The sequence below is a fragment of the Zophobas morio genome, unplaced genomic scaffold (genome assembly GCF_036711695.1).
Source record: "Zophobas morio isolate AGI-343-1 ecotype UQ-CSIRO unplaced genomic scaffold, CSIRO_AGI_Zmor_V1 ptg000006l, whole genome shotgun sequence".
Classification (NCBI taxonomy): domain Eukaryota; kingdom Metazoa; phylum Arthropoda; class Insecta; order Coleoptera; family Tenebrionidae; genus Zophobas; species Zophobas morio.
The window spans coordinates 5,328,118-5,399,109 of NW_026972111.1; the positions used below are offsets into that span (position 1 = coordinate 5,328,118).

General features: G+C 31.8%; 5 protein-coding genes across 27 annotated transcripts; all 5 read right to left on the reverse strand.

The window, feature by feature from the left end:
- Window positions 1–7,900: 7,900 nt before the first annotated feature.
- On the reverse strand, window positions 7,901–15,820 carry LOC135123408 (BTB/POZ domain-containing protein 9-like). 2 transcript variants are annotated; one of them, XM_064048019.1, is made up of 11 exons: window positions 15,397–15,820; window positions 15,280–15,339; window positions 15,166–15,232; window positions 14,851–15,104; window positions 14,540–14,801; window positions 14,288–14,480; window positions 14,079–14,226; window positions 13,317–13,438; window positions 8,350–8,390; window positions 8,104–8,297; window positions 7,901–8,054 (listed from the first exon to the last, which is right to left on the reverse strand). In XM_064048019.1, the coding sequence occupies exons 1-11, from the start codon at window positions 15,538–15,540 to the stop codon at window positions 8,007–8,009; spliced, it is 1,533 nt and encodes a 510-aa protein (XP_063904089.1). In that variant the 5' UTR covers window positions 15,541–15,820; the 3' UTR covers window positions 7,901–8,006. The 2 variants fall into 2 exon arrangements, with proteins under 2 accessions (XP_063904089.1, XP_063904090.1); XM_064048020.1 differs by lacking the exons at window positions 13,317–13,438; window positions 14,079–14,226 and having other exon boundaries at window positions 15,397–15,809.
- Window positions 15,821–17,115: 1,295 nt separating this feature from the next.
- Window positions 17,116–27,553, reverse strand: LOC135123411 (BTB/POZ domain-containing protein 9-like). 9 transcript variants are annotated; one of them, XM_064048032.1, is made up of 12 exons: window positions 27,298–27,553; window positions 27,181–27,240; window positions 27,067–27,133; window positions 26,916–27,005; window positions 26,749–26,852; window positions 26,438–26,699; window positions 26,189–26,378; window positions 25,983–26,130; window positions 25,222–25,343; window positions 17,877–17,923; window positions 17,631–17,824; window positions 17,506–17,579 (listed from the first exon to the last, which is right to left on the reverse strand). In XM_064048032.1, the coding sequence occupies exons 1-12, from the start codon at window positions 27,439–27,441 to the stop codon at window positions 17,532–17,534; spliced, it is 1,476 nt and encodes a 491-aa protein (XP_063904102.1). In that variant the 5' UTR covers window positions 27,442–27,553; the 3' UTR covers window positions 17,506–17,531. The 9 variants fall into 9 exon arrangements, with proteins under 9 accessions (XP_063904101.1, XP_063904107.1, XP_063904102.1 ...); XM_064048031.1 differs by lacking the exon at window positions 17,506–17,579 and adding an exon at window positions 17,116–17,383 and having other exon boundaries at window positions 26,749–27,005; window positions 27,298–27,552; XM_064048029.1 differs by having other exon boundaries at window positions 17,508–17,579; window positions 26,749–27,005.
- Window positions 27,554–31,251: 3,698 nt separating this feature from the next.
- LOC135123410 (BTB/POZ domain-containing protein 9-like) lies at window positions 31,252–35,365 on the reverse strand. 9 transcript variants are annotated; one of them, XR_010279603.1, is made up of 10 exons: window positions 35,119–35,365; window positions 35,002–35,061; window positions 34,888–34,954; window positions 34,570–34,826; window positions 34,259–34,520; window positions 34,007–34,199; window positions 33,797–33,943; window positions 33,047–33,168; window positions 31,698–31,738; window positions 31,597–31,645 (listed from the first exon to the last, which is right to left on the reverse strand). XR_010279603.1 is itself a non-coding variant. In XM_064048024.1 (9 exons), the coding sequence occupies exons 1-9, from the start codon at window positions 35,260–35,262 to the stop codon at window positions 31,358–31,360; spliced, it is 1,263 nt and encodes a 420-aa protein (XP_063904094.1). In that variant the 5' UTR covers window positions 35,263–35,365; the 3' UTR covers window positions 31,252–31,357. The 9 variants fall into 9 exon arrangements, 4 of the variants coding, with proteins under 4 accessions (XP_063904094.1, XP_063904097.1, XP_063904096.1 ...); XM_064048024.1 differs by lacking the exons at window positions 33,047–33,168; window positions 33,797–33,943 and adding an exon at window positions 31,252–31,405 and having other exon boundaries at window positions 31,455–31,645; XR_010279605.1 differs by lacking the exons at window positions 31,597–31,645; window positions 31,698–31,738 and adding an exon at window positions 31,507–31,596.
- A 1,895-nt stretch (window positions 35,366–37,260) lies between these two features.
- LOC135123412 (BTB/POZ domain-containing protein 9-like) lies at window positions 37,261–45,032 on the reverse strand. 6 transcript variants are annotated; one of them, XM_064048040.1, is made up of 11 exons: window positions 44,786–45,032; window positions 44,669–44,728; window positions 44,555–44,621; window positions 44,237–44,493; window positions 43,926–44,187; window positions 43,674–43,866; window positions 43,465–43,612; window positions 42,706–42,827; window positions 41,341–41,381; window positions 41,096–41,289; window positions 37,261–37,320 (listed from the first exon to the last, which is right to left on the reverse strand). In XM_064048040.1, exons 1-11 carry the CDS (start codon window positions 44,927–44,929, stop codon window positions 37,273–37,275), a joined length of 1,536 nt encoding a protein of 511 aa, XP_063904110.1. In that variant the 5' UTR covers window positions 44,930–45,032; the 3' UTR covers window positions 37,261–37,272. The 6 variants fall into 6 exon arrangements, with proteins under 6 accessions (XP_063904110.1, XP_063904108.1, XP_063904111.1 ...); XM_064048038.1 differs by lacking the exon at window positions 37,261–37,320 and adding an exon at window positions 40,894–41,046; XM_064048041.1 differs by lacking the exons at window positions 37,261–37,320; window positions 41,341–41,381 and adding an exon at window positions 40,894–41,046 and having other exon boundaries at window positions 41,096–41,240.
- Window positions 45,033–62,812: 17,780 nt separating this feature from the next.
- LOC135123008 (deoxycytidylate deaminase-like) lies at window positions 62,813–64,020 on the reverse strand. The gene is made up of 4 exons (XM_064047504.1): window positions 63,921–64,020; window positions 63,637–63,869; window positions 63,370–63,580; window positions 62,813–62,987 (listed from the first exon to the last, which is right to left on the reverse strand). The coding sequence occupies exons 1-4, from the start codon at window positions 63,947–63,949 to the stop codon at window positions 62,912–62,914; spliced, it is 549 nt and encodes a 182-aa protein (XP_063903574.1). The 5' UTR covers window positions 63,950–64,020; the 3' UTR covers window positions 62,813–62,911.
- Between the last annotated feature and the right edge of the window lie 6,972 nt (window positions 64,021–70,992).

A 70,992-nucleotide genomic window follows, 5' to 3' on the forward strand; every position in this document is an offset into this window, starting at 1 on the left:
TGTAGGAACAATAAGAGTAGTTGAAGACGAATTACCATTTCTGTGGCATATTAAAATGCGTTCAAAATTTTTACCAAATATTTTAATTGAAATGTCACCACCACTCTTATTATATTCAAAAATAATTTCAAAATCGGTTTCAAACCATCCCATTTCCTTCATTTGATATACCAAATTTTAGGCACAAACACATGTTTTTAAGAGACCTCAAAAACACTCCTTCGTCACTAGTTGCGGCTTACTAGAACTATTAACATCTGCTGAATTTTTTTTTTATTTAGAAGGCAAACGTAAGTAGATGTAAAAGTTAAAAATATGCCACTATTAAAGCATACATATATTCAGTTTTAACTTGGATAATATTTGATACCATTTATTTAACAATTTTTTTTATTGAGACGAAATTTTGTTACAATATGTGTAAAAGTAGTACTTCGATTATTCAATTTTTGTTTCGAAAGGATTGCAAAAATGGACTCCTACATTCCCTTAGTATTTTATACCCTAATAAGGATGAATAGTTTATAAAAAAATATATTAGTATAGTAATAACATGTACTAGAACGGTTTACAAATTTAAGTGGTGTTGCAATGAAAATAAGTATGTACTTAACTCACAATTTTAGACTTCAAAAAAGTTTCTTGCTTAAGATATTCTAGCTCTTCCAAAAACTGTCTGAGATGGTTCAAGGTCTGTTGAGTAGACTGCAATAAGAACTGTTAGCAAAACTAACTTAACTGTTGTTTCGTTAAAACTGAGAAGTTTATCTTCGTTAATTGAATGTGCAAATGTTTCCCACTGCGAATCATTTCAATCATTGATATGTAAATGTTAAATCGTAGCTAAACTTTTACTTGTGAAATTTGTGACCTAACATGAAAGTGCTTTTATTTTTTCTTTTACGAATAATAACAGACTTACTTAAATGGATTTTCAGAATGAAGGACCTAGGTGATTCGTTCCTAAAGGTGTTAGTGAATAAAAAACAGTGCGTTTTAATTGTTTTAAAACGTTTCTTTTTGTTTTAATTATTTATTATTTAAATTAACTTTTTCAGATTTTTTTGTGACTGGTGTTAGTTTTTGTTAAAAGAACAGAAATTTTTGCAATTTTTGAATAGTATAAAAATTAATCACATAAATTAATTTTTCATAAATTTCTTTAATAAATAGTGTCACTATTAATGGCGCCACCACAAATTTTAAAATTTGTGAGATTTTTAAGGAAACTTTGACTCTATTAAATAACAAAATATATGCTTATTTCATTAAAACTGTTAAATGTTTATAACAAAAAAGAACGGTTTTTTAGCATTTCTACTCTTTCCTATGTTGATAAATAAAAACAATTTCAAAACCGTTTTTGTCTGCAATAATGAGATAAGTTTAACTTATCTTATTCAAATGGATGAGATAAATTTGACTATTGTACTAATTTTTAAAAACAAGTAAAACTATTTTCCAATTGTTTAAATTAATTCTAAATAAATAAAGTTGTAAATCAAATTCTGTATGTTTACGTGGACAAATGTATTATTATCGTAATCACAGAACTCGACTCATAAACGTTTTTTATTTGCTCTTATATGTTTATAAGTATTTTGTATCTTAAAATTGTGTTATATTTATCAAACTGATAAAAGGATTGTGTAACTTAATTCGTTAGTCCACATAGGTTTACCAAAAATTAATTGAAGTGAAAACGAAAATAATGAATGAAAATTTGCGAATACACAACGAAAATCTAGAAAGAATAAATATGAAAATAAATTTAAAAAAATACGAAGACGAAATTTTGTTAGAAGGAATATTACGTCCATTATTCCATTTTAGCTTCGAAAAGATGGCTAAAAATTTATGATTTCAAAAATTAAATCGGTATGGGTAAAAATCAACAATTTATTTTTCGGTAATACGCAACTACACAACTAAACTGAGTTTTTGACGGTGGTCCCTATTTAACAACCACGCGTTCCTTCTGGATAGTTCGTGATCCCTGCTTCGATGTTGTTCTAGAGCACCGAGAGTTCCGGATAACTACTTCAAGGGTTTTCTTGATGAGTCACCGGTCATCGCGGTATCGTACCTACTGCAAATCCCATGAGCGCCTTATCGGGGGCGATAATGGGTTACTTTGTAACATTATTCTATGATAAGGATGTAAAGTTTATAAAAAAGATGTTAGGATGGTAACAACATTTACTAAAATGGTTTACAAATGTGAATGGTCTTACAATAAAAATCAGTGAATATTTAATTCTCAACTTTGGAGTTGAAATTTTATTAGTTATAAACATTCGATATCTTCAAAAAATTGTTGGTAATGGTCCTTTGTCTGTTGAGTAGACAGTAATAAGAACTGTTAGCAAAATGATGTAGTTTACCTTATTAGGAGAAAGTTAACCAGTAATTTTAATCCAATTGACTGTTCTTTCGTTAAAAGTGAGGAGTTTGTCTTCGTTAATTGAACGTGCAACTATTTCCGAATTCGAAGCAAGTGTTTCTAAAGTTTCTATCACACATATGTAACTGTAAAATCGTAGCTTAACCTTTATTTGTGAAATCATGTATGGCTGATCTAAAACGAAAGTCTTTTCATTTTTTTCTTTTACGAATTATAACGGACTTACTTAAATAGATTATCAAAACGAAGGAACTAGGTGAACTGTTCCTATGTTGACGAATAAAAAAAGAATTGAAAACTGTTTTTGTCTATAATATTGGGATAAATTTGACTTATCCCATTCAAATGAGTGAAATTTTGTTAAGATTAATTTCTCTTCACGTACAATATAAAATATGATGAGAGTTGAGATTATCTTTTGAAATTTTTATTTTTATTGACTAGCTACATTTGTTTCGGCAGTTTAATTACTTAGTACCATCATCAGACCTGCAAGAAAATATTTTTGTTGGTACAGTAGTTTCGTTATTATGATTTAGGTCTCAGCAAGTTGTGTGCTGCATGGGTGTAGGTTTGTTTAAGACGTTGAGTTTTTAGGTTACATAGTTTGTGTAGTTGTGTGGGTGACAGTTGTGGGTGCCAGAGTAGGAAATCAAAATCATTCTACCTTCTTAAGTTATTTAATAATTAATTAAAGTGTCGAAACAAATGTAGCCAGTTATCAAAAATAAAAAGGTCAAAAGACACTCTCACTATCATCTGTCATCATATTTCAAATACTCACAAGTAAAAATATTATTCGTTTATTTAAATCAATTTAAAAAAACTTGAAGGTGTAGATCAAATTCTAGATGTTTTATGTGGGCTAATGCATTGCTATCGCACTCGTGTGACCATGGAATTCGGCTCATACACATTTTATATCATTGTGAACAAACTTGACATTTGTGGATAGTAATGCTCTAATTCCACTTAATGTACACAATAATGGCGTAGATTTAACATGTAACTGTTTTTATTTGCTCTAACTGTATGTTCATATACCGAGATATTTTTTAACTTAGAACATATGTATGAAAGTGAGTACAAGCTTAATTTTTGTGTTCGGTTTTAAAAAATACACGTGAATGCATTATACGAAATTCCAAAGTTGTTATAATGACATTAATGTAGACATTGGAGTTTCTTATGTACAGCATAAGATATTTAACTTATTTTCTTCATTTAAAACATCATTTGTTCAATTTTTTAGTGGTATTTATATTGGATGCATCGAGTATTGATTACATTTTTGTAAAATATTTTACGCCAATAATTCATACAAGTTGACATTTAATTTTTTTTCACGAAGGAGGTTGAATGTAATGAATATAGGGGTTAATATTTGATACCATTTATTTTACAATTTTTTGTGTTGTCATCAGTTTTTTGTAAGTAATCGTATAAGTATTGTTACCTACTTTTCTGTAATCACACAATGTTGGTAGTGTGTTAGCAATAATTTTTAACAGATTCTGTTTATTTGTTAAATTGTAACATATATTTTTTTTTGTAATAATCTCTGTGTTTTAGAATAAAAATAACAGCACTATGGGTAGCATCTTTTCCCAAAACTGAAATCAAATTATTAAGGCAAATCCAGTTTCTTAGGCACTAATTATAAATTTTAAGATGACCCGCGAATGTCAGAAGAAAACCAGGGCTACAGTTATTAAGATAGAACCTTGTCTGCCGTGTATCATTGCCTTTGTGAGAGCAACAGGGGCGGCTGGTCAGGGGCGGCAGGGTCGGCCACGCCGTACCAGTCATTTTAAAATACTTAGTAAGCGTTGAAAGTAGAAAATAAAAAAAGAAATAAAGTTTGAATGTACGTTAGGATAGATCATAAATATTAAAAATATATTTTATTATATTGTAGGTAGAAAATAAAGCATTTGTTGCTAATTTTAAATGCTGATAAACACGCTTTGCCGGCGAGATTTCGGCACGCCGTATCCAGGAATGCATTATGCTCGATGTTTCGACTTCGTAGCAGCTTACGGTTTCATCGTTCTCTTTGTCTAGCACACTGTAGTAGACAAAGACCTGGCGGAACGTATGTTGTGCCAGGTCCGGCGAAATCCTCCTTCGCCGTACCCAGCAACGCGAATTTAGTTTTTAAAACGTTTGATATTTAAGATAGCTAACCAAATTACAAAACAATAACGGCTTCGATGTTCTTCAGTGCATACTATTTTTTTTTAATAATAATTGTCGATTTAATACATTTTCCTGTGTATGAATAATAAACGAAAAAAATTACATTAAATTATCTAAAATTTTATTTTTCGTACATAACTTAGCTACAACATAAATGCGCTTTTTCTGTATTTTTAGCATCTAAGCGTTTTCAGATATTTCAGAAACGAATTTAAAGTTTTAAATCATTTTAATTTTTCAATTATTCAATTAATTTATTTGATAATTTGTCATATACATTAAAAAAAAAAATAAATGTAAATGAAGATAGTTAACAGTTGGTACTTTTATTATTACTTTTTTTTATATTTTTTAACTGCATGTCATTATTTAATTATTATTATTTAATTGTGGATGTCCGGGGTCGGCAAGCCGTATAGCCGCTGGTCGACGGGGAACTCAGTAAAAATAATGTTTTCGGTGGTTCTCAATTAATGATAAAGCAGAACAAGTAGAATTAAGGATTAATAGTATTTAAAATCAAACTGACATTGTCAATTTCCTATAAAAAATTATTTTAACAGGTCGAAACATTTGAGATGTTTTGTACATCCTGGCACGTAAAATGTCAGTGGTTAATGAGTAGCAGCCATACATTACGAAAATATATAACACCAAGGTGTAGACTCAAAATATTTGGCCGACCCGAAATTTTGACCCACCAGCCGCCACTGGAGAGCAACATTGTAATTTCAAAATTTTGGTGAAGTTTTTTGATCAGTTATTTTTAGAAACCATTATCTCGATTAGTTATGAAAATTTCAGAACACGGTTATCTCCAGTCTCTTCGGCTAATAAAAGTTTTTACCTAATAAGTGGAAACATCGTAGTTTTTTGTCGGAAACGAGATACAGTAAAAGAAGCAAAATTGAACACGTTAAGCTTAAAATTATCTAATAATAATAGGTCTATCAATAATTGAGGTATTACATTCTGTGAATGTATTGAAACCACCATAAGAGCCAAATGGTGTATTTGGCCAACCAAGCTCAGGTTTAAAAAATTGACTTTCAAATGTAATACAGTGTAGTTCTAACAACTGAATAATTGAGTGTTTAGTCTACGATCCTCTTGAAATTTTAATAATGTGTCTAGAATGGTAAGAAGCATTGTCCAGTATTATTAATGACAATTCTTCAAGTCTTGCAAAGATACATGTCTTGATCCATTCTTCGAAGTCCTTCGCATTCATGCTATAATGATAATTTGATGATTGGATTAAGATTAAAATATTTGTCCAGCGTCTTTTACATATCCCATTTCGTCCACCTGTATTTAGGTACCAAAACGAATCTTTGCCAATAGGTACCAGTTTGTCGTGGTTGTTGAAAACAGTTCGTAATATCATTTTGTCGGATTGTATTTCATAACCTTTGCTAAAAATTCACGTTTCGTCTAAGAAAATCGTCATTCGTCAATAGTTGTTTCGTAAATTCATTTTCTAATGGAAATGTCTATGACAACATTAAAATCTAGAGAGAATAAATATGAACATAACCTAAGAAAAAACGGAGCCGAAATTTTGTTACAATATAGAAGTACTACTTCGATTATTCAATTTTTGCTTCGAAAGGACAGCAAAAGTTGACTCCTTTATTCGATGTGACAGTCGCTTAATGATTGTTTTATTCCATAATAACCATGTATATTTTTTAACAAAAAAAATCTGTTAGGATAATAACAACTTGGACTAGAAAGCTTTACAAATTTGAGTGGTGTTGCAATGAAAATAAGTAAGTACTTCACGCACAATTTTTGAGTTCAAAAAAATTCCATACTCAAGATATTCTAGATCTTCCAAAAACTGTCTGACGTGGTTCTTGGTCTGTTGAGTAGAATGTAATAAGAACTGTTAGCAAAACTAACTGTTGTTTGTCTTCGTTAATTGAATGTGCAAATGTTTCCCACTGCGAATCATTTCTATCATTGATACGTAAACGTTAAATCGTAGCTAAACCTTTACTTGTGAAATTTGTGACCTAACATGAAAATGGTTTGATTCTTTTTTTCGAATAACAACAAACTTATTTAAATGGACTTTCAGAATGAAGGACCTAGGAGATTCGTTCCTAAAGATGTTAGTGAATAAAAGACAGTGTGTTTTAATTGTATTAAAACGTTTCTTTTTGTTTTAAAACAGGAGACGTATTTTTTTTGTTTTAATTATTATTATTTAAATTACCTGTTTCAGATTTTTTGTGACTGGTGTTAGTTTTTGTTAGAAAGAACAGAAATTTTTGCAATTTTAGAATCGTATACAAATTCTTCTTGAATAAATAGTATAGCTATTAATGGCGCCACCGCAAATTTTGAAATTTGTGAGATTTTTAAGGAAACTTTGACTGTATTAAATAACAAAATATATGCTTATTTCATTAAAACTGTTAAATGTTTATAACAAAAAAGAACGGTTTTTTAACATCTCTACTTTTTCCTGTGTTGATAAAAAAAATATGTTAAAACCGTTCTTGTCTAAAATAATATGATAAATTTAACTTATCCCATTCAATTGAATGAGATAAATTAGACTATTATAATAATTTTTAAACACAAGTAAAACTATTTTTCATTTCTATAAATTAATTTTAAATAAATAAAGTTGTAGATCAAATTCTGTATGTTTACGTGGACAAACGTATTATTATCGCAATCACAGAAATCGACTCATAGACGTGTCGGATTATATCAAACTTATAAAAAAATTGGTGAAACTTAATTCGTTAGTCCACATAGGTTTACCAAAAATTAATTGAAGTGAAAAAGAAAATAATGAATGAAAATTTGCGAAAATAGAATGAAAATCTCGAAAGAATTAATATGAAAATAAATTAAAAAAAAGACGAGGACGAAATTTTGTTAGAAAGGAATATTAAGCCCATTTTAGCTTTGAAAAGACGGCTAAAAATTTATGATTTTAGAAATTAAATCGGTGTTTGTAAAAATCAACAATTTATTTTTCGGTAAAACGCAAACTCACAACTAAACTGGACTGAACTGGATTTGACAAGATTGTTCGCTCTTGACGGTGTGCCTCTTTAAACAACCACCCGTTCCTTCTGGATGGTTCGTCATCTCTGCTTCGATGTTGTTGTGAAGCATCGAAACTTGCGGAGAACGGCTTCTAGGCTTTTCTTGATGAGTCACCGGTCATTGCGGCAACGTACCCACTAGAAATCCCATAGGCGTCTTATCGGGGAAATAGTGGGTTACTTTATAACATTGTTCTATGATAAGGATGTAAAGTTTATAAAAAAGATGTTAAGATGGTAACAACATTTACTAAAATGGTTTACAAATGTGAGTGGTCTTACAATAAAAATCAGTGAATATTTAATTCACAATTTTTGACTTGAAATTTTCTTAGTTAGGAACATTCGATGTCTTCCAAAAATTGTCGGTGGTGGTCCTTTGTCTGTTGAGTAGGCAGTAATAAGAACTGTTAGCAAAATGATGTAGTTTACCTTATTAGGAGAAAGTCGACCAGTAATTTGAATAAAATTGACTGTTCTTTCGTTAAAAGTGAGAAGTTCGTCTTCGTTAATTGAACGTGCAACTATTTCCCACTTCGAATCAATTGTTTCGGAGGTTTTTATCACAGATATGTAACTGTAAAATCGTAGCTTAACCTTTATTTGTGAAATCATGTATGGCTGATCTGAAACGAAAGTCTTTTCTTTTTGTTCTTTTACGAATAATAACGGACTCACTTAAACAGATATCCAAAATGAAGGAACTAGGTGAACTGTCCCTATGTTGATAAACAAAAAAAGAATTGAAAACTGTTTTTGTCTTTAATATTGGGATAAATTTGACTTATCCCATTCAAATGAGTGAAATTTTGTTAAGATTCATTTCTCTTCACGTATAATATAAAATATGATGAGAGTCGAGATTATCTTCTAAACTTTTTATTTTTACTTCCCTGGCGTAAGCAAAGGAAGTATTGTAATCGAGTCCGTCGGCCGACTCTCTACTTTTACGTTTTCTCGATTTTTCATGACCCCTAGAAGACGAAGAAATAGGTCTCCCATTTCCGTCTGTCTGTCCGTCTGTCCGTCTGTCCGTCTGTCCGTCCGTCTGTCCGTCCGTCCGTTCGTCTGCCGTCCCGGATTTTTATTAGACAGATAATCTCCGAAAGTACTCGACCGATTGTTGTGAAATTTTGTACTTATATTAAGAATGTCATGTAGATGGTAAAACGCTAACCAAAATTTGTCTAATCATCCCCACCACTAATGCGATGACGTCACTTCAAAATTGTACATAGTAAATGGGTTTTCAATTGTATAAAATAACATAGTCCTACACATGTAGTTTACAACTCTGAATCGACTTTTCACCCGAAACGTCCAGATTTTTGGAAAAAAAATCAAAATTATAAAACAACATTTTGAAATTTAATTTTTAATCTGCTAACCAGAATGCTTTGAAATGTTGCAGATGTTTTAAGGCTATAAAGAGCATCATAAATCTTTAGTCAAAAAATATTTGCTTATCCCCTCCAAAAACTTGATGACGTCAGCTCAAAAGTTTGTGGAATAAATCATCTCTAAAATGTACAAAATATGATGAGTCTGTACTTGTGATCTATCACTCCATTCATATTTTTTGGATTTGCATATACAGGGTGACTCAAAAAAATTAATGAATGCGTAAATATATTTTATTGATTTAATCAGGAACTACAAAACCGAATGCTCTGAAATCTTGCAGATGTTTTAAGGTCATAAAGAGTATAATAAATGTTTAGTCAAAATATATTTGCTTATCCCCTCCAAAAACTTGATGACGTCAGCTCGAAAGTTTGCCGAATAAATCATATCTAAAATGTACAAAATATGATGAGCCTGTACTTGTCATTTATCACTCCATTCATGTTTTTTGGATTTGCATATACAGAGTGACTCAAAAAAATTAATGAATGCGTAAATATATTTTATTGATTTAATCAGGAACTACAAAACGGAATGCTCTGATATCTTGCACATGTTTTAAGGTTATAAAGAGCATAATAAATGTTTAGTCAAAATATATTTGCTTATCCCCTCCAAAAACTTGATGACGTCAGCTCGAAAATTTGCCGAATAAATCATATCTAAAATGTACAAAATATGATCAGTCTATACTTGTGATCTATCACTCCATTCATATTTTTTGGATTTGCATATACAGGGTGACTCAAAAAAATTAATGAATGCGTAAATTTATTTTAGTGATTTACTCAGAAACTACAAAACCGAATGCTTTGAAATCTTGCAGATGTTTTAAGGTGATAAAGAGCATAATAAATGTTTAGTCAAAATATATTTGCTTATCCCCTCCAAAAAATTGATGACGTCAGCTCGAAAGTTTGCCGAATAAATCCTATCTAAACTGTAAAAATATGATGAGTCTGTACTTGTAATTTATCACTCCATTCATATTTTTTGGATTTGCATATACAGGGTGACTCAAAAAAATTAATGAATGCGTAAATTTATTTTATTGATTTAATCAGGAACTACAAAACCGAATGCTCTGAAATCTTGCAGATGTTTTAAGGTCATAAAGAGCATAATAAATGTTTAGTCAAAATATATTTGCTTATCCCCTCCAAAAACTTGATGACGTCAGCTCGAAAGTTTGCCGAATAAATCATATCTAAAATGTACAAAATATGATGAGTCTGTACTTGTCATTTATTATTCCATTCATATTTTTTGGATTTGCATATACAGAGTGACTCAAAAAAATTAATGAATGCGTAAATATATTTTATTGATTTAATCAGGAACTACAAAACGGAATGCTCTGACATCTTGCAGATGTTTTAAGGTTATAAAGAGCATAATAAATGTTTAGTCAAAATATATTTGCTTATCCCCTCCAAAAACTTGATGACGTCAGCTCGAAAATTTGCCGAATAAATCATATCTAAAATGTACAAAATATGATCAGTCTGTACTTGTGATCTATCACTCCATTCATATTTTTTGGATTTGCATATACAGGGTGATTCAAGAAAATAAATGAAAGCGTAAATTTATTTTACTGATTTACTCAGGAACTACAAAACCGAATGCTTCGAAATCTTGAAGATATTTTAAAATTATCATAAGCATGGTAAATTTTTGATCAAAACGTATTTGGTCGTCCCCCCTAAAAAATTTATGACGTCACCACAAAATTTTGCTGAATAAATCCTATCTAAAATGTACAAAATATGGTGAGTCTCTTCTTGTGATTTATCATTCCATTCAAATTTTTTCGATTTGCATATACAGGGTGACTCAAAAAAATTAATGAATGCGTAAATTTATTTTATTGATTTAATCAGGAACTACAAAACCGAATGCTTTGAAATCTTGCAGATGTTTTAAGGTTATAAAGAGCATAATAAATTTTTAGTCAAAATATATTTGGTTATCTTCTACAAAAAACTGATGGCATCAACTCAAAAGTTTACCGAATAAATCGTATCTAAAATGTACAAAATATGATGAGTCTGTACTTGTGATTTATCATTCCATTCATATTTTTGGATTTGCATATGCAGGGTGACTCAAAAAAATTAATGAAGGCGTGAATTTATTTTATCGATTTAATCAGGAATTACAAAACCGAATGCTTTGAAATCTTGGGAATATTTTAAAGTTATTATAAGCATGGTAAACTTTTGTTCAAAATGTATTTGTTCATCCCTCCTAAAAAAATTGATGACGTCACCCTTAAATTTTGCTGAATAAATCCTATCTAAAATGCAAAAAATATGATGAGTTTGTACTTGTGATTTATCATTCCATTCATATTTTTTAGATTTTCTTAAGAGGTGGTTCAAAAAAATTAATGAAGTCAATTTATTTTATTGATTAAATTAAAGGCAACACTTATTATTAGTATTACACCCCAACCAACCCAATTTGGTAGACACAAAATTTGTTAAAGGAAAAACTCGGTTGAAACATAAGGGTAGCACGCTTATTTACATCGACTTTAACATTACAGACCTGCATTTGTTTTATGCGTTCACTTGATTCCGCGAATGTGAAATAGACATGTTTATAATCAACCAATTGTGAATTTCACCGTCAAGAATTAAAATAAAACCCAATGTTTTATATAATAAGCGGAAGTCGAAGCAATAAAACCGATGGTCGTTTTGTTTACAGTTTCTCTGTTTGACTCTCACGTATGCTGTTACGCTTGTCATCTTAAATTAAGAATGTTTATACATAAACGATTTTCAGTTGCCGTATACGTGAGTAAATTGTTTCGTTATTTTATTGATTATTACAAATCAATATTCAAAACGACCCAATTCATTTTCCCGAAAATTTGAGAATATAATAATTTTATTCTTAGTATTACACTACATCTATCCCAACTGATATACGTGTCCTTGCAAAAATGTTGATGACGTCATGGCAATTTTTTTTTAAATTCCCACTACAAAAATGTAATGAGAAAAAAAACACAATAGGCATGCAGTCGTCAAGTTTCCGACAGCGAGGGAAGTACTGTCTAAACTCTTTAGACCAATTTTTATTGACTGGCTACATATGTCTCGGCACTTTAATTAATTAGTACCATCATCAGACCTACAAGAAAATAGTTTTGTTGGTACAATAGTTTCGTTATTATGATTTAGGTCTCAGCAAGTTGTGTGCTGCATGGGTGTAGGTGTGTTTAAGACGTTGAGTTTTTAGGTTACATAGTTTGTGTAGTTGTGTGGGTGACAGTTGTGGGTGCCAAAGTACGAAATCAAAATCATTCTACCTTCTTAAGTTATTTAATAATTAATTAAAGTGTCGAAACAAATGTAGCCAGTTATCAAAAATAAAAAGTTCAAAACACACTCTCACTATCATCTGTCATCATATTTCAAATACTCACAAGTAAACATATTTTTCGTTTATTTAAATGAATTTAAAAAAAACTTGAAGGTCTAGATGAAATTCTAGATATTTTATGTGGGCTAAGGCATTGCTATCGCACCCGTGCGACCATGGAATTCGGCTCATACATATTTTATATCATTGTGAACAAACTTGACATTTGTGGATAGTAATACTCTAATTTCACTTAATGTACACAATAATAGCGTAGCTTTGACATGTAACTGTTTTTATTTGCTCTAAGTGTATATTCATATATCGAGATATTTGTTTTAACTTTGAACATATAAAAGTAAGTACAGGCTTAACTTCTATGTTCGGTTTTAAAAAACACACATGAATGGATTGTAAGGACGAAATTCCAAAGTAGCCATAATGACAATAATGTAAACATTGGAATTTCTTATGTATAGCATAAAATATTTAACTTCTTTTCTTCATTTAAAACATCATTTGTTCAATTTTTTAGTGGTGTTTATATTCGACGCATCGAGTATTGTTGACATTTTTGTAAACTAGTTTACGCTAATAATTCAAACAAGTTGACATTTAATTTTTTTTTCACGAAGGAGGTTTAATGTAATGAATATAGAGGTTAAGCCCATACTTACTTTCATATGTTCAGAGTTAAAAAAATGTTTTGCTATATTTTGCTTCTTAAAATTGCGTCATGTACCTATGCACGTCAAACTGACAAAAGGAGTGGTCAAATTAAATTCATTAGCCCACATGGTTTTACCAAAAATTGATTGAAGTGAAAAGGGGAAAATGTAAATATACTATTTGATAAAATATCTTACTCCAAAAATATGATGTTTTCGGAAGTTATAACATTGGAAGAAGGATAAACAATTTGGTTACACATTTTAGGAACTGTACTGCTCATGAAAACTTGAAACTTACAAATTCTGGTTAAATCACCCTACAAAGAAACATAACACTTTTAATGTGGTGAACTGATTCTAGGATATCATTTAATTAAAATTTGTAGCTTGACAAGGTGTACTAGTTAATTTTTCTAACATGTCTATCTCTAGTAGGTATTTTACTACTATTGTCTCAAAATATGAATTTTCGAGTAACACAAAATTCATGCCATTTTGACGCATTAAAATATAAATTTATTAATATAACGAAAAAGTCGAATATAGCCCCATAACACAAATCAAAGCTTCATTTTTTGAAAACTTATTAATGATCTTTTGAACCAATGATTACATTTGAACGAAAGTTTGGACTAGATTTAGGCGCTTTCGCATTTTAGAGCGATGTCAACGTATATTCGTTACCAAAAAAATGGATTGTGAACACAACAAACGCGTTTTATTTAAATTAACTGTTCGACGTGAATGCCACTTGCTTCCCGTATAATACGTTATGAATTTGGAGATCCTTAAAATTTTTTCAGTTTTTTGCTTTTTTTTATTTTTATTTACTCAAGCAAAAGCTTCCTCTTACTATCTAAGAGCATCGACGCATCTCTCTAATTCAAGTAAAAATGTTTGCATTTACAAGTAACTGTATTTCACCGTACTTAGTCTAGTAAAGTTGTTAATATTTACCCAGTTCATTACTAGTCGAATGTATCTAGCCTTTTGTTGTTCAAAATACAAGTTTTGCGTAGAACGACAAAATTTGTCCTTGTAATCTATAACTTTTTGCCAATTTTCTAAATCTATTGACACCTGAATATAATAACCGGAACCCTGTCTGCAGATATTGACAAATCATCTCAAAAATCATTGACAAACTTAGAGAAAACGGTTCTTACTCCTTTAATATACACATTGTAATGTGATTGAAGCATTTTACTCGACCAAGATCCACAGTGATACCGTTTTGATCATTCATATTGTGATAAGCACAATCATTCCAATTTCTAGATTCTTCAAACAACATTGTAGCATTTAATCCAGAAATTACTTTAACATTATATTCTGCTGTAGCAAGATTCTTATCTTTTACTGAAAAATTATACAAGTCTACTTTTCTAACTTGACAGTTAATCAGTCTTCGTACTTACACTGTCCACCAAAGCGTAGTGTTTCCTGTGTACCGTCATTTTCAATCGTTGTAAGAATATTCAGCAGTTTTGTGTCATCTACAATTTTGGATGGCCGAACAACATTTAAGATTTCGTTTCGCGTTAAGCAAGGAAATCGAACGCATCCGATAACCAAGTTGCCTACGTCTTTGTTAATTTTGCACCAGTTGGCCGCGATATTAAAAACCTCGATATCGTCAAACAGAAATGCATCTCTTTTCAACAGGTTAACCATAGATTTCTGAAACATGGTATTATATGTTTGTGTGTAGTTAGCGTAGAAATGTTACTTGTGTGAGAACATTTAAACCATATTCAAACATTTGCGAAACATGTTCATCGATAAAATTATGACAGGTTTCTCTTAACTCGTCCATGTCATGTGCGTTAGCTATATTTAGAAGGAAACAAACGTTCGTTAAATCTACAATCGAAACCATTTTTTTGTTTATAATTTGTACCAGTGTTTTTAACGAATATTCGTGTGCTAGCTTCAATATATCGGACACATAATTCTCATCTAGTGACGCCATGACAACGGTTCCTGCCACAAATTCAACACGATAATATATTCAAAATATTTAGTCAAAAGTTTGGCTAACTACCTGTATAAATGTAATACAGTATTGTTTCAAAAGCATTTGAAGGCGCGTTTATTACTTCAATCTGGGCCTGAAAACAGTTTATGGATGTTAATTTTTCCATAAACGTTGTCTTACTTGTTTCGGATCTTGCATTAAAAGGGACTCAAAATATTTGCATCTAGCAGCGAGAACAATCTGAAAATTATAACTTTGTTCAAAGTTGATCTTTTTGGAAACGGATGAAAAACCTACTTTGTGCGCATGAATGGTCTTATCGGATAGGATTATCTGAATGTCGGAAAACGTTTCCTTCAAGTAATAAGGTGCCATATCTTCGGAAATTTTCGAAGAATCCGTAATGATTAGTTTTTGTTGCGGTTCTTCTTCGTTTGCCATTTTGGTCGGTGGAAATCTAAAAATGTTAGCTAAAAATGTTTTAGTAATGCACGAACAAAGTTTCTGTCACAGTTGAAACTTGATTACTGATTAGATTTAGACGTTGTTGTTACTCCCTTGAAATACCCACGCTTATCTATCTTACTGATAAAGAAATGGTGTTTTTATCGCCTAGAACAAGTGAAGTTTATTTGTCGACAATTTTAAAATGAGACTTATTAGTTCGCTACACCTGTGAACCTTAATCCATATTCACTGTTTTGTTTATTATTTGTTAAAATTTTTAATTTATTGTAGCAACAATAAGAGTACTTAGTTGAAGTCGAATTACCATTTATGTGTCATATTTAAATGCGTTCACAATTTTTACTAAATTTTGTAATTGAAATATCACCACCATAATTTCGATATTCAAAAATAATTTCAAAATCGGTTCAAACCATCCCGTTGCCTTTATTTCATATACCAGATTTTAGACACAAACACATCTTTTTAAGATTCCTCAAAAACACTCTTACAAGTTTTAACTTGAACAATATTTGATGCTATTTATTTTACAATTTTTTGTATTGTCATCAGTTTTTTGTAAGTAATGGTAAAAGTATTGTTACCTCCTTTTCTGTAATCACACAATGTTAGTAGTGTTTTAGCAATAATTTTTAATAGATTTTGTTTGTTTGTTAAATTGTCACATTTATTTTTTTTGTAATAATCTCTGTGTTTTAGAATAAAAATAACAGTGGATTATTAAACTATGAGTAGCATCTTTTCCCAAAACTGAAATCAAATTATTAAGGCCAACCCAGTTTCTTAGGTAATAATTATAAATTTTAAGATGACCCGCGAATGTCAAAAGAAAACCAGAGCTAAAGTTATTTAGACAGAACCTTGTTTGCCGTGAATCATTGCCTTTGTGAGGGAATGGTAAACTACATTGTAAATTTAAAATTTTGGCGAAGTTTTTGATCAGGTATTTTTAGAAACCATTATCTCGATTATTTATGAAAATTTCGGAACACGGTTATCTTGAGTGTTTTCAGTTTGAAAACCGTTTTTGTCTACCATATTAGGATAAAGCTAATTTATTCTATTCAAATGGATGAGAAAAATTAGTCTATTATAATAATTTTTAAATACAAGTAAAATTATTTTTCAGTTATTCAAATTGATTTAAAATACATCAAGTTGAAGATTAAATTTTGTATGTTTACATGGACAAACACATTATTATGGTATTCGTGTGATTACAGTATGTTTATATGAAATTTGTATCTTAAAATTGTGTCGTATATGTCAAACTGATGAAATGATCGTTTAAATTCAATTTGTTAGTCTATATGGGTTTACAAAATATTAAGTGGCATGAAGAAGAAAATAATGAATGAAAATTTAGATAGAATAAATATGAACATAAACCAAGAAAAAATAAAGACGAAATTTTGTTAAAAAGAAATATTACTACTATTGTTCCATTTTTGCTTTGAATAGACGGCAAAAGTGAACACTTACATTCGATATGACAGTCGTTTAGTGATTATTTTATTGTTACGATTACGGAAATTAAATCGGCGTAGGTAAAATTCAAGAATTTAATTTTCGATAATACGCAACTACACAATTAACTACAGGTTAATTGACAAGGAGTAATTCCCACTCAACGTGACTTGTACTCATCTTGACTGGACCTGATTTGCCTAGACTACAGCTACGTGATCCTTCTGGAGAGTTCGTGATCGCTGCTTCGATGTTGTTCTGGAGCACCGAGAAGTCGCGCCAATGTAGCGACTAGAAAACCCAGAGGCGTCTTATCGGGCCGGACAATGGATTACTTTATAACACTGTTCTATAATAAGGATGTATACTTGTATGGTTTATAAAAAAGATAATAAGATGGTAACAAGATTTACGAAAACGGTTTACAAATCGGAGTGCTATTACAGTACAAATCCGTGAATATTTAACGCACAATTTTGGACTTGAAATTTTCTTAATTAGAAACATTCAATATCTTCCAAAAATTGTTGGATGTCGTCCTTTGTCTGTTGCGTAGACAGTAATAAGAACTGTTAGCAAAATGATTAGTAGTTTACCTTATTAGGAGAAAGTTGACCAGTAATTTGAATAAAATTGATTGTTCTTTTTTTAAAAGTGAGAAGTTTGTCTTCGTTAATTGAATGTGCAACTATTTCCATGTTCGAAAACTGTCCTTCGAAGGCTTCAATTACAGATATGTAACTGTAAAATCGTAGTTTAACTTTTATTTGTGAAATGATGTACGGCTGATCTAAAACGTAAGCCTTTTCATTTTTTTCTTTCAAGAATGATATCGGACTTACTTAAACAGAGGTGCAAAATGCAGGATGTAGGTGAACTGTCCCTACGTCTATAAATAAAGAAAGAGTTGAAGACTGTTTTTGTCTACAATATTGGGATAAATTTGATTATTCCATTCAAATGAGTCAAATTGTGTTAAGATTCATTTTTCTTCACGTATGATATAAAATGTGATGAGAGTGGAGACTGTTTTCTAAAATTTTATTTTTAGTAACGGGTTACAAATGTCTCGGCCCAGAAGAACATATTTTTCTTGGTACAATAGTTTTGTTACTATGATTTAGGTTTCAGCATTTTGTGTGCTGTATGAGTGTAGGTATGTTTAAGGTGACAAGTTTTTAGGCTGTATAGTATATGCAACTGTGTGACAATTGTGGGTGCCAGAGAAAGAAATCAAAATCATTCTACCTTCCACTTTCATCAGTCATCATATTTCAAATGAGTGAAATAAGTTAGATAGTCGTAATGATTTTCCAACACAAGTAAAAATATTTTTCGTTTATTTAAATTAATTTAAAAGATGTAGATCAAATTGTAGAAGTTTCACGTGGGTTAACGCATTATTATCGCACTCGTGTGATCACAGAATATATACCTATCATTGTGAACAAACTTCACACTTGTAGATAGTAAAGCTCCAATTCCATTTATAATGTAAACAATAATGACGTACTTGTAACATGTAACTGTTTTCATTTGTATGTTTATATACCGGGACATTTTTTTAACTTTGAACATATGAAAATAAGTTTAATTTTAAAAAACACATATGAATGCATCGTAAGTAAGAAATCCCAAAGCAGTTATAATGAAGTTAATGTATAGCATAAGATATTTAACTTCATTTGCTCATTTAAAACATCCTTTGCTCGTTTTTTTAGTAGTTTACATTTGACGCATCGTGTATCATTTACATTTTTGTAAAATATTTTACGACAATAATGCAAACAAGTTGACAATTGATTTTTTTTTATGAAGGTTGGATGTAATGAATATATGATTTTTCCAGAATCGTCTTTTGAAATATACAAAAATTTGCAATTAGCACCAATTTTCGATCAATTTTCAACAAAATTTTCGAAATTTCACTAAATACATTTTCTTGTAGATTTCGGGCCCCAGAAGTGATATCCGCTTGCATTTCTTCGATAACTCAAATGGTTCTTCCAGAATCGTCCTTTGAAATATACAAAAATATGCAAAATACGACCAATTTTCAAAGAAATTTTCGAAATTTCACTGAATACATTTTCTTGTAGATTTCAGGCCTCAGAAGTCATATCCGTTTTCATTTCTTCGATAACTCCAATTGTGTTTCCAGAATCGTCCTTTGAAATATATAAAAATATGCAAAATACCACCAATTTTCAACAAAATTTTCGAACTTTCACTAAATACATTTTCTTGTAGATTTCGAGCTGCTTTCATTTTTTCGATAACTCCAAAGGTTTTTGCAGAATCGTCCTTTGAAATATACAAAAATATGCAAAATATAACCAATTTTCAACAAAATTTTCGAAATTTCACTAAATACATTTTCTTGTAGATTTCGGGCCCCAGAAGTCATATCCGCTTTCATTTCTTCGATAACTACAATGGTTTTTCCAGAATCGTCCTTTGAAATATATAAAAATATTCAAAATACCACCAATATGCGATCAATTTTCAACGCAATTTTCGAAATTTCACTAACTACATTTTCTTGTAGATTTCGGCCGCAGAAGACATATCCCGTTTCATTTCTTCGATAACTCTAATGGTTCTGCCAGAATCCTACTTTGAAATATGTGAAAATATGCAAAATACGACCAATTTTCAACCAATTTTCAACGAAATTTTCGAAATTCCACTAAGTATATTTACTTGTAGATTTCGAGCCTCAGAAGTCATATCCGCTTGCACTTCTTCTATAACTCCAATGGTTCTTCCAGAATCGCCCTTTGAATTATACAAAAATATGCAAAATACGACCAATTTGGAAACTATTGTTTTAATAGCGAGATTTAACATACAAAATGAGCATTTTATTAGTAGAAATTGGAAAAAATATCTTACTTGATCCATATGAAGTTTTCGGAAGTTATAAAGTTGGAAGAAGGATAAACAATTTGGTTACGCATTTTAGGAACTGTACTACTCATGAAAACTTGAAAGTTACAAATTCTGGTTAAATCACCCTACAAAGAAACATAGCACTTTTAATGTGGTGAGCTGATTCTAGGACAGCATCTAATTAAAATTTATAGCTTGACAAAATGTAGTAGTAACATTTCTATCTACGGTACTAGGTATTTTAGTACTATTGTCTCAAAATATGAATTTTCGAGTATCACATAAAAGTCATGCCATTTTAATGGATTTAGATATATATGTAGAAATATAACGAAAAAGACGAGTACAGCCCTATAACACAAATCTAAGCTTACTTTTATCCGTAAGTACACTTTTTGAAAATTTATTTTTGATCTTTTGAACAAATGAATACATTTGAACGAAATTTTAGATAAAATTTAGGCCTTTTCATATTTTAGAACAATTACCTGCCAAAAAAAAATCGCTTGTAAACAAAGTAAACGCGTTTTCTTTAAATTAAGTGTTCGACGTAAGTACCACTTGCTTCCTGTATAATGCGTTACCAATTTCGATATCCCTAAATTTTTTTCAATTTTTTTATTTTTTTTTTTATTTTTATTTACTCAAGGAAAAGTTTTCTCTTACCATCTAATAGCATCCACCTATCTTTCTAATTCAAGTAGAAATGTTTGCCTTTAAAATTAAACTGTATTTCACCGGACCTGTTAATATTTACCATTTGCATTGCTTCTCTAATATATAATAAAATAACAATGGTATTCGCTGTAATCTATAACTTTTTTCCACTTTTGTATATCTATGAACACCTCATTGTCAAGACCGGTAGCGCATCTGCAAATATTAACAAATCATTGGCAAACTTAGAGAAAACTGTCCTTACACATTTACTATACACATTGTTATATAATTGACGCATTTTACTCGACCAAGATCCACAGTGATACCGTTTTCATCATTCTTATTGTGATAAGCGCCGTCATTCCAGTCTGTAGATTCTTCAAACAACATTGTAGCACTTAACCGAGAAACTACTTTAACATTATATTCTGCTGTGGCGAGATTTTTATCTTTTACTGAAAATTTATAAAAGCTATTTTTCTGACTAGTACCTTAGTTGCACGAACAAAGTTTCTATTACAGTTGAAACTTGATTACTGATTAGATTTAGACCTTGTTGTTTGTTGTTTCTCTCTTGAAATAACGTACGCTTATCTATTTATAGATTTGTATCTTACTGCTAAAGGAATGGTGTTTTGATCGCCCAGAACAAGTGCGGTTTATTCTTTTCTTTACCTGTTTTAAAATGAGACTTATTAGTTCGCTACACTTTCGAAACTTAATTCATATTCACTGTTTTATTTATTGTTTGTTAAAATTTGTAATTTGTTGTAGGAACAATAAGAGTAGTTGAAGACCAATTACCATTTCTGTGGCATATTAAAATGCGTTCAAAATTTTTACCAAATATTTTAATTGAACTGTCACCACCATTCTTATTATATTCAAAAATAATTTCAAAATCGGTTCAAACCATCCCATTTCCTTCATTTGATATACCAAATTTTAGGCACAAACACATGTTTTTTAGGTACCTCACAAACACTTCTTCGTCACTAGTTGCGGCCTACTAGAGCAATTAACATCTGCTGGATTTTTTTTTTAATTTAGAAGGCAAACGTAAGTAGATGTAAAATTTAAAAATATGCCACTATAAAAGCATACATATATTCAGTTTTAACTTGGATAATGTTTGATACCATTTATTTAACAATTTTTTGTATCGAGACGAAATTTTGTTACAATATGTGTAGAAGTATTACTTCGATTATTCAATTTTTGTTTCGAAAGGATTGCAAAAATGGACTCCTTCATTCCCTTAGTATTTTATACCCTAATAAGGATGAATAGTTTATAAAAAAATATATTAGTATAGTAATAACATGTACTAGAACGGTTTACAAATTTAAGTGGTGTTGCAATGAAAATAAGTAAGTACTTAACTTACAATATTAGACTCCAAAAAGTTTCTTGCTTAAGATATTCTAGCTCTTCCAAAAACTGTCTGAGATGGTTCTTGGTCTGTTGAGTAGACTGCAATAAGAACTGTTAGCAAAACTATCTGTTGTTTCGTTAAAACTGAGAAATTTATCTTCGTTAACTGAATGTGCAAATGTTTCCCACTGCGAATCATTTCTATCATTGATATGTAAATGTTAAATAGGAGCTAAACCTTTACTTGTGAAATTTGTGACCCAACTTGAAAATGGTTTCATTTTTTTTTTTTCGAATAACAACCGACTTCCTTAAATGGACTTTCAGAATGAAAGATCTAGGAGATTCGTTCCTAAAGGTGTTAGTGAATAAAAAACAGTGCGTTTTAATTGTTTTAATTATTTATTATTTAAATTAACTTTTTCAGATTTTTTGCGACTCGTGTTAGTTTTTGTTCTAAAGAACAATTTTTGAACAGTATACAAATTTCTTTAATAAATAGTATCGCTATTAATGGCGCCACCGCAAATTTTAAAATTTGTGAGATTTTTAAGGAAACTTTGACTCTATTAAATAACAAAATATATGTTTATTTCATTAAAACTGTTAAATGTTTACGTATAACAAAAAAGAACGATTTTTCAGCATTTCTACTCTTTTCTATGTTGATAAACAAAAACAATTATAAAACCGTTTTTGTCTACAATAATGAGATAAATTTAACTTATCTCGTTCAAATGGATGAGATAAATTAGACTATTGTACTAATTCTTAAAAAAAAGTAAAGCTATTTTTCATTTATTTAAATTAATTCTAAATAAATGAAATTGTAAATCAAATTCTGTATGTTTAAATGAACAAACGTATTGTTATCGCAATCACAGAACTCGAGTTATAAACGTTTTTTATTTGTTCTTACAGTATGTTTATATGTAATATGTAGTTTGTATCTTAAAATTGTGTCACATAAAAAAATTGGTGAAACTTAATTCGTTAGTCCACATAGGTTTACCAAAAATTAATTGAAGTGAAAATGAAAATAATGAATTAAAATTTGCGAAAATAGAATGAAAATCTCGAAAGAATTAATATGAAAATAAACCAAAAAATAAAGACGAGGACGAAATTTTGTTAGAAAAGAATATTAAGTCCAGTATTCCATTTTAGCTATGAAAAGACGGCTAAAAATTTATGATTTCAGAAATTAAATCGGTATGGGTAAAAATTAACAATTTATTTTTCAGTAATACGCAACTACATTACTAAACTGGACCGAACTGGATTTGACTAGATTGTCCGCTCTTGACGGTGTGCTTCTTTACACAATCACGCGTTCCTTCTGGATAGTTCGTCATCTCTGCTTCGATGTTGTTCTGGAGCACCGACACTTGCGGAGAACTTCTAGGCTTTTCTTGATGAGTCACCGGTCATTTCGGTAACGTACCTACTGGAAATCCCATAGGCGCCTTATAGGGGGCGATAATGGGTTACTTTGTAACATTATTCTATGATAAAGATGTAAAGTTTATAAAAAAGATGTTAAGATGGTAACAACATTTACTAAAATGGTTTACAAATGTGAGTGGTCTTACAATAAAAATCAGTGAATATTTAATTCACAATTTTTGACTTGAAATTTTCTTAGTTAGGAACATTCGATGTCTTCCAAAATTTGTCGGTAGTGGTCCTTTGTCTGTTGAGTAGACAGTAATAAGAACTGCTAGCAAAATGATGTAGTTTACCTTATTAGGAGAAAGTTTACCAGTAATTTGAATAAAATTGACTGTTCTTTCGTTAAAAGTGAGAAGTTTGTCTTCGTTAATTGAAGGAGCAACTATTTCCCACTTCGAATCAATTTTTTCGGAGGTTTCTATCACAGATATGTATCTGTAAAATCGTAGCTCAACCTTTATTTGTGAAATCATGTATGGCTGATCTAAAACGAAAGCCTTTTAATTTTTTTCTTCTAAGAATAATAATGGACTCACTTAAATAGATTTCCAAAACGAAGGAACTAGGTAAATTGTTCCTATGTTGATGAATAAAAATAGAATTGAAGACTGTTTTTGTCTATAATATTGGGATTAATTTGACTATTCCATTCAAATGATTGAAATTTTGTTAAGATTCATTTCTCTTCACGTAAAATATAAAATATGATGAGAGTGGAGATTATCTTCTAAACTTTTTATTTTTATTGACTGGCTACATATGTTTCGGCACTTTAATTAATTACTATCATCATCAGAATTGCAAGAAAATATTTTTGTTGGTACAGTAGTTTCGTTATTATGATTTAGGTCTCAGCAAGTTGTGTGCTGCGGGTGTAGGTGTGTTTAAGACGTTGAGTTTTTAGGTTACATAGTTTATGCAGTTGTGTGGGTGATATTTGTGGGTGCCAGAGTAAGAAATCAAAATCATTCTACCTTCTTAAGTTATTTAATAATTAATTAAAGTGTCGAAACAAATGTAGCCAGTTATCAAAAATAAAAAGTTCAAAAGACACTCTCACTATCATCTGTCATCATATTTCAAATACTCACAAGTAAACATATTTTTCGTTGATTTAAATCAATTTAAAAAAAACTTGCAGGTGTAGATCAAATTCTAGTTTTTTATGTGGGCTAACGCATTGTTATAGCACTCGTGTGACCTTGGAATTCAGTTCATATATATTTTATATCATTGTGAACAAACTTCACTTGTGTATAGTAATGCTCTAAATTCATTTATAATGTAAACAATAATTTGGATTTTTAAGATGTAAATGTTTTTATTTGCTCTAACTGTATGTTTATATTCCGAGATATTTTTTTTATAAGTACGAAATTCCAAAGTAGTTATAACGATATTAATGTAGACATTGAAATTTCTTATGTATAGCATAAGATATTAAACTTCTTTTCTTCATTTAAGACATCATTTGTTTAATTTTTTTAGTGGTGTTTATATTCGACACATCGAGTATTGTTTACATTTTTGTAAAATATTTTACGACAATAATTCAAACAAGTTGACATTTAATTTTTTTCACGAAGGAGGTTGAATGTTCTAAAAATAGGGATTAAGCTCATACTTACTTTAATATTTTCAGAGTTAAAAAAATGTTTTGCTATATTTTGCTTCTTAAAATTGTGTCATGTATGCATGTCAAACTGACAAAAGGAGTGGTAAAATTAACTAGCCCACATGGGTTTTACCGAAAATTGATTGAAGTGAAAAGGGGAAAATGTAAACATACTAATGGATAAAATATCTTACATGATCCATATCCTGGTTTGCGAAGTTATAATGTTGGAAGAAGGATAAACAATTTGGTTACGCATTTTAGGTACTGTACTGCTCATGAAAACTTGAAACATACAAATTCTGGCTGAATGACCCTACAAAGAAACATAACACTTTTAATGTAGTGAGCTGATTTTAGGATAACATTTAATTAAAATTTGTAGCTTGACAAGGTGAAGTAGTTAATTTTTCTAACATTTCTATCTCTTGTAGGTATTTTACTACTATTGTTTCAAAATATGAATTTTCGAGTAACACATAAAATTCATGCCATTTTGACGCATTAAAATATATATTTATAAATATAACGAAAAAGTCGAATACAGCCCCATAACACAAATCAAAGCTTCACTTTTTGAAAAGTTATTATTGATCTTGCGAACCAATGATTACATTTGAACGAAGTTTGGACTAGATTTAGACGCTTTCGCATTTTAGAACGATGTCAACGTATATTCGTTACCAAAAAAATGGCTTGTGAACACAACAAACGCGTTTTATTTAAATTAACTGTTCGACGTGAATGCCACTTGCTTCCCGTATAATACGTTACGAACTTGGAGATCCTTAAAATTTTTCAATTTTTTGCTTTTTTTCTTTTCATTTACTAAAGCAAAAGCTTCCTCTTACTATCTAATAGCAACGACGCATCTCTCTAATTAAAGTAAAAATGTTTGCATTTACAAGTAACTGTATTTCACCGTACTTAGTCTAGTAAAGTTGTTAATATTTACCATGTCCATTACTACTCGAATGTATCTAGTCTTTTGTTGTTCAAAATACAAGTTTTGCCTAGAATAACAACTGTATGTGGTGTAATCTATAACTTTTTTCCATTTTTGTAAATCTGTTGACACCTCAATGTAATAACCGGTACGGTAACTGCAGATATTGACAAATCATTTTAAAAAAACCATTGACTAACTTAGAGAAAACCTACTTTACTATACACATCGTTATGTAATTGAAGCATTTTACTTGACCAAGATCCACAGTGATACCGTTTTTATCGTTCCTATTGTGATAAGCGCCATCATTCGAATTTCTAGATTCTTCAAACAACATAGTAGTATTTAATCCAGAAACTACTTTAACATTATATTCTGCTCTAGCAAGATTTTTATCTTTTACTGAAAAATTATACAAGTCTACTTTTCTGACTTGGCAGTTAATCAGTCTTCGTACTTACACTGTCCACCAAAGCGTAGTGTTTTTTGTGTACCGTTATTTTCAATCGTTGTAAGAACATTCAGCAGTTTTGCGTCATCTACAATTTTGAATGGCCGAACAACATTTAAGATTTCGTTTCGCGTTAAGCAAGGAAATCGAACGCATCCGATGACCAAGTTGTCTACGTCTTTGTTAATTTTGCACCAGTTTGCCGCTATATTAAAAACTTCGATTTCATCAAATAGAAACGCATCTCTTTTCAACAGGTTAACCATAGATTTCTGAAACATGGTATTATATGGTTATGTGTAGTTAGCTTACAGATGTTACTTGTGTGAGGACATTGAAAAAACCATATTCTAACGTTTGCGAAACATATTCATCGATAAGAGTATGACACGTTTTTCTTAACTCGTCCATGTCATGTGCGTTAGCTATATTTAGAAAGAAACAAACGTTCGTCAAATCTACAATCGAAACCATTTTTTCGTTTATACTTTGTACCAGTGTTTTTAACGAATATTCGTGTGCTAGCTTCAATACATCGGACACATAATTCTCATCTAGTGACGCCATGACAACGGTTCCTGCCACAAATTCAACACGATAATATATTCAAAACATGTAGTCAAAAGTTTGGCTAACTACCTGTATAAATGTAATACAGTATTGTTTCAAAGGCTTTGGAAGGTGCATTCATTAATTCAATCTGGGCCTGAAAACAGTTTATGGATGTTAATTTTTCCATAAACATTGTCTTACTTGTTTTGGATCTTGCATTAAAAGGGACTCAAAATATTTGCATCTAGCAGCGAGAACAATCTGAAAATTATAACTTTGTTCAAAGTTGATCTTTTTGGAAACGGATGAAAAACCTACTTTGTGCGCATGAATTGTCTTATCGGATAGGATTATCTGAATGTCGGAAAATGTTTCCTTCAAGTAATAAGGTGCCATATCTTCGGAAATTTTCGAAGAATCCGTAATGATTAGTTTTTGTTGCGGTTCTTCTTCGTTTGCCATTTTGGTTGATGAAAATCTAAAAATGTTAGCTAAAAATGTTTTAGTAGTGCACGAACAAAGTTTCTGTCACAGTTGAAACTTGATTACTGATTAGATGTAGACGTTGTTGTTACTCCCTTGAAATACCCACGCTTATCTATCTTACTGATAAAGAAATGGTGTTTTTATCGCCTAGAACAAGTAAAGTTTATTTGTCGACAATTTTAAAATGAGACTTATTAGTTCGCTACACCTGTGAACCTTAATCCATATTCACTGTTTTGTTTATTATTTGTTAAAATTTTTAATTTATTGTAGCAACAATAAGAGAGTACTTAGTTGAAGTCGAATTACCATTTATGTGTCATATTTAAATGCGTTCACAATTTTTACTAAATTTTGTAATTGAAATATCACCACCATTATTTCGATATTCAAAAATAATTTCAAAATCGGTTCAAACCATCTCGTTGCCTTTATTTCATATACCAGATTTTAGACACAAACACATGTTTTTAAGATTCCTCAAAAACACTGTTACAAGTTTTAACTTGAACAATATTTGATGCCATTTATTTTACAATTTTTTGTGTTGTCATCAGTTTTTTGTAAGTAATGGTAAAAGTATTGTTACCTACTTTTCTGTAATCACACAATGTTAGTAGTGTCTTAGCAATAATTTTTAATAGATTATGTTTCTTTGTTAAATTGTCACATTTATTTTTTTTGTAATAATCTCTGTGTTTTAGAATAAAAATAACAGTGGATTATTAAACTATGGGTAGCATCTTTTCCCAAAACTGAAATCAAATTATTAAGGCAAATCCAGTTTCTTAGTTAATAATTATAAATTTTAAGATGACCCGCGAATGTCAAAAGAAAACCAGAGCTAAAATTATTTAGACAGACCCTTGTTTGCCGTGAATCATTGCCTTTGTGAGGGAGTGGTAAACTACATTGTAAATTTAAAATTTTGGCGAAATTTTTGATCAGGTATTTTTAGAAACCATTATCTCGATTATTTATGAAAATTTCGGAACACGGTTATCTTGAGTGTTTTCTGTTTGAAAACCGTTTTTGTCTACCATATTAGGATAAAGCTAATTTATTCTATTCAAATGGATGAGAAAGATTAGTCTATTATAATAATTTTTAAATACAAGTAAAATTATTTTTCAGTTATTCAAATTAATTTAAAATACATCAAGTGGTAGATCAAATTTTGTATGTTTACATGGACAAACACATTATTATCGCACTCGTGTGATCACAGTATGTTTATATGAATTTTGTATCTTAAAATTGTGTCGTATATGTCAAACTGATGTAAGGATTGGTGAAACTCAATTCGTTAGTCCATATGGGTTTACAAAACATTAACTGACATGAAGAAGAAAATAATGAATGAAAATTTAGATAGAATAAATATGAACATAAACCAAGAAAAAACGAAAGACGAAATTTTGTTAAAAAGAAATATTACTACTATTGTTTCATTTTTGCTTTGAAAGGACGGCAAAAGTGAACACTCACATTCGATATGACAGTCGTTTAATGATTATTTTATTGTTACGATTACGGAAATTAAATCGGCGTAGGTAAAACTCAAGAATTTAATTTTTGATAATTAAAAAACTACACAATTAACTACACGTTAATTGACAGGGAGTAATTCCGATTTAACGTGACTTATACTCATCTCGACTGGATCTGATTTGCCTAGACTACAGCTAGTTGAACCTTCTGGAGAGTTCGTAATCGCTGCTTCGATGTTGTTCTGGAGCACCGAGACTTCCGGAAATCTGCTTCTAGCCTTTTCTTGATAAGTCGCGGCAATGTACCTACTAAAAAACTCAGAGGCGTCTTATCGGGCCGGACAATGGATTACTTTATAACACTGTTCTATAATAAGGATGTATACTTGTATGGTTTATAAAAATGATAATAAGTTTCCATTTCTGTGGCATATTAAAATGCGTTCAAAATTTTTACCAAATGTTTTAATTGAAATGTCACCACCATTCTTGTTATATTAAAAAATAATTTCAAAATCGGTTCAAACCATCCCATTTTCTTCATTTGATATACCAAATTTTAGGCACAAAAACATGTTTTTAAGGGACCTCAAAAACACATTTTCGTCAATAGTTGCGGCTTACTAGAACTATTAACATCTGCTGGATTTTTTTTTAATTTAGAAGGCAAACGTAAGTAGATGTAAAAGCTAAAAATATGCCACTATAAAAGCATACATATATTCAGTTTTAACTTGAATAATATTTAATACCATTTATTTAACAATTTTTTACTTCAAAAAAGCTCCTTGCTCAAGATATTCTAGCTCTTCCAAAAACTGTTTGACCTAATTTTTGGTCTGTTGAGTAGACTGCAATAAGAACTGTTAGCAAAACTAACTGTTGTTTCGTTAAAACTGAGAAGTTTATCTTCGTTAATTGAATGTGCAAATGTTTCCCACTGCGACTCATTTCTATCATTGATACGTAAATGTTAAATCGTAGCTAAACCTTTACTTGTGAAATTTGTGACCCAACATGAAAGTGCTTTCAATTTTTTTTTCGAATAACAACCGAATTACTTAAATGGACTTTCAGAATGAAGGACCTAGGAGATTCGTTCCTAAAGGTGTTAGTGAATAAAAAACAGTGTGTTCTTTTTGTTTTAAAACAGGAGACGTTTTTTTTTTGTTTTAATTATTATTATTTAAATTCCCCGTTTCAGATTTTTTTGCGACTGGTGTTAGTTTTTGTTAGAAAGAACAGAAATTTTTGCAATTTTTAAATAGTATAGTACAAATTAATCACACAAATTAATTTTTTATAAATTTCTTGAATAAATAGTATAGCTATTAATGGGGCCATTTTAAAATTTGTGAGATTTTTAAGGAAACTTTGACTCTATTAAATAACAAAATATATGTTTATTTCATTAAAACTGTTAAATGTTTATAACAAAAAAGAACGGTTTTTTAACATCTCTACTCTTTCTATGTTGATAAAAAATAATGTTAAAACCGTTCTTGTCTACAATAATGAGATATAATTAACTTATCCCATTCAATTGGATGAGATAAATTAGACTATTATAATAATTTTTAAACACAAGTAAAACTATTTTTCATTTCTATAAATTAATTTTAAATAAATAAAGTTGTAGATCAAATTCTGTATGTTTACGTGGACAAACGTATTATTATCGCAATCACAGAAATCGACTCATAAACGTGTCGGATTATATCAAACTGATAAAAAAATTGGTGAAACTTAATTCGTTAGTCCACATAGGTTTACCAAAAATTAATTGAAGCGAAAAAGAAAATAATGAATGAAAATTTGCGAAAATAGAATGAAAATCTCGAAAGAATTAATATGAAAATAAATTAAAAAAAAGACGAGGACGAAATTTTGTTAGAAAGGAATATTAAGTCCATTATTCCATTTTAGCTTTGAAAAGACGGCTAAAAATTTATGATTTCAGAAATTAAATCGGTATGGGTAAAAATCAACAACTTATTTTTCGGTAATACGCAACTACATAACTAAACTGGATTGAACTGGGTTTGACTAGATTGTCCGCTCTTAATGGTGTGCCTCATTAAAGAACCACGCGTTCCTTCTGGATAGTTCATCATTCCTGCTTCGATGTTGTTCTGAAGCATCGAGACTTGCGGAGAACTGCTTCTAGGCTTTTCTTGATGAGTCACCGGTCATTGCGGCAACCATTAGAAATCCCATAGGCGCCTTATCGGGGGCGATAATGGGTTACTTTATAACATTGTTCTATGATAAGGGTGTATAGTTTATAAAAAAGATGTTAAGATGGTAACAACATTTACTAAAATGGTTTACAAATGTGAGTGGTCTTACAATAAAAATCAGTGAACATTTAATTCACAATTTTGGACTTGAAATTTTCTTAGTTAGGAACATTCGATGTCTTCCAAAAATTGTCGGTAGTGGTCCTTCGTCTGTTGAGTAGACAGTAATAAGAACTGTTAGCAAAATGATGTAGTTTACCTTATTAGGAGAAAGTTGACCAGTAATTTTAATCGAATTGACTGTTCTTTCGTTAAAACTGAGAAGTTTGTCTTCGTTAATTGAACGGGCTATTTCCCACTCCACAGGATAATTTCCCAAGGTTTCTATCACAGATATGTAACTGTAAAATCGTAGCTTAACCTTTATTTGTGAAATCATGTATGGCTGGTCTAAAACGAAAGTCTTTTCATTTTTTTCTTTTACGAATAATAACGGACTCACTTAAAGTGACTTGCAAAATGAAGGAACTAGGTGAATTGTTCCTATGTTGATAAATAAAAAAAGAATTGAAAACTGTTTTTGTCTATAATATTGGAATAAATTTGACTTATCCCATTAAAATGTATGAAATTTTGTTAAGATTCATTTCTCTTAACGTATGATATAAAATATGATGAGAGTCGAGATTATCTTCCGAACTTTTTATTTTTATTGACTGGCTACATATGGCTCGGGACTTTAATTAATTAATACCATCATCAGACCTAAAAGAACATATATTTGTTGGTACAATAGTTTCTTTATTATGATTTAGGTCTCAGCAAGTTGTGTGCTGCATGGGTGTAGGTGTGTTTAAGACGTTGAGTTTTTAGGTTACATAGTTTGTGCAGTTGTGTGGGTGACAGTTGTGGGTGCCAGAGTAAGAAAACAAAAACATTCTACCTTCTTAAATTATTTAATAATTAATTAAAGTACCGAAACATATGTAGCCAGTTATCAAAAATAAAAAGTTCAAAAGACACTCTCACTATCATCTGTCATCATATTTCAAATACTCACAAGTAAAAATATTTTTCGTTTATTTAAATCAATTTAAAAAAAACTTGAAGGTGTAGATCAAATTTTAGACGTTTTATGTGGGCTAACGCATTGTTATCGTACTCGTGTGACCATGGAATTCGGCTAATATATATATATATTACATCATTGTGAACAAACTTCACATTTGTGGATAGTAATGCTCTAATTCCACTTAATCTACACAATCATGGCATAGTTTCAACATGTAACTGTTTTTATTTGCTCTAACTGTATGTTCATATTCCGAGATATTTTTTTAACTTTGAACATATGAAAGTAAGTGCGGGCTTAATTTCTATGTTCGGTTTTAAAAAACACACATGATTGCATTGTAAGTACGAAATTCCAAAGTAGTTATAATGACATTGGAATTTCTTATGTATAGCATAAGATATTTAACTTCTTTTCTTCATTTAAAACATCATTTGTTTAATTTTTTTAGTGGTGTTTATATTCGACGCATCGAGTCTTGTTTACATTTTTGTAAAATAGTTTACGCTAATAATTCAAACAAGTTGACATTTAATTTTTTTTTCACGAAGGAGGTTGAATGTAATGAATATAGGGGCTAAGCCCATACTTACTTTCATATGTTCAGAGTTAAAAAAAAGGTTTTGCTATATTTTGCTTCATAAAATTGTGTCATGTATGCATGTCAAACTGGCAAAAGGAGTGGTAAAATTAAATTCATTAGGCCACATGTTTTTATCAAAAATTGATTGAAGTGAAAAGGAGAAAATGTAAATATACTATTGGAGGAAATATCTTACCAGATAAATATGTTGTTTTCGGAAGTTATAACATTGGAAGAAGGATAAACAATTTGGTTACGCATTTTAGGAACTGTACTGCTCATGAAAACTTGAAACTTACAAATTCTGACTGTTTCACCCTACAAAGAAACATAACAAATTTAATGTGGTGAGCTGATTTTAGGATAGCATTTAATTAAAATTTGTAGCTTGACAAGGTGTAGTAGTTAATTTTTCTAACATTTCTATCTCTAGTAGTTATTTTACTACTATTGTCTCAAAATATGAATTTTCGAGTAACACAAAATTCATGCCATTTTGACGCATTAAAATATAAATTTATTAATATAACGAAAAAGTCGAATATAGCACCATAACACAAATGAAAGCTTCACTTTTTGAAAACTTATTATTGATCTTTCTAACTAATTTGAACGAAAGTTTGGACTAGATTTAGGCGCTTTCGCATTTTAGAACGATGTCAACTTGTTCGTTACCAAAAAAGTCGCTTGTGAACACAACAAACGCGTTTTAATTAAATTAAGTGTTCAACGTGAATGCCACTTGCTTCCCGTAAAAAACGTTACGAATTTTGAGATCCTTGAATTTTTTTAAATTTTTGCTTTTTTTATTTTTATTTATTCAAGCAAAAGCTTCCTCTTACTATCTAATAGCATCGATGCATCTCTTTAATTCAAGTAAAAATATTTGCATTTACAAGTAACTGTATTTCACCGTACTTAGTCTAGTAAAGTTGTTAATATTTACCATGGTCGTTACTAGTCGAATGTATCTAGCCTTTTGTTGTTCATAATACAAGTTTGTCTAGAATAACAAATGTATATGGTGTAATCTATAACTTTTTTCCATTTTTGTAAATCTATTGACACCTCAATGTAATAGCCGGTATGGTAACTGCAGATATTGACAAATCATTTCAAAAAAACCATTGACAAACTTAGAAAAAGCGGTTCTTACTTGTTGACTGTACACATTGTAATGTAATTGAACCATTTTACTCGACCAAGATCCACAGTGATACCGTTTTGATCATTCATATTGTGATAAGCGCCGTCATACGAATTTCTAGATTCTTCAAACAACATTGTAGTATTTAATCCAGAAATTACTTTAACATTATATTCTGCTCTAGCAAGATTCTTATCTTTTACTGAAAAATTATACAAGTCTACTTTTCTGACTTGGCAGTTAATCAGTCTTCGTACTTACACTGTCCACCACAGCGTAGTGTTTCTTGTGTACCGTTATTTTCAATCGTTGTAAGAATATTCAGGAGTTTTGTCTCATCTACAATTTTGGATGGCCGAACAACATTCAAGATTTCGTTTCGCGTTAAGCAAGGAAATCGAACGCATCCGATGACCAAGTTGTCCACGTCTTTGTTAATTTTGCACCAGTTTGCCGCTATATTAAAAACATCGATTTCTTGTTCAAGAAACGCATCTCTTTTCAACACGTTAACCATTGATTTCTGAAACATGATATTATATGTTTATGTGTAGTTAGCTTAGAGATGTTACTTGTGTGAGGACATTTAAAAAACCATATTCTAACGTTTGCGAAACATATTCATCGATAAGAGTATGACACGTTTTTCTTAACTCGTCCATGTCATGTGCGTTAGCTATATTTAGAAAGAAACAAACGTTCGTCAAATCTACAATCGAAACCATTTTTTCGTTTATACTTTGTACCAGTGTTTTTAACGAATATTCGTTTGCTAGCTTCAATATATCGGACACATAATTCTCATCTAGTGACGCCATGACAACGGTTCCTGCCACAAATTCAACACGATAATATATTCAAAACATGTAGTCAAAAGTTTGGCTAACTACCTGTATAAATGTAATACAGTATTGTTTCAAAGGCTTTGGAAGGTGCATTCATTAATTCAATCTGGGCCTGAAAACAGTTTATGGATGTTAATTTTTCCATAAACATTGTCTTACTTGTTTTGGATCTTGCATTAAAAGGGACTCAAAATATTTGCATCTAGCAGCGAGAACAATCTGAAAATTATAACTTTGTTCAAAGTTGATCTTTTTGGAAACGGATGAAAAACCTACTTTGTGCGCATGAATTGTCTTATCGGATAGGATTATCTGAATGTCGGAAAATGTTTCCTTCAAGTAATAAGGTGCCATATCTTCGGAAATTTTCGAAGAATCCGTAATGATTAGTTTTTGTTGCGGTTCTTCTTCGTTTGCCATTTTGGTTGATGAAAATCTAAAAATGTTAGCTAAAAATGTTTTAGTAGTGCACGAACAAAGTTTCTGTCACAGTTGAAACTTGATTACTGATTAGATTTAGACGTTGTTGTTACTCCCTTGAAATACCTACGCTTATCTATCTATAGATTTGTACCTTACTGATAAAGAAATGGTGTTTTTATCGCCTAGAACAAGTGAAGTTTATTTGTCGACAATTTTTAAATGAGACTTATTAGTTCGCTACACCTGTGAACCTTAATCCATATTCACTGTTTTGTTTATTATTTGTTAAAATTTTTAATTTATTGTAGCAACAATAAGAGTACTTAGTTGAAGTCGAATTACCATTTATGTGTCATATTTAAATGCGTTCACAATTTTTACTAAATTTTCTAATTGAAATATCACCACCATAATTTCGACATTCAAAAATAATTTCAAAATCGTTTCAAACCATCCCGTTGCCTTTATTTCATATACCAGATTTTAGACACAAACACATCTTTTTAAGATTCCTCAAAAACACTCTTACAAGTTTTAACTTGAACAATATTTGATGCCATTTATTTTACAATTTTTTGTGTTGTCATCAGTTTTTTGTAAGTAATGGTAAAAGTATTGTTACCTACTTTTCTGTAATCACACAATGTTAGTGGTGTCTTAGCAATCATTTTTAATAGATTCTGTTTGTTTGTTAAATTGTCACATTTATTTTTTTTGTAATAATCTCTGTGCTTTAGAATAAAAATAACAGTGGACTATTAAACTATGGGTAGCATCTTTTCCCAAAACAGAAATCAAATTATTAAGGCAAATCCAGTTTCTTAGTAATAATTATAAATTTTAAGATGACCCGCGAATGTCAAAAGAAAACCAGAGCTAAAGTTATTTAGACAGAACCTTGTTTGCCGTGAATCATTGCCTTTGTAAAGGAATGCTAAACTACCTTGTAAATTGAAAATTTTGGTGAAGTTTTTGATCGGGTATTTTTAGAAACCATTATCTCGATTATTTATGAAAATTTCGGAACACGGTTATCTCCAGTGTTTTCAGTTTGAAAACCGTTTTTGTCTACCATATTAGGATAAAGCTAATTTATTCTATTCAAATGGATGAGAAAAATGAGTCTATTATAATAATTTTTAAATACAAGTAAAATTATTTTTCAGTTATTCAAATTGATTTAAAATAAATCAAGTTGAAGATCAAATTTTGTATGTTTACATGGACAAACACATTGTTATGGTATTCGTGTGATTACAGTATGTTTATATGAATTTAGTATCTTAAAATTGTGTCGTATATGTCAAACTGATGAAAGGATTGATTAAATTCAATTTGTTAGTCTATATGGGTTTACAAAATATTAAGTGACATGAAGAAGAAAGTAATTAATGAAAATTTAGATAATATAATAATAAATATGAACATAAACCAAGAAAAAATAAAAACGAAATTTTGTTAAAAAGAAATATTACTACTATTGTTCCATTTTTGCTTTGAATAGACGGCAAAAGTGAACACTCACATTCGATATGACAGTCGTTTAGTGATTATTTTATTATTACGATTACGGAAATTAAATCGGTGTAGGTAAAATTCAAGAATTTAATTTTCGATAATACGCAACTACACAATTAACTACAGGTTAATTGACAAGGAGTAATTCCCACTCAACGTGACTTGTACTCATCTCGACTGGACCTGATTTGCCTAGACTACAGCTACGTGATCCTTCTGGAGAGTTCGTGATCGCTGCTTCGATGTTGTTCTGGAGCACCGAGAAGTCGCGGCAATGTAGCGACTAGAAAACCCAGAGACGTCTTATCGGGCCGGACAATGGATTACTTTATAACACTGTTCTATAATAAGGATGTATACTTGTATATTTTATAAAAAAGATAATAAGCTGGTAACAAGATTTGCGAGAACGGTTTACAAATGTGAGTGGTATTACAATAAAAATTAGTGAATATTTAACGCACAATTTTGGACTTGAAATTTTCGTAATTAGAAACATTCAATATCTTCCAAAAATTGTTGGATGTCGTCCTTTGTCTGTTGCGTAGACAGTAATAAGAACTGTTAGCAAAATTATTAGTAGTTTACCTTATTAGGAGAAAGTTGACCAGTAATTTGAATATAATTGATTGTTCTTTCTTTAAAAGTGAGAAGTTTGTCTTTGTTAATTGAATGTGCAACTATTTCCATGTTCGAAAACTGTCCTTCCAAGGTTTCAATTACAGATATGTAACTGTAAAATCGTAGTTTAACTTTTATTTGTGAAATGATGTACGGCTGATCTGAAACGTAAGCCTTTTCATTTTTTCTTTTAAGAATGATGTAGAACTTACTTAAACAGAGGTGCAAAATGCAGGATGTAGGTGAACTGTCCCTACGTCTATAAATAAAGAAAGAGTTGAAGACTGTTTTTGTCTACAATATTGGGATCAATTTGATTATTCCATTCAAATGAGTGAAATTGTGTTAAGATTCATTTTTCTTCACGTATAATATAAAATGTGATGAGAGTAGAGACTGTTTTTTGAAATTTTATTTTTATTAACGGGTTACAAATGTCTCGGCCTACAAGAAAATATTTTTCTTGATACAATAGTTTTGTTACTATGATTTACGTCTCAGAAATTTGTGTGCTGTATGAGTGTAGGTAGGTTTAAGGTGTCGAGTTTTTAGGCTGTATAGTATATGCAACTGTGTGACAATTGTGGGTGCCAGAGTAAGAAATCAAAATTATTCTACTTTCTTCTTTCTTAAGTAATTAATTAAAGTGCCGACACTCTCCACTCTCATCAGTCATCATATTTCAAATGAGTGAAATAAGTTAGATAGTCGTAATGATTTTCCAACACAAGTAAAAATATTTTTCGTTTATTTAAATTAATTTAAAAGATGTAGATCAAATTGTAGAAGTTTGACGTGGGTTAACGCATTATTATCGCACTCGTGTGATCACAGAATATATGCCTACCATTGTGAACAAACTTCACATTTGTAGATAGTAAAGCTCTAATTCCATTTATAATGTAAAGAATAATGACGTACTTTTAACATGTCACTGTTTTCATTTGTATGTTTATATACCGGGGCATATTTTAACTTTGAACATATGAAAAGTTTTATTTTTAAAACATTCTTTGTTTTTTTTAGTGTTTACATTCGACGCATCGAGTATCATTTACATTTTTGTAAAATGTTTTACGACAATAATTAAAAAGTTGATATTTAATTTTTTTTTAATGAAGGTTGGATGTAATGAAAATAAGGATTAAGGCGAGTAGTAGTGCACGAACAAAGTTTCTGTTACAGTTGAAACTTGATTACTGATTAGATTTAGACCTTGTTGTTTGTTGTTTCTCTCTTGAAATACGTACGCTTATCTATTTTGAAGATAGTTTGTACCTTACTGCTAAAGGAATGGTGTTTTGATCGCCTAGAACAAGTGAGGTTTATTCGTTACCTGTTTTAAAATGAGACTTATTAGTTCGCTACAACTCTGAATCTTAATCCATATTCACTGTTTTATTTATTGTTAGTTAAAATTTGCAGTTTGTTGTAGGAACAATAATAGTAGTTGAAGACGAATTACCATTTCTGTGGCATATTAAAATGCGGTCAAAATTTTTACCAAAAGTTTTAACTGAAATGTCAGCAGCATTCTTATTATATCCAAAAATAATTTCAAAATCGATTCAAACCATCCCATTTCCTTCATTTGATATACCAAATTTTAGGCACAAACACATGTTTTTAAGATACCTCAAAAACACTCCTTCGTCACTAGTTGCGGCTTACTAGAACTATTAACATCTGCTGGATTTTTTTTTTAATTTAGAAGGCAAACGTAAGTGCTAAAAATATGCCACTGTAAAAGCATACATATATTCAGTTTTAACTTGCATAATATTTAATACCATTTATTTAACAATTTTTTGTATCGAGACGAAATTTTGTTACAATATGTGTAGAAGTATTACTTCGATTATTCAATTTTTGTTTCGAAAAGATTGCAAAAATGGACTCCTTCATTCCCTTAGTATTTTATACCATAATAAGGATGTATAGTTTATAAAAAAAATATATTAATCTAGCAATACAAATTTAAGTGATGTTGCAATGAAAATAAGTAAGTACTTAACTCACAATTTTAGACTTCAAAAAAGTTCCTTGCTTAAGATATTCTAGCTCTTCCAAAAACTGTCTGACCTGGTTCTTGGTCTGTTGAGTAGACTGCAATAAGAACTATTATCAAAACTAACTGTTGTTTCGTTTAAACTGAGAAGTTTGTCTTGGTTAATTGAATGTGCAAATGTTTCCCATTGCGATTCATTTCTATCATTGATACGTAAATGTTAAATCGTAGCTAAACCTTTACTTGTGAAATTTGTGACCTAACTTGAAAATGGTTTCATTTTTTTTTCGAATAACAACCGACTTCCTTAAATGGACTTTCAGAATGAAAGATCTAGGAGATTCGTTCCTAAAGGTGTTAGTGAATAAAAAACAGTGCGTTTTAATTGTTTTAATTATTTATTATTTAAATTAACTTTTCCAGATTTTTTGCGACTCGTGTTAGTTTTTGTTCTAAAGAACAATTTTTGAATAGTATACAAATTTCTTTAAAAAATAGTATCACTATTAATGGCGCCACCGCAAATTTTAAAATTTGTGAGATTTTTAAGGAAACTTTGACTCTATTAAATAACCAAATATATGCTTATTTCATTAAAACTGTTAAATGTTTATAACAAAAAAGGACGGTCTTTCAGCATTTCTACTCTTTCCTATGTTGATAAATAAAAACAATTATAAAACCGTTTTTGTCTACAATAATGAGATAAATTTAACTTATCTCGTTCAAATGGATGAGATAAATTAGACTATTTTACTAATTCTTAAAAACAAGTAAAGCTATTTTTCATTTATTTAAAAAAAAAAGTAATTCAAATTCTGTATGTTTACGTGGACAAACGTATTGTAATCGCAATCACAGAACTCGAGTTATAAACGTTTTTTATTTGCTCTTACAGTATGTTTACATGTATTTTGTATCTTAAAATTGTGTCACATTGGTGAAACTCAATTCGTTAGTCCACATAGGTTTACCAAAAATTAATTGAAGTGAAAACGAAAATAATTAATTAAAATTTGCGAATACACAACGAAAATCTAGAAAGAATTAAAAAAAATACGAAGATGAAATTTTGTTAGAAAGGATATTACGTCCCTTATTCCATTTTAGCTTTGAAAAGTCGGCTAAAAATTTATGATTTCAGAAATTAAATCGGTATGGGTAAAAATTAACAATTTATTTTTCGGTAATACGCAACTACATTACTAAACTGGACCGAACTGGATTTGACTAGATTGTCCGCTCTTGACGGTGTGCTTCTTTACACAATCACGCGTTCCTTCTGCATAGTTCGTCATCTCTGCTTCGATGTTGTTCTGGAGCACCGAGACTTGCGGAGAACTTCTAGGCTTTTCTTGGTTAATCACCGGTCATTGCGGCAACGTACCCACTAGAAATCCCATAGGCGTCTTATCGGGGAGATAATGGGTTACTTTGTAACATTATTCTATGATAAGGATATATAGTTTATAAAAAAGATGTTAAGATGGTACAACATTTACTAAAATGGTTTACAAATGTGAGTGGTCTTACAATAAAAATCAGTAAACATTTAATTCACAATTTTGGACTTGAAATTTTCTTAGTTAGGAACATTCGATATCTTCCAAAAATTGTTGGATGTCGTCCTTTGTCTGTTGAGTAGACAGTAATAAGAACTGTTAGCAAAATGATGTAGTTTACCTTATTAGGAGAAAGTCGACCAGTAATTTTAATAAAATTGACTGTTCTTTCGTTAAAAGTGAGAAGTTTGTCTTCGTTAATTGAACGTGCAACTATTTCCCACTTCGAATCAATTGTTTCGGAGGTTTCTATCACAGATATGTAACTGTAAAATCGTAGCTTAACCTTTATTTGTGAAATCATGTATGGCTGATCTGAAACGAAAGTCTTTTCATTTTTTGTTTTACGAATAATTACGGACTCACTTAAAAAGATGTTCAAAATTAAGGGACTAGATGAATTGTCCCTATGTTGATGAATAAAAAAAGAATTGAAAGCTGTTTTTGTCTATAATATTGGGATAAATTTGACTTATCCCATTCAAATTAGTGAAATTTTGTTAAGATTCATTTCTCTTCACGTATAATATAAAATATGGTGAGAGGCGAGATTATCTTCTAAACTTCTTATTTTTATTGACTGGCTACATGTCTCGGCACTTTAATTAATTAGTACCATCATCTGACCTACAAGAAAATAGTTTTGTTGGTACAATAGTTTCGTTATTATGATTTAGGTCTCAGCAAGTTGTGTGCTGCATGGGTGTAGGTGTGTTTAAGACGTTGAGTTTTTAGGTTACATAGTTTGTGTAGTTGTGTGGGTGACAGTTGTGGGTGCCAGAGTAAGAAATCAAAATCATTCTACCTTCTTAAGTTAAGTATTTAATAATTAATTAAAATGTCGAAACATATGTAGCCAGTTATCAAAAATAAAAAGTTCAAAAGACACTCTCACTATCATCTGTCATCATATTTCAAATACTCACAAGTAAACATATTTTTCGTTTATTTAAATGAATTTAAAAAAAAATTTGAAGGTCTAGATGAAATTCTAGATGTTTTATGTGGGCTAACGCATTGCTATCGCACCCGTGCGACCATGGAATTCGGCTCATACATATTTTATATCATTGTGAACAAACTTGACATTTGTGGATAGTATAATACTCTAATTTCACTTAATGTACACAATAATAGCGTAGTTTCGACATGTAACTGTTTTTATTTGCTCTAAGTGTATATTCATATATCGAGATATTTGTTTTAACTTTGAACATATGAAAGTAAGTACAGGCTTAATTTCTATGTTCGGTTTTAAAAAACACACATGAATGGATTGTAAGGACGAAATTCCAAAGTAGCTATAATGACAATAATGTAAACATTGGAATTTCTTATGTATAGCATAAAATATTTAACTTCTTTTCTTCATTTAAAACATCATTTGTTCAATTTTTTTAGTGGTGTTTATATTCGACGCATCGAGTATTGTTGACATTTTTGTAAACTAGTTTACGCTAATAATTCAAACAAGTTGACATTTAATTTTTTTTCACGAAGGAGGTTTAATGTAATGAATATAGGGGTTAAGCCAATACTTACTTTCATATGTTCAGAGTTAAAAAAATGTTTTGCTATATTTTGCTTCTTAAAATTGCGTCATGTACCTACGCACGTCAAATTGACAAAAGGAGTGGTCAAATTAAATTCATTAGCCCACATGGTTTTACCAAAAATTGATTGAAGTGAAAAGGGGAAAATGTAAATATACTATTGGATAAAATATCTTACTCCAAAAATATGATGTTTTCGGAAGTTATAACATTGAAAGAAGGATAACCAATTTGGTTATACATTTTAGGAACTGTACTGCTCATGAAAACTTGAAACTTACAAATTCTGACTGATTCACCCTACAAAGAAACATAACAATTTTAATGTGGGGAGCTGATTTTAGGATAGCATTTAATTAAAATTTGTAGCTTGACAAGGTGTAGTAGTTAATTTTTTTAACATTTCTATCTCTAGTAGTTATTTTACTACTATTGTCTCAAAATATGAATTTTCGAGTAACACAAAATTCAAGCCATTTTGACGCATTAAAATATAAATTTATTAATATAACGAAAAAGTCGAATATAGCCCCATAACACAAATCAAAGCTTCACTTTTTGAAAACTTATTAATGATCTTTTGAACCAATGATTACATTTGAACGAAAGTTTGGACTAGAGTTAGGCGCTTTCGCATTTTACAACGATGTCAACGTATATTCGTTACCAAAAAAGTCGCTTGTAAACACAACAAACGCGTTTTATTTAAATTAAGTGTTCAAAGTGGATGCCACTTGCTTCCCGTATAATACGTTACGAATTTGGAGATCTTTAAAATTTTTCAATTTTTGCGTTTTTTATTTTTATTTACTCAAGCAAAAGCGTCCTCTTACTATTTAATAGCATCGACGTATCTCTCTTATTCAAGTAAAAATGTTTGCATTTACAAGTAACTATATTTCACCGTACTTAGTCTAGTAAAGTTGTTAATATTTACCAAGTTCGTTACTAGTCGAATGTATCTAGCCTTTTGTTGTTCAAAATACAAGTTTTGCTTAGAATAACAATAGTATAGGCTGTAATCTGTCACTTGTTGCCACTTTTGTAAATCTATTGACACCTGAATATAATAACCGGAACCCTGTCTGCAGATATTGACAAATCATCTCAAAAATCATTGACAAACTTAGAGAAAACGGTTCTTACTCCTTTAGTATACACATTGTAATGTAATTGAAGTATTTTACTCGACCAAGATCCACAGTGATACCGTTTTTATCATTCCAATTGTGATAAGCGCCATCATTCGAATTTCTAGATTCTTCAAACAGCAATGTAGCGTTTAATCCAGAAACTATTTTAACATTGTATTCCGCTGTAGCAAGATTTTTGTCTTTTACTGAAAAATTATACAAGTCTACTTTTCTGACTTGGCAGTTAATCAGTCTTCGTACTTACACTGTCCACCAAAGCGTAGTGTTTTTTGTGTACCGTTATTTTCAATCGTTGTAAGAAGATTCAGCAGTTTTGCGTCATCTACAATTTTGGATGGCCGAACAACATTTAAGATTTCGTTTCGCGTTAAGCAAGGAAATCGAACGCATTCGATAACCAAGTTGTCTACGTCTTTGTTAATTTTGCACCAGTTTGCCGCTATATTAAAAACATGGATTTCTTGTTCAGGAAACGCATCTCTTTTCAACAGGTTAACCATAGATTTCTGAAACATGGTATTATATGTATATGTGTAGCTAGTGTAGAGATGTTACTTGTGTAAGAACATTTAAAAAACCATATTCTAACGTTAGCGAAACATATTCATCGATAAGAGTATGACACGTTTTTCTTAACTCGTCCATGTCATGTGCGTTGGCTATATTTAGAAGGAAACAAACATTTGTTGAATCTACAATGGAAGCCATTTTTTCGTTTATAATTTGTACCAGTGTTTTTAACGAATATTCGTGTGCTAGCTTCAATATATCAGACACATAATTCTCATCTAGTGATGCGATGACAACGGTCCCTGCCACAAATTCAACACGATAATGTATTCAAAATATTTAGTCAAAAGTTTGGCTAACTACCTGTATAAATGTAATACAGTATTGTTTCAAAAGCATTTGAAGGCGCGTTTATTACTTCAATCTGGGTCTGAAAACAGTTTATGGATGTTAATTTTTCCATAAACATTGTCTTACTTGTTTTGGATCTTGCATTAAAAGGGACTCAAAATATTTGCATCTCGCAGCGAGAACAATCTGAAAATTACGACTTTATTCAGAGTTGATCTTTTTGGAAACGGATGAAAAACCTACTTTGTGCGCATGAATGGTCTTATCGGATAGGATTATCTGAATGTCGGAAAACGTTTCCTTCAAGTAATAAGGTGCCATATCTTCGGAAATTTTCGAAGTATCGGTAATGATTAGTTTTTGTTGCGGTTCTTCTTCGTTTGCCATTTTGGTTGGTGGAAATCTAAAAATGTTAGCTAAAAATGCTTTAGTAGTGCACGAACAAAGTTTCTGTCACAGTTGAAACTTGATTACTGATTAGATTTAGATGTTGTTGTTACTCCCTTGAAATACCCACGCTTATCTATCTATAGATTTCTACCTTACTGATAAAGAAGTTGTGTTTTTATCGCCTAGAACAAGTGAGCTTTATTTGTCACTTGTTTTGAAAATGAGACTTATTAGTTGACTATACCTCTGAATCTTAATCCGCATTCACTGTTTTTTTGGTTGTTTGTTAAAATTTGTAATTTGTTGTAGGAACAATAAGAGTAGCTGAAAACGAATTACCATTTCTGTGTCATATATGATATATGATGTAATAACACAATTTTAGTAGTGTTTTGCTAAAAAAATTTAAATTATAGCTAAAGGAGCACTATGAGCTGCATCTTTCCTCAAACTTGAAACCAAATTATTTAGAGAAGTCCAGTTTTTAGATAAAAATAATTATAAAAATTGTTTCCGTGGATGGTGGTGACGAGCTGATAAATGCCTCACACACAACTAAGCTAAATCTGCCAAAATATATAGGCTATTCCATAAAAAATAAACATACGCTTTCTCTTTAACGAAATGATTGTATAATTTCGGACAAAGCAAACCACTCGTTGCATAGATTTAATTTACTCGATCTACTCGAAACCATTTCTCCGTTTAAATACGCACGCATTAAATTCCTAAAGTAATATATCTCGGCGGAGCGCGACAAGGCTGCGTCCTCAGCCCGCGTCGTTTATATTAAGCCATAAACTGTTCGAGAAACAACCTGCGGCTCGAAAATTTCGATTTAATGCGTAAACAATGCTTTTATCTCTTCGTAGTAGGGAATCGTGAGCCCACCGCAGGCCGAGTTTAGCGGCGGCGTCGTTAAAGTTAGGTTTCTCGCCCCCATTAGCCAGAATCAATAGCAAACACATGCAGAGAGGACGAAGGCACGCATCGGGAGGCCCTTTTCGTATAACGTAATTGACCTGCCTCCCGGCAGGAAGCGTAACAGGTGTGGGAGGAATATTTATGAGGGTGGCGAACATTTGTCAGGTGACGAACAAAAGGGAGAATCTACTTCTAATAAGCAAAAATGGAGGAGGCGAGAATAACGGTGCTAATTGACGCGGAAAGCGAAAGCGGACTTTTCTTGGGAGAAATTCGGTGTTTCTGCGGTTTGGAAATTGATTGTTGGGGGAGTCGTGCTCTGGTCTTCGTTGGAAATGACTTATTAATATTTTTTGCTTGCCGAGCTGTGCTACGAGGAGCATTATTGTAATCGAATCATCGGACGAATTTTTTAGATTTTTCAAAAACCAACTTTTTCCAGTGCTGCTTTCGAATACGTTTTTTCTTTCCTCTTTAATCCCGTAGATTAATTGTTGACCTTTCTTCCTAATGATTTGCAATTGCTACTTGGTCTCTCGTGCGTCCTCTGTCTTCTAAGAGTAGTCATTATCCTTGCCACTAATCCTTAATTCTCTGACCCGGAGAATTTGATCACTGTTGGTGGAGAGTTTACCTGCGGTCAGGAAGTTCATCCTTTGTTTGGGAATGAGTTCGGCTTCACTCAACCGGCTGAAATTCCAAAGTAGCGGAAATGTGCCATAATTGTGAGTAAATATGATCGAAAATCAAGGAAAGGGACCGAAAAGCAAGTGCACTAGTTCGTAGTGTGCATTTGGGGTTGATTGGCTCGAACGGAAATGTGATTGTTAGATAAACAATTTCAATCTCGACTGTAAAGGAAAAACAAAGAAAAAACCAAGTTTATTACACAGAAAAAGTAAAACCAGGCGTGGAGAGGACAGTAACATCGAAAGAGTTAAGAAATAGATAGGAGAGAAGAAAGGAAAAATTGAGTATAGTGTTTCGTTTAAAACATCTTTAACATCATTAATGGGTTGAAAATAATGTAAAAATTCAAAAACGTGATTGGCAAAAGCTGAATTTGCTGAATAATTTATTGTGTTCGAACCAGTGAAGTTCCAGCAGGAAACATTACATTGGAACACTCCGTATAGTTAAAAATAATTTTAGAGTATAGTACAACCGTACAACTTTGGTCTTTAAATTTTTTTCTATTTCTATTAATTAATAAGGTATCAAGGAAAGCGCGCTTATTGACTCACGGACGGACGGACGGACCGACCGACAGACAGACAGATAGGCGGCATGCAAAGACGTATTTTTTCGTACTGTAGGGGTCATGAAATATCGAGAAAATATGAAAGTAGCCCGATGGACTCCATTGCAATACTATTTTAGCTTATATTCGGGACGTAAAAACTAACATTTCCAAATGCAGGAGATAAAAGTTTTGTAATCCAACTCTAAATTGTTTCTCGGAATTTGAGATAAGATATAAACAGCTTTCAGTTGGGGAATAACATGATAGTAAAATAACGCAATATAGGGAAAACACAAGACTTAATTTCATAATAAAAGATTAGATAAATATTAAACATTAAATAAGGTATTTGTTCAAAAATGAAAAAAAATACCATCTCTTGAATAGGTTGGCACCAAATAAAACTCGTTTGGAGCCAAGTCGATGGTAAAAAAATCTTCAAATTTGAAGTTTCTTGACAAATTTATGAAGACTGTCAGCAATGTTGAGAAAACAGAGAAATTTGTTAAATTCAAAACTGAAAGAAGACAGATTTGAACAACCGACAAATTTATGAAAAACTCAACATTTTTCGGTAAAAAAATTGATAACGAATTAATAATTATAGAACTGTGTTTGTAGAGTGTGACTCATTTGAAAGAATGTGGTACTTATAGTATTTACATATAATAAATAACTATAAAATTTGCTGATAATGCTGTCACTTTATGATCAATTGTATATGTTCCGATTCGTGTGCAACAATATTATTACCATTCCCATTATTGTATTCTAAAATTTTCGGGAAATTGGAGTCAGCCACTCCTGATTTAGTCAATACAAGAAACTGACACAATTTTTTTGAGTCACCTGTATAAGCAAATCTAAAAATATGAATACCATGACATCATATTTTATACATTTTAGATACGGTTTATTCGGCAAAATTTTGCGATGACGTCATACATTTTTTGAAGAGAATAAACAGATATAGTTTGGTTAACAATTTACTATGCTTATAAAAACTTTAAAACGTCAATTCATTAATTTTCTTGAGTCATCCTGTATAAGCAAATCTAAAAAATATGAATGCAGTGATAAATTACATAAAGTATAGACTAATCATATTTTGCATATTTTAGATTGGATTTATACATCTGTTATATATAAATACAAAATTTGATAACAATCGGCTCAGTAGTTCCGGAGATTATCTGTCTAATAAAAATCGGGACGACAAACAGACAGACAGACAGATAGACAGACAGACAGACGGAAACGGCAGACCTGTTTCCTTAGTTTACGCTCGGGAAGTAAAAATTGAAACAATTAAATAATAAAGTAATAATAATTAATAGCCACATGTAGATTAGTATGCAAACTCCCCACCTCCGTTGGTAAAACCCATTTTCGCTCACATATGCCGTAAACACCTATTACTCAACGCAAATACTCAATAAAACAACAAACGAACATCTATCTCATTCGCAACTAACGCGTTCCTCCTCCCCTCAAATATTCTCCTTGGCGATACCACAGTCTGCGTCCCACTCAAACATTTTAACGACTTCATTAATCATTTAAGGAGTCCCAGAAATCCAGAACAAAGATCATTGTGGTGCCGAGGGTGAAGAGGAGGTCGTGGAATCTGTGTTGAACAGCTTGCTGACTAGATAACTATTCAATGTTCCGGTTCTCTGTTTACATTATAATTAATTCTGTACGTTCTGTGCAATCGAATCCCATTCTTGGGACATCTTTAATGCATGAACTCGAATAAGTTTCAGACCGGCAAGAGCTGATCCGCATTCGTTGATGAAAGTGCAGGTTGACAGTCGGACGAAACAAACGAACGTCGAGGTCTCGCCTCCCCTCGAACGGCCATTCTTTAAGACGCGACGACGTGGTGGGGCCGGGAGGGGAAGGCAGCTAAGGAGCCGATTGGTAATGCGTGATTAGGAGGAGTTAAGGTTTGAGGTAACGTGATTGGTCAAGGCGACATTTGTTTAAAACTTATTTAACAGTTAAGTTCTTCAGCGTTTTCGTTCAAATACGCTCCTGTAATGCGTCTTTCCATTAGGTTTTCCCGGTTATACATATAATCCAGACGACTCCCTCTGGATTTTTTGCACCATTATCATGCAGCGATCTCCGAACGACATTTCTCGAATCGATGCAACGCCCGAGCGATTTTCAAATAAGAAGAATAAATTCCAAACACACACAATAAAAATTGCCGCATCCTTACGAATACCGTCCCCGGACTAATATTCTTTTAACGGTCCAAAAACCGCCCCTTTGCCAATATCCAGAATTTAATGGTGTTCAATAAAGCAAACATTCCATCTTCATTTTTGCTTAGATGGACGCTTTTTCTTTCGTTCGTCACCTGACGAGGCGACCCTGGGGGTGGGCCCACCCCACCTGTTACGCACGGATTTCATATAAGGATCGGGCTGCAAAGTTGAACATTTTTTGGAGATTTAAGTAAGCTGTTTTCCTTGGTATTAACATTAGTGTGTTTAATTTAGTGTGGACTTGTAAAAAACTAAAAAACTGGTTTAAATAAAAATAGTAGCATTAGATCGAAATAAAAGTCCTCTATTTATTTTTAAACGGCATTGGAGTTATTTGACACATTATTTGACAGTTATTTGATCGTAACTGTCAAACTAAAAAAGGAGCACGTGGGTGTTGACAGCGTCATTATTTTAGAAATAAGTTTCATGGCCTACTAAACGACTTTTTTTGGCACATATGGCACTGTTCCTAGAATTATGTTGTCTAGTGGTAAGTCCACTCGCCCGGCAAGCGTTAAACGTGTGGTTCGATTTCCACCGGAGAAGCAACATTTTTTTTCGCTTACCTACAAGAATTTAGTCAAAAACTGTAAAAAGAACGACATGGATGGATTTTGGAAACTCCGTGAAAATCAAAAGTTATTCTGCGAGGCATTAAAGAGAACGAGGAAGTCCAAAACTAATACGTTAAAAAATGTGAAAGATAAAAGTGGGATAACTTAAAAATATTGATCGAAAGTTATTTCTACAGAACTTCCCTTGCTTCTAAAGTACAGTCCAACAAATACTTCTTCTCTAAAAAATGATAAAATTTGATTTTGCTGGATTTTACTTTTTCGTGATCACCTCTATGGAGTAAAAACAATATAGAAGGTACTTGTCACAGTGTAATAGCAAAAAAGAAGATTTCATTTTTTTAAAAAGACAGTTGGGAGCCCCGAGTAGATTTAATATTCTTAAAATAAGACACGTGGGACCCCGGAGAAGGTTTCATATTCTGAAGAAAGACAGTTGGGATCCCCGAGAAGGTTTCACATTCTTAAAAAAAAACATTTGACGTCCCCGAGAAGGTTTTACATTTTTAAAAAGACAGTTGGGACCCCCGAGAAGGTTTCACAAAGATTTTACATTAAAAAAAAACTGTTTAGATCCCCTAGAAGGTTCTATATTCTTAAAAATATACATTTGACGAACCTTAGGTTTTATATTTTTAAAAAAGACAGTTGAGTGCCCCGAGAAGGATTCACAAAGATTTTACATTAAAAAAAAAACAATTGGGACGCCTGAGAAGGTTTCGTAGTCTTAAAAATATACATTTGGAAAGTTTTACATTAAATAAAAGGACAGTTGGTATTCCCGGGAAGGTTTCACAATTTTAAAAGAAGACATTTGGCGCATCCGAGAAGGTTTTTGAGACTCCCTAGATGGTTTCACATTCTTAAAAATATACATTTGGCGCCCCTGAGAAGGTTTTACATTTTTAAAAAAGACACTTGAGACCCCCGAGAAGGTTTCACAAAGATTTTACATTAAAAAAAAAACAATTGGGATTCCTGAGAAGGTTTCATAATCTTAAAAAATATACATTTGGGGCTCCTGAGATGGTTTTACATTTTTAAAAGAAGACATTTGGCCCGCCGAGAAGGTTATACATTTTTAAAAAAGATAGTTGAGACCCCCTAGAAAGGTTCACATTTTTAAAAATATACATTTTTGACCTTCGGGAAGGTTTTACATTAAAAAAAAGACATTTGGCGCCCCTGAGAAGGTTTTACATTTTGAAAAAAGACAGTTGAGACCCCCGAGAAAGTTTCACAAAGGTGCTACATTAAAAAAAACAATTGGGAGTCCTGAGAAGGTTTCACATTTTTAAAAGAAGATATTTGGCGTCCCCGAGAATGTTTTACATTTTTAAAAAAGACAGTTGAGACCCCAGAGAAAGTTTCACAAAGATTTTACATAAAAAAAAAACAATTGGGACTCCTGAGAAGGCTGCGTTCTCTTAAAAATATATATTTGGGGCTCCTGAGAAGGTTTTGCATTAAATAAAAGGACAGTTATGATAACCGAGAAGGTCTTACATTTTTAAAAAAGACAGTTGAGATCCCCTAGAAGGTTTCACATTCTTAAAAATATACATTTGGGATCTTCGAGAAGGTTTTACATTAAGAAAAAAGACAGTTGGGACTACCGAGAAGGTTTCACATTAAAAAAAAAGACATTTGGCTCCCTTGAGAAGGTTTTACATTTTAAAAAAAGACAGTTGATACCCCAGAGAAAGTTTCACAAAGATTTTACATAAAAAAAAAACAATTGGGACTCCTGAGAAGGTTTCATAGTTTTAAAAGAAGACATTTGGCGCCCCTGAGAAGGTTTTATATTTTTAAAAAACACAGTTGAGATCCCCGAGAAGGTTTCACAAAGATTTTACATTAAAAAAAAATTGGAACTCTTGAGGTTTCATTGTCTTAAAAATATACATTTGGGGCTCCTGAGAAGGTTTTACATTAAATAAAACAACAGTTGGGATCCCCAAGAAGGGTTCACAGTTTTAAAAGAAGACATTTGGCGTCCCCGAGAAGGTTTTACATTTTTAAAAAAGACAGTTGGGGCCCCCTAGAAGGTTTCACATTCTTAAGAATATACATTTGGCGCCCCTGAGAAGGTTTTACATTTTTAAAAAAGACAGTTGAGACGCCCGAGACGGTTTTACAAACATTTTACATTAAAATAACAATTGGGACTCTTGAGAAGGTTTCATTGTCTTAAAAATGTACATTTGGGGCTCCTGAGAAGGTTTTACATTAAATAAAAGGACAGTTGGGATCCCCGAGAAGGTTTCACATTTTTAAAAGAAGAAATTTGGCATCCCCGAGAAGATTTTACATTTTTAAAAAGACAGTTGAGGCCCCCGAGAAGGTTTCACAAAGATTTTACATTAAAAAAAAAAACAAACAATTGGGACTCTTGAGAAGGTTTCATAGTCTTAAAAATAAACATTTGGGGCTCCTGAGAAGGTTTTACATTAAATAAAAGGACATTTGGCGTCCCCGAAAACGTTTTACATTTAAAAAAAGACAGTTGAGACCCCCTAGAAGGTTTCACATTCTTCATAATATATATCTGGCGCCCCTGAGAAGGTTTTACATTTTTAAAAAAGGCAGTTGAGATCCCCGAGAAGGTTTCACAAAGATTTTACATTAAAAAAAAGGGACTCCTGAGAAGGTTTCATTGTCTTAAAATTATACATTTGGGGCTCCTGAGAAGGTTTTACATTAAATAAAAGGACATTTGGCGTCCCCGAGAAGGTTTTACATTTTTATAAAAAGACAGTTGAGAACCCGAGAACGTTTCACAAAGATTTTACATTAACAAAAAGAATTGGGACTTCTGAGAAAGCTTCATAGTCTTAAAATATACATTTGGGGCTCCTGATAAGATTTTACATTAAATAAAAGGACATTTGGCGTCCCCGAGAACGTTTTACATTTAAAAAAAGACAATTGAGACCCCCTAGAAGGTTTCACATTCTTCATAATATACATCTGGCGCCCCTGAGAAGGTTTTACATTTTTAAAAAAGGCAGTTGAGATCCCCGAGAAGGTTTCACAAAGATTTTACATTAAAAAAATGTGACTCCTGAGAAGGTTTCATTGTCTTAAAATTATACATTTCGGGCTCCTGAGAAGGTTTTACATTAAATAAAGGGACATTTGGCGTCCCCGAGAAGGTTTTACATTTTTAAAACAAGACAGTTGAGACCCCCGAGAACGGTTCACAAAGATTTTACATTAACAAAAAGAATTGGGACTTCTGAGAAAGTTTCATGGTCTTAAAATATACATTTGGGGCTCCTGAGAAGATTTTACATTAAATAAAAGGACAGTTGGGATCCTCAAGAAGGGTTCACAGTTTTAAAAAATGACATTTGGCGTCCCCGAGAAGGTTTTACATTTAAAAAAAGACAGTTCAGACCCCTTAGAAGTTTTCACATTCTTAAAAATATACATTTGGCGCCTCTGAGAAGGTTTTACATTTTTAAAAAAGACAGTTGAGACCCCCGAGAAGGTTTCACAAATATTTTACATTAAAAAAAAAACAATTGGGATTCCTGAGAACGTTTCATAATCTTAAAAAATATACATTTGGGGCTCCTGAGATGGTTTTACATTTTTAAAAGGAGACATTTGGCGCCCCCGAGAAGGTTATACATTTTTAAAAAAGATAGTTGAGACCCCCTAGAAGGGTTCACATTTTTAAAAATATACATTTGGGACCTTCGGGAAGGTTTTACATTAAAAAAAAAGGCATTTGGCGCCACTGAGAAGGTTTTACATTTTTAAAAAAGACAGTTGAGACCCCCGAAAAGGTTTCACAAAGATTGTACATTAAAAAAAACCAGTTGGAAATCCTGAGAAGGTTTTATATTAAATAAAAGGACAGTTGAGACCCCCTAGAATGTTTCACATTCTTAAAAATATGCATTTGGGGCCCTCGAGAAGGTTTCACATTAAAAAAAGACATTTGGCGCCTCTGAAAAGGGTTTACATTTTAAAAAAAGACGGTTGAGTGCCCCGAGAAGGTTTCACGAAGATTTTACATTAAATCAAAAGACAGTGGGGATTCCCGAGAAGGTTTCACATTTTTAAAAGAAGACATTTGGCGCTCTACCGAAAGTTTTAATTTTTAAAAAAAGACAGTTGAGACTCCCTAGATGGTTTCACATTCTTAAAAATATACATTTGGCGCTCCTGAGAAGGTTTTGCATTTTTAGAAAGACAGTTGAGACCCCCGAGAAGGTTTCACAAAGATTTTACATTAATAGAAAACAATTGGAACTCCTGAGAAGGTTTAATAGTCTTAAAAATATACATTTCGTGCTCCTGAGAAGATTTTATATTAAATAAAAAGACAGTTGCGATCCTCGAGAAGGTTTCACATTTTTTAAGGAAGACATTTGGCATCCCCTAGAAGATTTTACATTTATAAAAAAGACAGTTGAGACTCCCGAGAAGGTTTCACAAAGATTTTACATTAAAAAAAAAACAAACAATTGGAACTCCTGAGAAGGTTTCATAGTCTTATAAATATACTTTTCGGGCTCCTGAGAAGGTTTTACATTAAATAAAAGGACAGTTGGGATCCTCAAGAAGGGTTCACAGTTTTAAAAAATGACATTTGGCGTCCCCGAGAAGGTTTTACATTTAAAAAAAGACAGTTGAGACTCCCTAGAAGGTTTCACATTCTTAAAAATATACATTTGGCGCCCCTGAGAAGGTTTTACATTTTTAAAAAAGACAGTTGAGACCCCCGAGAAGGTTTCACAAATATTATATATATAAACGTCGAGAAAACATAAAAGTATCCGATGGTCCGATGTACTCGATTACTACGCTTACACTCAGGAAGTAAAAAAAATTTATTTAGACAAAAGTTTCCTCCAAGTGCAATAAATTCAGCTTCTCCGATAAATTATAAAATTTGATTTTGTGAAATTGTATTAATTTTATGATAACTTTAATACGTTAAAAAATTGGTCGAAGATTATTTAGACAGAACAAATTAAACAAATCCAGTTTTTTCGAAGAATTATAAAAATTGATTTTGCAAAATTTTGTTTATTGTATGATAAACTCTGTAAGTAAAAAAACATGTGAAGTACCTAATTGAGATAAAAATCATGGAACATTTATCTAACACGAGAACAAGTGTATGTTATTTCTTAAAATTTAGATAACCTAATTTATCTAATTAGATAAATTTCGGTTAGCGTTTTACCATCTACACGATATTCCTAAAATACATATAGTATACATATAAAATTTGACAACAATCGGTCCAATAGTTTGGGAGATTTTTTGTCTAATATACACCGATGCAGACGACAGATGACAGACAGACGGAAACAAACAAACAAACAAACGAACGGGAGACCACTTTTTTCGCACAAGAAACTATTTATAAAATGTAACTTGAAACGCACTTTTATTAATAAACCTAATAAAAAAATAGAAGAAGACTCCAAATGACTACACAACAGAACAAATTATGTTGCTGTTTAAGAAAGAAGATAGACAAAGACGTCAAATCTAGAGAAGTACACTAGGAAAAATATATCTTAAAATTCTGGAAAAAAAAATTTGAGAAAATTAAAGAACAAACATTCATATTTAGAGAAAAGTGGTTAGCTTTAAGAACGGGTTGTAAATAAAATAGGGTTGAAACAAGGATGTATCCTGAGTCCTCTACTATTAGAACAAGTTATAAAGTATATGAAAAACAAAATAAAGACATACTTAATTCTAGTCAAGTAGTGACTTTTTGGTCATTAGCAAGTAACTTAACCTCACTGCGAAATTATTCGTGATGTAAATAAACGAGTACATTTTTAAAGCTCGTCGGGTTTACGTTGTCATAAAACAGCAATAATATCACACAAGTCGATAAATATCCCTCTAATCCACATGGATTTCCAACAAATTGCGAAACTCAATTTAAATATTCTGCTTTGAACTCGTTAATTGTAAGGGCACGTTGAATTTTGCAACAAAGAACCTTCGGTCGTTATTACAGAACTTTGCATTTTTCAATTTCTAACTGGCCGAATTTATCCAATTAAATGGTCGTCTAATAAAATTTTCAAGCAGTGACGGTAACTGTACTCACATTACCATCGAAATAGAGTAAATTAATGTTACTACGTTGCTATTAAATTACGTGTACAGAAACATCAACTTTATTTGATTTTTTTATTGCAAAATATCGTTTTTTGGATCTAATCCAATATAATAAAGTGTTGAAATACATTTAGCATTGTCTGTTATATTTTAATCTAATCTAAGTTACCCAAAAAAAGGTGGATTATGCAACAAAACCACTTGTCAAAAAAATTATCTTTTCCTAGAAAAGTCGTTCATATCGCACGCACTTATAATTATATATCACGAAAAACCCCCTTTTCAACTATAATATGTATTTTATACTTTATGCTGAAAGACATCCGACCTAAAAACTTTCCATCCACCCCTTGCATGCCCTTCTTCTAACCTGACCCGATCAGGTTGCCTCTCGACCATCCGCAAGCCCTCCACTTTATGTGCAAAATTCTTTGTTCCATCGAGCTGCTATTGCCACTAATAGACAGACCGACATGAAGTGTTCGTAGGCGTCGAGAAAGAATACGCCGGTGTTCCTGGATTACTCTCAAATTGAGTGAAATGTCAAGTGGAATGTTGTGTTTTACTTACTTTCCTCCAGCAAGATCGTTCGCTGTTGAAGTGTGCCTGAAGAGCGAAGATGGTTTGTTTTACGGGTTGTGATAACGTGATGTGGGATGTAACTCACTGTCTAGGGATGGAATGGAAAGGAATGTTGGCGGCTGGCTATCTTGAGAGGTTCATTTGCAGTTAAATCGTAATCGTAAAGGCATCTTCGGCGGAAAATCACAAAAAGTGTATAGAGAAATGTGCATTTAGACGTTTAGAAGGAGCATACGTTCGTTTTATTTTCATCAGATCAGATGGTCCACGCTTGAATAATAATAATAATAATAATAATAATAATAATAACAACAATGTACAGAGTGTTAGTCTGTTTCTTTATATGTTCTAGAACGGGTTACATTAATCATGAATAGAGCACCTGTTGTAAAAACAAATAAATATGACAAAGAAAACTTGTACACGGGTTTATGAAGTACCGTCTATAGTTTTTTGTTTTTATTATTGTTATTATTATTACTAGGGGGAATGATACAACAAAAGAAAAAGGAATAATCGAAATAAAAGTCACAATAGAAAAGAACGTGTGAGAATTTTTATCATCTACAGCAAAGAAATATGTTATTAAAGAGCTTTTCGAAAAAGAAATAAAAAAAATATATATTAAGACTGGGGGACTTTAATGCCACAATTGGAAAAAGAAGCAAAAGAATAATAGGCGAGGAAGAAAGAGAAACAAAAAGAACATCAAAAGGCAAGAGAGAAAATAAAGAGGGGAAAATACTAGGACAGTTTGTAGAAGAAAAAAGATGGGGTTTTATGAATCTGAATAAAGAATAAGGTGATGAAGAAGGAACCAATGGAGCAATAGCGATTGATTATTATGGAATCGTAAATGAGAAAGAATGGTAAAAAATAAAGAAATAAAAACGTTTCGAGTGGGGAACAAGAATCCTATCTTTTAGCTTTGAAAATCAACATATAAAGGCAAAAAAGAAGGTAAAAAAAAGAAGAAACTGTGTGTGCAACAATTTTGGAATGAAGAGAGGATAATAAAATATCGGAACAGACTAGAGAGAATTTTGTGGCAACAGGAGACATAAACGAGATGGTGGAAAAACTACTCAAAAATAAAGCAATAGAACCACCCAGCTATTACAGAAGAGAAAGAAGAAACAAGTGGTTAGATAGGAAATGTAATATTATGATATTGGAAGAGAGGTTGAAGACTGAGAAGGAGGAAAGAGATATTTTACCAGATGGACAAGCGGGTTTTAGAAGAGGTAGGAGTACTAGAGACAATGTATACATTTTGTATCATGGTATAGAACAAAAAAGAAGGAAAGACGAGGGTAGGATATGTGAGATGTTCGTGGACTTCAAGGCAGCGTTTGATACCGTAGATATTAAAAAAATGTGGACACAATTAAAAGTGATTTGAATAAGTGAATAAATAGTAGGTATATAAGATATAAGAATTCTATACGGAAACGGAATGCAAGGTTAGAGTAAATGGGATTGAGAGTGAAATTTTTGTATACCTGTAAGGGGGTAAGACAGGAATATTTACTGAGCCCCAGCCTGTTTAAGGCTTAGAAGAAAAAGAGATCGAGGTGGTGAAAGAATTCAAATGCTTGGGATATACATTCACTCTAAGGGGAACCACTTAAGTCAACTGGCCAAAAAAAGGGGAATGAGGGATTTAATATTGTTTGATGTGTAGTTGCGAGGAAGCTTGGACATGATGAGACAAAGAGAATAATGAGGAAGTTTAACAGTCGGGTAAAGAGTACCTATATATGATGAATTAGAGAGAGTGCAAAAGGCAAACACCAGGATAGACTGTGAGAGAAGAATCTAAAAGGCATTAGTTAACAATACCTGATAAAAAGGGATTTTTGGGTTTCCAAGAAATGAGGGATTTTGCACTTTTTTGAAGATTGTAGGTAAGCGAAGAAAAATGTTGTTAGCTCGGTGGGAATCGAACCCAAGCCTCTCGCTTTCCGGGCAAGCATCGAGACCACTAGACCACGAGGCCACTTATCTTTCTTCGCTTACCGACGTGTTATTGTGCCTCCACAAAGATTTTAACCTTTTTTTGAATTAACAAAACTACACAAAACAAAACCTATAAGAACTAATACCTAGTGATTTATATTGAAGTACTATTATGTACTTATTATCTAGTACTAGTATCTATTATGGAATTAAAAATCCAGTGGTGGGAGTTGCGACCGGGAACATATTAGAGAAGTAAATAAACATTGATTAAAAAGTTTACCGAATTATAAAATTAATAAAAGCAGTTTATTATTTTAAGTATTTTATGGCGGTCCCTGGTTTGGTGTTTTCTTGTATGTGCTTTTAGTGCTTTTGAGGTAATGTTGCTCGATTTTGATCTGGTCCAGAAGCAAAAAATTGGTCGAAATTTGTTTTGACAGTACTTCCCGCGCTTCTGAAGTACAATGAAACATATACAGCATTTTCGAGTTGAGTTTTTCCTTTACACAATTTTGCGATGTCGTCATCAACATTTTTGCAAGGACACGTACATCAACCTAGATTTTTCGGGGTGGTGTCATCAATTTTTTAGGGGGGATGAGCAAATACATTTTGATCAAAAATTTACCATGCCTATGATAACTTTAAAATATCTCCAAGATTTCAAAGCATTCGGTTTTGCAGTTCCTGATTAAATCAATAAATTAAATTCACGCATTCATTAGTTTTTTGTGTCACCCTGTATATGCAAATCCAAAAATATGAATGAAATGATGACTCACAAGTACAGACTCATCATATTTTGTACATTTCAGATAGGATTTATTCAGCAAAATTTTGGGGTGACGTCATCAATTTTTTGGAGGGGATAAGTAAATATATTTTGATTAAAAATGTATCATGCTTATCATAACTGTAAACCATCTGCAAGATTTCAGAACATTCGGTTTTGCAGATTCCAAATTAATTTTTTTCATTAATTTGATTTTTTTTTTTCAAAAATCTGGATGCTTCGGGTAAAAACTCAATTCCGAAGTATAAACTACATATGCTATTTTATACAATTTAAAACCCATTTACTATGTACAATTCTGAACTGACATCATCACATTAGTGGTGGGGATGATTAGACAAATTTTGGTTAGCATTCAACCATCTACATCATATTTCTAATATACGTACAAAATTTGACAACAATCGCTGTCGCACAGACAGACAGACAGACAGACAGACAGACAGACAGACAGACAGACAGTCAGACGGAAACGGGAGACTACTTTTTCGTACTGTAGGAGTCATGAAACGTCGAGAAATGATAAAAGTGGCCATTCGTTCGATGAACTTGATTACTATATCTCATTAGTTTAGGCTCGGGAAGAAAAAAAAATTAGAGGTGTCTAAAAAAAAAAGGGACTTTGTAAGGTTTTTTGGGTACTTTAGAGATAATTTTTGCTCGATTTTGGGTGATTTTTAATGAGTTTTTGTATCCACCTCAAGTACCCAGAAATAAAAAGCAATTTTTGGAGGTCTTTAAACAAGGTATTATTTTCTATTTCTCTTCTACATTGTCTCAACATCTTGCACTCTGTTCTCTCACCCATTTTTTCTTCCTATTTTAATGCTATTTTTCCTGTTGCTAATCCTTTTAGGTTCTTCTCTTATTGTGTATGCTGGTGTGTCTATTTAGTTCTAATACCCACTTCAGGTTGTTAAACCTCAACATCATTCTCTTTGTGTCATATCCAAACTTCCTCGCACTTACACATCAAACAATACTGTATCCCTCATTAGCCTTTTTTTGGCCAATTGACTTAAGTGGCTTTTGAATTCCTTTACCATCCCTAAATTTTTTCTTCGATAAGCCTATTTTGTCTTACTCCTACATTTTTCTCAAATATCATTAATTTTTTCCTCTCCATATATCTTCCCAAGCACTTATCTTTCTTTCCTTTTTCGTCCTTTGCTATGATTGCCAGGTCAGAATACACCAGACACTACACTTTTTCTGGTCCCATCTGCCTTGTTACTTCTTTTCTACTGATTTTTTCTTTCTCCTGAGTTAGGCATGTTTGGCCTTTATCTTTGACTGTTTTCTCATTCGTTTCTAACCATTCCACAAAATATTTCCTCCATGGTTCAATCTTGATATCTTCTATAACTGCTGTATTTTCCTTTCTTTCATTATTAATGTAGGTCCTTTCGGTTCTAATCGCTCTTAGTCTGTCTTCTTCCTCCTTTTGCATCTGCCTTTTCGTTCTTTGCATTTTGCTCTGTACTCATTTCTTATTTTCAGATAATCGTTTCCAGTTTTGTTTTTTCTCCAATCCGTTAATGTTGTTCTCATAGTTTTCTTCAGTTATTTACAGTCCCTATCAAACCACTTATTTCTTCTTTCTCTTCTGTAATAGCTGTGTGCTTCTATTGCTTTATTCTCGCTTAGATTAAGTTTTTCCACCATCTCGTTTATGTGTCCTGTTGCCACAACATCTTTCCTCTTTAGCTTGTTTCGATATTGTATTATCCCTTCTTCACTCCAAAGTTGTTGTACACACATCTTCTTCACTTCTTTTTTCCTTTTTTCTTTCTTGCCCTTGTATATTAACTCCCAAAGGTAGATGATTGGATTCTGTGATATCCCCCACTGGAAACATTTATATTTTTCATAAAATCCCATCCGTTTTCTTCTACAAACTGTCTTAGTACTTTGCCCTCTTTATTTCCTCTCTTGCCTTTTGATGTTCTTTCTGTTTCTCTTTCTTCTTTGTTTATTTCTCCTTTTACCCATTTCTTGGTAATTCATTCTCACCTATGTTATAATTCGTCCTTTTGGTCTTCCTTTCTTTTTCACTTTTTCTCCCCCAAACACTCCCATACAAATTCTTTTGGGAGTTGTTCTTTTGTGTTCTTCCACACCTGATATGTCATCCATGTTTCTACCAGAACTACTACGTCAAATTCTCTTACGTATTTCCACAAAATTTTACTGTTCCTCTTAATTTTCATTAAATGTCAAAAGAAAATGTTTAGGTATACTTTTTCCTTTTCTCTTTTTTCTTATTTTTTGTGTTTTTTTTCCTTGGATCTTATTCCTTTTATTTTTAACTTTTTAATTAAAACACTTATAATGATTATTAGATTATTCTTAGAGTGAGGTTTGTCAAGATAAATCTTTATTATTACTTCTATTATTATTACTGTCATTCCATTTTCACGACTTTCGGAAATGTCACTCCTGTTAAAAAACTATAACTTGAAACGTGCATAACTAGTAGGTACATTTAAACTTGATACTATGATTTTAGGAATAGTTGAAGTATGTCTCGTGCAGAAAACTAAGCCAGAAAATTACTTTTAGTATTTAATTTGTATTTAACCTGAATTATTATTCCACAAACGGCCACTTTCCTCAACATAACAACTATTGTGCAAGTCCTCCAGATTCGCCACTCTTATTTGCAGTAACCCTTCGTTCTTATTTCCTCCATAAAAACGAAAAAGAAATATTAGTCTTTCTCACGATGCAATCTCCAGCCATCCTATCAGGCAGCAGCAACCCTTTCCGTTGCATTAACTACACATCGCATTAACCAAACCCCGAAAACAAGCATTACCAGGAAAACACCCTAAAAATCTCCGCAATGAATCTCATCATGTCGTATAGTCACAACGAACCGAATCTCGCAACGTGCCGTGTCGTCTAGCTCCATAAAAGTGGATTATCCTATCCCTTTGAATACTTCAATATTCGTCACGCACCGTCGGAAATACCCGTATAAAGCTAGTAAAAATCACCCCCGCCTCCACGTTGACGCTTAATTTAGTGTCGAGAAAGTAGCAGTGACGAATCATCCCCCACCTGTCACCCCTCCTATGAATATTCATGCTGAGGCCTTTCAGTTACAGTCTCCTGGCTTTGAGTGTTTTTAAGTGTCTATCTAAATCATACCGGAAAAATGCCGACATGGAGGGGGAGGTTCAACAAACCGTATTTATTTTCGATTTTTAAATTTTCAGCTTTGGTGACGATGTTGTTTGGTGCTGATCAAATTAATGTTGGCATGTGGCCAAGGTTCTGTTTAGGTGTAAGGGGATCTACTTTTACATATTCTAGGAGCTGTGAAACGTCGAGGCAACTTGAAATTAGCCATTCGTCAAATTGACGCTATTATAGTATTAATTATAACGAACACATGATATAAATAAAACTAGGAAAACTTGGAAATGATATATTTTTGTTCTAAATTACGATTAAATCTTGAAAAATTGGATTTAAAGATAGAATTTTTTAGTGCTTGCGTTTCATCTCTGCTGGTTATTCACGCATAAATTTCAAAGGAGTTCTGGGGTTGGTAAAATCAATGACAAGATCCTTTAATCCACTAAACTCACTAAAAGAAAATTGTAATTAGCGTGTAAAATGAAAGTTGGTACGACGAAAAATACAATATTTCGTAAGAATTAAAGATTTTGTAATTATTTTTAAGTAAATAATCTGGAAAATGTGGACATCAAAGTTTACGATTTGGTATGAGCTCGAATAGCGAGTGAGACGTTGTATATAAATACATATACACTGAGTAATACTTTTCTCTTGACGATTGTGCTACAAAGGAGGAAAATAGTGCGGTTTATTTAAATTTACCTATTATTGTCGTATGTATCAAAACCGAATTAATACCGTATGTATACGATTAGATAAATTTTTAAATTGTGGTAGTTATTTATCAATAAGATTATGTTTGTGGAATTTTCTGGCGGTGCAATACTTACATGTGGTCAATTTCTGCCGTCTCGAACAATTTCCTAGCACCTTGGCTCTCAGTATCCTCCTCATACCTGTCAGTAAAATACACCACCTTTTTAATTCCACTTTGTATAATCAATTTTGCACACTCGTAACAAGGAAACAGAGTGGTGTAAACAGTGCCTCCTTCCACACCTCCTTTGCTGCTTATAATAGCATTTAGTACAGCATGACAAACTATTAAATACGTAGAGATATACTTTTCTAAATTACGAAAAGTTAGTGATAGCTACCGTAAGGATATTTCGTGTACAAAACTGTTTCATGATCACGGTGTTTGTGGTTCCTAGACCAAGGAAGCGACTCACACCCATTAGGCATCTTGTTATAGCCCGAACCCAAAATGGACCCTTTAACATCGACAACACAAGCTCCTACTTGAGTGTTTGGGTCCTTACTTTGTTGAGCGACTATCAAGCAATGTGCCATGAAACATTCATCGGAGCTTAGCAGTGCTGATTCAGGCCTGTAGCAGAAATAATGGTTTTCTTAAGGATAAGTTTGGAAGTTTACGTACCGAGCTTCTTCTGATTCGCTAGCCATCATGAGGCTTTGGGAAAATTAAATATTGGGAAAAATAGCTTCTATAGAATTTATACAGATTTATCAGACCTTATCGTAGCCCACTCCACAAAAAATTGTAATAACTAGATAAATTAATGGATTAGCTAATCACACTTATTATCCGTTCACGATTTTTATGTAGTAGGGTTGGCCATTAAAATCTAGTGAGTTTGTTGGTATTCGATGCAGAAGAATACACATTTCCTGAACTTTTTTCGTTATGTTTTATTAAATTAAAGGTTAAAAAATATGCCAGAAATATAAACATTGTTGCCGATACTTTCAGTTTTCAGTAGCAATGACCATCACTCGTCTATTAAATATCTTTTTTTCTATTGTTTCTGAAGGATTTAATTAAATCTCACAACTGTTTCTTCGAAAATTTGTTGTCAAATTCAACACGATGTGTAAAGAGCCATTCCTGCATTTCACATTTTTTACTAGAAAAAGTGGGTGGTTTATCCAACTGAACCGAATGATACGGTACATTGTCTAAAACCACCACACATTTTTGGTTCAACTTTGCCAAAGCCGGAATGAGCTGATTAACCACCCAATTTTGAAAAATTGTCCCGTCCATCGTTTTATGATAGTCTGTATCGTTATTTTTTTAATTTAAAAAATTGTTACAACCATCTAAGGGCCCCATTGAACAACCCGCGTGGAGAATAGTAAACCTTGATCCTTCACTTTTAATTTTTTTTTAATGTGAGCGTAGTACGTAGAGTTCTAGTCTCAAGTGTTTCGTGCGAGGCCTTTTACCTGCCCAGAATTAATAAGGACTACAATTTTCTATAGATAATTTTGCTGTTCTGTTGACTTATTAAATTCTTTCAATTTCGGAATCACAGCATGGACACCCACCCGTGCCTCGGCCAAAAGTTTAAGTATTGATAACATTGTAACCAAACTAAGCGTTGACTATTGTGTGGAAACTGTAAATCCACTCTTTTCTAACCATTCTGGCATTTTCATGAAATTTAATAACTCAAATTGTAAAAATTCAAATAACTTTACTTTTTTTACTGCAAGGCCGATAACTTCAAGTAAACTTGAACTATTTTACAACAACCTCTTATCTCACGACTTTCAAGATCTGTACATCATGAGTTGCCCATTTAAAGCCTTAAACTCTTTTTATAATGTTATATTAAATCAATTTTACAAACATTTTCATCAGTCCATTATTAAAAAAAAAACATGTAGAGTCAAAGTGAAAAACAATTTGCAGGCTTTAGATATTGTTAGACAATATGATACGTCTTCTGACGTTGAAAATGTTTTTAAACTTTTGAAAACCCAACGTAGAAGGGAATTACTGTTTGCAAAAAAGTCAGTAAATAGTGAATACGTTGATAATAATTACAACTGGGAAACAATATAAGGGACGCACTTCCGTCTCTAAATCCTTTAATAAATTTCTTGTCGATATTGTTACGAAAGAAACCCATACGCCGCCCCGGTACGACGCCTATGGGAAGTCGCGATGGACAACCCAGAAAAACCTCGAAGCGGCGTTCTCGATCCATCGAGAGGAACGTATAGGTTTAAATAGAGGCCAGCGCCGGGAACTAGGATTAATCAGTCGTGTAAATTCGAGTTATTAAGAAAAAATAAATTGTTGAGTTTTACCCATGTCGATTTTAAACACCCGTTCAACGTATCAATATTATTAGCTGAGGTTATCAAATATGTTAAAAATATCATAGCAAAATCAATAGCCAAATTTATGTATTAGGCATGGAACATTTCCTGTTGTTCTTAAAAAAGCCAAAATTATACCCATTTTTAAAAAGGGCGACAAACAAGATCTAAATAACTATCGCCCCATCTCTGTTCTTCTTGTGATTTCGAAAAATTTTGAACAAATTATTAAAGTAAAATTAGTTAACTAAACAACTTTTTTTCAAAATCACAATTTGGATTCAGGAAAAATAAAAATATTATTCTATCCTATTGGATTTTGTAGAAAATGTTTTTGACTGCTTTGACAATAAACTTTCTGAGTCTGCAACGTTTTTCGACCTCTCGATAGCGTTCGATTGTGTAATTTGTGCTTATTTTTGTCGTCGTTACTTTTATTGCGACACTCGTTGTAATTATTCAAATAATCGTAAGTTTGTGTATAATCTGTACAAAATGTCCAACTGTACTTACTGTGGAAAAAAGGGAAGAAACAATGATTGCGTAACATGCGATATATGTCGAAAACTGGTCCACACTGACTGTTCTGGTTTAAGTAGAATGGAAATTGAGTGCATTCGATCAAATTCGAGAAAAATCCACTACTACTGTGATAAGTGTGACATTGTAGCAACAATTAATAAATTAAAAAGTGAATTGGATGTGCTAAAATCTGAACTGGAGGTAATGAAAAACAACCAAGGAAATGTCGCTCGTTCTGATAATGACAACTTATCCGCTGAAGAACTAATCACAGAGGTCGAGGAAAGAAATCGGAGGGCTTACAATTTAATTCTTTTTAATTTATCTGAATCGGATGAAGAGACTGATGTCAAACGTAATGAGAATGATACATCCCGAGCTGGTCAAACCATATTCTCTGGTGAACATGAAAAAATTAAAATTATGTCGTGTTGTCGGTTAGGAAAGTATAACAATGAAAAAATTCGTCCTCTTAGAATATCATTTGAGAATCCTCAATATGCAACAGAAACATTACGAAAGTATATCCGCAAAGAAAAATTGTATCTCAACAGAGATTTAACTAGACGTCAGCAGAATCAATGTTATATGATAAGGACTGAGTTTAAAAATCGCAGAGAACAGGGTGAAGATGATATAATTTTAAAATATTCAAATGGAATACCAAAGATCCAAAAGGTGGAGAAAAAAAACTCGTAGAAATCCAACAGACTACCAACAACATCCTACAAAAATCAAATTATAATTTTAACGTTTTTTACCAAAATGTGAGGGGTTTAAATACGAAAGTAAGTGGTTTTTATACTAATATATGTGCATCTGATGACGACATTATAGTTCTAACTGAAACCTGGCTAAATAGCAATGTTCTAAGTTCTGAATTATTTCCAAGCACTTTTAATGTCTTTAGGAATGATAGAAGATGTGGAAGGGGAGGAGGTGTCCTAATCGCAGTAAGTGATAAATACCCAGCTCAAAAATTAGATATAACATCTCCCATACCTCAAATTGAAATAACTGCTGCCAGAATTTGCATTAAGGCCACTATGATAACTATTGTAGCCATTTATATTCCACCTTCACATTCAGTTGCGAATTATGTTCAAATATTTGAAGTTTTAGAGAATAAGATAGATTTTTCGAACCCTTCACTTATTTTGGGGGATCTGAACATCTCAGAACTCACTGAATGTATGAGTAAAAATAGTACAACACATTTGTTCAATACTTATGCTAATTTTATTTCCTTGAACAACAAGATACTAGATGTGGTATTGTCAACTGATCACTTCAGTGTTAATTGTAAATCAAGTCAACTTCCATTAGTACCAGAGGACTTACATCACCCATCGCTAGATGTGTCTATATCATACATTTCCTATGAAGCTATCAATTTCCATCAAAGTTCAGATGCAGTAAAATTTAATTTTTATAAAGCCAACCTGCCGGACTTGTATGCAGCGCTAACATCAGTTAATTGGTCACAGCTTGAAAACATTAAAGAAGTAGATACTGCAACTGACTATTTTTATTCAGTAATATACAATTTATTTGATCAATATGTACCCACAACAGCCTATAACTCTAAACGTGCCAAGTACCCCATATGGTTTACAAGTTCTATTATTAATAAAGTAACAGAAAAAAGAAAGCAGTGGAATTTATACCGTAAAACGAAAAATTTACTACATTTAGACAAAGTCAAAATTCTTAGGAAGGAAATAAGAAGGCAAAGCCGCACGGAATATATAAGATTTGTTGAAACCAGCGAAAACTCCATCAAACATGATGCTAAAAAGTTTTGGTCCTTTGTAAAAGCCAAACGAAAATCGCCTACAATACCAGCAGAATTGTCTTTTGGTGATAGTATTGTGTCAACTCCCGAGGATATTGTCAACGCTTTTGCGACTAATTTTGCGAGTGTTTACTGTGATAATAGTGTATTTGCCTGTGATATAAATAATAGCTGTGATAATAATCTTAATGCTTGTGATATTTGTGGTAATGATAATTGCACGTCTCTTAAACTGGAAAACATCTGTGATATCAGTGCTGTGCTACATTCTTTCTCTATCAATGATGCTGACATCTTAAAAGCTGTGATGAAACTTAAACCCAACTTAGTATCTGGTCCTGACAATGTACCTGCGTTTTTTGTTGTAGACTGTATCCGTTGTTTATTAGTTCCACTATGTTATATTTTTAATTTAGTGTTAAAATCGTGCAAATATCCGTTCATGTGGAAATTATCAAAAATATATCCTGTTTTTAAAGCAGGAGATAAGTCAAATATCCAAAACTTTAGGCCCATAGCACTATTATCAAACTTTGCAAAACTATTTGAATGTATCTTATCCAACAATATATATTCTCATGTTATAAACTATATAGTACCAGAACAACATGGTTTTGTCAAAGGAAGATCGACTGTCACAAATCTATATGAATTTACTCAGTTTGTGTCTACTGCTTTAGATGATGGTTTGCAGGTAGATGTGCTATACACGGATTTGACGAAAGCGTTTGATCGTGTAAACCATTGTGTTCTGTTTAAAAAACTTGAAATGTATGGATTTTGTGATAATATATTGCTCTTATTAAAATCAATGATTATGGGAAGAAGGCAGTTTGTCGAGTACGGTGGATTTAAGTCTTTTGAGTTTATTGTAAATAGTGGGGTTGTTCAAGGCTCTAACTTAGGTCCTTTGCTGTTTGTAATTTTCTTCAATGATGTTGTAAAACATCTTAACTGCAAATGTTTCATATACGCAGACGACTTAAAGATAGTTAACATCATAAGATCTAATAATGATTGCTTAAAGCTGCAGGGCAATTTAGATAATTTTATTACTTGGAGTTGTATTAATAAACTAGAAATTAATAAAGACAAATGCAAAATCATGAGTTGCACGAGAAAGATAGATAAAATTAACTTTTATTATAATATCAATGGTGTACTGTTACAAAAGTGTAATGCATACAGAGATTTAGGAGTCATAATTGATTCTACTTTGTCTTTCGTCCCACATATCGAACAAATGGTTAATAGCTCTCTAAGAACGGTAGGGTTTATTATAAGAAATGGAACAGATTTTAAAGATGTATTTAGTATTAAAATATTGTTTTATACTTTAGTGAGAAGCAAACTTGAATATTGTTGCATAATTTGGATGCCTTATTATCAAGTTTATATTAACCTCGTTGAAAATGTATTACGAAAAATTGCTAAATTCATCTATTTTAAAATGTATGGTACTTATCCGCCTCAGCACTGTGATTCAAGAGCGCTATTTGATATTATAGGTGAATCCTCACTTCAAAGTCGTAGGAATATGGCATGTATATCTTTTATGCAAAAACTGATAAACGGTAACATATCTTGTACATCTATATTAGAGAGTATAAAGTTTGTTTGTCCACGTGTAAACTGTCGCACTCCAACAACATTTTATTACAAAGTACCATGTACTTATCACCATTTTAACAGTCCACTAATCAGATGTTTAAGACTGTCTAATTGTATAATACCTCATGGAGTAGACGTATTTTTTGACAATTTTTATAATCCAAGACTTAAATTAAAGCTATTAACTGTTTGTAGAAATTTTTAATTGTTTGTAAAAATTTTTAATTAAGCGTATATATTTATGTATATTTAAACCACAATGTAAGTAAACGTATCATATCATATTTTTTCCTCTGTTCACTTTAAGAACCTGTTAGTTTTAAGTTGAAATTTGTTAGTTTTTTTTTTTTTTTCTGTATTAATGTTTACAAGTATGTACCTACTAATGTAACTCTGTGTGTTTCCACCATAGACGTTAGTCTGTTGGAATTAAAATTATTATTATTATTATTATTATTAATACAAATGAATTTTTTTAAATCTGCGAGATAGCTTTCAAATAGTTGCAATAAACAATCAAGCTTCTGGCAGCCAAGTGATTGTAAAAGGTATCCCCCAAGGTTCAATTTTGGGGCCGATCCTCGTCCTAATTTATATCAATGATCTATCAAAGTTTTATTTGCAGACGATACAACGGTTTTAGATGTTGCAAAATCTGACATCTATCTTGCGGATGCAGAAAAAGTTAGTTCAGAGTCGGTCAAAAGCTGCTTCTCAACAAATAACTTATTTAAATAAGTTAATTGTGAATGACAATAAGACACAACATTTGCGATTCACCACAGATAATAAAGTTGTCACAAATTCTGTGAGATTATTAGGACTTAATGTGGACAACAAGCTATTGTGGCAAGATCACATAGAAAACTTGGCTCTAAGATTGAATAAAGTTGTATATCAGAACGTAAGTTCAAACTATCTTGCAACCACGAGACCGTAATCACCTTTTACTATTAAAATTTTGAAAGTTTATTGTTATATGGCTTAATTTTATGGGGACCTGCTAGTAGAGTTGCACTCGAACGCCTAAAACTATGACCCGTGTACTCTTCTGAATTTTAGAATATAGTACAACCGTATAATTTTGGTCTTTGAATTTTTTTCTATTTCTACTGATTAATAAAGTATCAAGGAACGTGCCCTTACTGCCTCACGGACGAACGGACGGACCGACAGACAGACAGATAGACGGTAGGCGGACAACAGAGACGTATTTTTTCCTACTGTAGGGGTCATGAAATATCGGAAAATATGAAAGTAGCTCGATGGACTCCTTTGCAATACTATTTTAGCTTATGTTCGGGACGTAAAAATTTCTTTACAAGAATGAAAACAATTTGTTTTTTTTTCACTAACATTTCCAAATGCAGGAGATAAAAGTTTTGTAATCCAACTCTAAAGTGGTTCTCGGAATTTGAGATAAGATATAAACAGCTTTCAGTTGGGGAATAAC

Excerpts from the sequence above, each read along its gene's own strand:
- LOC135123008 (XM_064047504.1), bottom strand. The coding sequence starts at position 63,949 with ATGATGGCTAGCGAATCAGAAGAAGCTCG. Across the intron at positions 63,870-63,920 it reads AGCGAATCAGAAGAAGCTCG|GCCTGAATCAGCACTGCTAA; the intron begins GTACGTAAACTT and ends TTTCTGCTACAG. Across the intron at positions 62,988-63,369 it reads ACGGCAGAAATTGACCACAT|TGAGTTTAGTGGATTAAAGG; the intron begins GTAAGTATTGCA and ends ATTTTCTTTTAG.
- LOC135123410 (XM_064048024.1), bottom strand. The coding sequence starts at position 35,262 with ATGGCAAACGAAGAAGAACCGCAACAAAAACTAATCATTACGGATTCT. Across the intron at positions 31,739-34,006 it reads ACAATGTGTACAGTCAACAA|GAACAATTCACCTAGTTCCT; the intron begins GTAAGAACCGCT and ends TTATCAACATAG. Across the intron at positions 31,646-31,697 it reads CATTTTGCAAGTCACTTTAA|ACCAGCCATACATGATTTCA; the intron begins GTGAGTCCGTTA and ends CTTTCGTTTTAG.
- LOC135123411 (XM_064048029.1), bottom strand. The coding sequence starts at position 27,441 with ATGGCAAACGAAGAAGAACCGCAACAAAAACTAATCATTACGGATTCT. Across the intron at positions 27,241-27,297 it reads AGACAATTCATGCGCACAAA|ATTGTTCTCGCTGCTAGATG; the intron begins GTAGGTTTTTCA and ends TATAATTTTCAG. Across the intron at positions 26,131-26,188 it reads ATAACGATGTGTATAGTAAA|TTACCGTACCGGTTATTACA; the intron begins GTAGGTTTTCTC and ends CAATATCTGCAG.
- LOC135123412 (XM_064048040.1), bottom strand. The coding sequence starts at position 44,929 with ATGGCAAACGAAGAAGAACCGCAACAAAAACTAATCATTACCGATACT. Across the intron at positions 44,622-44,668 it reads TAATGCAAGATCCAAAACAA|ACCCAGATTGAAGTAATAAA; the intron begins GTAAGACAATGT and ends AACTGTTTTCAG. Across the intron at positions 41,382-42,705 it reads GAAAACATCATATTTTTGGA|GGACAATTCATCTAGTCCCT; the intron begins GTAAGATATTTT and ends TCATCAACATAG.
- LOC135123408 (XM_064048019.1), bottom strand. The coding sequence starts at position 15,540 with ATGGCAAACGAAGAAGAACCGCAACAAAAACTAATCATTACGGATTCT. Across the intron at positions 14,802-14,850 it reads GTTTAAATGTTCTCACACAA|AAATCTATGGTTAACCTGTT; the intron begins GTAACATTTCTA and ends ACCATGTTTCAG. Across the intron at positions 13,439-14,078 it reads TTCGACTAGTAATGAACTGG|GGTGATTTAACCAGAATTTG; the intron begins GTAAATATTAAC and ends GTTTCTTTGTAG.